Raw genomic sequence first — 72,089 nt, forward strand, 5'->3', positions numbered from 1 at the left:
GAACGGCAGGACTGCAGCAGCAACAGAGAACCGACCAAGTAGGATCAGGAGTAACTAGGATATGACAAGGATCCTGGGAGCACAGGCTAAAGCACCTACAACAGGGTTGTAACTTGAAGCACTGGCGTCCCTGTCCTAAACCAGACACCTTTTATAGGGAGAGCTTCCCCTGGATTGGCTGGAAGAAACAGGAAAAAGGAACTATGCTTAAAACTTGGTCTCCAACATGGCGGCGCCCAGTAATGCAGACCTTTCTGGAAAGCCACATTGCTCACTGCCTCTGGTCTCCTAGCAACGGCTCAGCAAGAGCGACCCACTGTAACCGCCACGAGCAGACCCCCTCACCGCCGCCACTGCTGCCCACGGACCCGTCGCAGCAGCATACCTCCGCCGCTGCCTGCACACCGCCAGAGAAGCCAGCCCCGCGGCCCCAGCGTACCGGTAAGACTCCGGACGCTGACAGTGCCCCCCCCCCTTTGGTGGTGGAGTCTGGACACCTATTTGGTGTAGTTGGGAATTTAGCATGAAATGTCCGAAGAAGTCTTGGAGCATGGACATCTTCTGCTTCTACCCAAGATCTCTCCTCTGGTCCATATCCCTTCCAATCAACAAGGTACTGGAGGTGACCATAATGTCTGCGAGAATCAAGGATCTTGTGAATCTCAAATTCGTCTCCTTGTGCTGATTGGATCTTGGGTGATTTAGGCAAAGCAGCTCTGAATCGATTAAGTACCAAAGGTTTTAAGAGAGAAATATGAAATGCATTAGGTATTCTTAACTGCGGAGGTAATTTCACTTTTTAAGCCACAGGATTCAAAACTTTTTCGATTGGGTAGGGCCCAATAAATCTGGGAGCAAACTTTTTTGTAGGAACCTTTAATCTTAGGTTACGTGTGGAAACCCAAACCAGATCTCCTACCTTAAGGCTTGGTACAGCTTTTCGCTTCAGATCTGCACAGGTCTTATACCTCTTGGATGTCTTGAGCAAGGCCTTGTGAATTTGTTTCCAGGTTTCAGTAAATTGTCGAAGTGTTGACTCTGTGGCATGAACCTCGAGCATAGGCAGAGGTTGGAAGTCAGGGACTCTCGGATGGTAACCATAATTAATGAAGAATGGAAAAGATTTTGTGGCAGTGATAGAGATTGTTACGGGCAAATTCTGCGAACGGGAGGATGTCCAGCCAGTCGTCCTGTGAGGAGGACATGAATAACCGCAGAAAAGTCTCCAGATCCTGGTTCACTCTCTCTTTTTGACCATCCATTTGGGGATGATATCCTGAGGAGAAGTTCAATTACACACCAAGAGCAGAACATAGGGATCTCCAAAACTTGGCCACAAACTGAGGACCTCTATCAGACTCGATTTCTTGCAGTAGACCATGAAGTCAAAAGATCTCTGCTATAAACAATTTTGACAACTGGGATGCTGATGGAAGATTAGCCAGAGGAACGAAGTGTGCCATTTTAGAGAATCAGTCAACTATGACCCATACGGTGTTCCGTCCACCAGATGTAGGTAAATCAGTAATAAAGTCCATAGAAATATGCGTCCATGGTCTTAGTGGTACAGGTAACGGATGGAGTAACCTGGCTGGAGGACCTTTGGGACTCTTATGCTGGGCTCATTTTGGACAGGCAGCCACGAATTCCTGAATGTCAGTCCTGAGATGAGGCCACCAGTAGGAGCGCTGAATGAATTTGAGTGTTTTATGGCCACCTGCATGGCCCATGAAGGAAGAGGAGTGAGCCCATGTAAGAAGTTTTTTGCAAAGATTTGGTGCAACGAAGATCTTTCCTGGAGGAGGAAGTGGAGAGGTATTAGTTGCTAAAAAAGAGGTGGATTCCAAGATGAATTGCTCTTTTGAATGGTCAGAAGGTTCTTCAGAACTTAGGGAGCGAGATAATGCATCTGCCTTTTTGTTGAGGGAACCTGGTCGGTAGCTAAGTTTAAAGTTAAAACGGGTAAAGAAGAGTGCCCATCTTGCTTGGCGTGGGTTCAGACATCGGGCTGACTGTAGATACAGGAGGTTCTTGTGATCCGTGGTTACCAAGATTGGATGCTGAGCTCCCTCCAACAAATACCTCCACTCCTCAAAGGCCAACTTAATCACCAGTACTTCCTGTTCCCCAATAGCGTAATTATGTTCAGCGGGGGAAAATCTTTGCGAGAAGAACGCACAAGGATGGACCTTCTAGTCCTCGAAGAGCTGGGATAATACTGCTCCTACTCCTACAGTAGAGGCATCTACCTCCACCAAGAATGGACGGCTGAGATCAGGTTGTCGAAGAACTGGAGCGGTCATGAAGGTCTCCTATAAAGACGAAAAGGCTTCCAAAGGAGACCACTTGGCAGGATCAGCTCCTTTCCTAGTTAATGCGGTTATGGGAGCTATGACAGAAGAATAATTTTGAATGGATCTTCGGTAGAAGTTAGCGAACACCAGGAAACACTGAACTCATTTAAGGGTAGCTGGAAGTGCCCAATCCTGAATCGCCTGGACTTTAGCGGGATCCATCTGTAACCTCTGCCCTGAAAGAATGTAACCGAGGAATGGAATCGTGGGTACTTTGAAGGTGCACTTCTCTAATTTACAGAATCATTGATTCCTTCATAAACGAGTTAGCACTTCTCTGACTTGTTCCCAATGGGTCTTCAGATCCCTAGAAAAAATGAGGATGTCATCCAGATACACTACCAAGCAGACATAGAGGAGGTCTCTGAAGATTTCGTTAACAAACTCTTGAAAGACGGCTGGGGCGTTACATAGGCCAAAAGGCATTACCAGGTATTCGTAATGGCCGTCGCGGGTATTAAATGCCGTCTTCCATTTGTCACCTGGGCGAATACGTATAAGATTGTAGGCCCCCCGTAAGTCCAGCTTAATAAATACAGTAGCTCCTTTAACACGGTCGAACAGTTCTGGAATCAGGGCTAATGGATATCTGTTCTTAATTGTTATGTCATTGAGACCTCTATAGTCAATACAGGGCCGCAAACCCCCATCTTTCTTTTTGACGAAGAAAAACGCTGCTCCGGCCGGAGATGTGGAAGACCTGATGAACCCTTTATCCAAGTTCTCCCGAATATACTCCGACATGGCCTGTGTCTCGGGAAGTGAGAGAGGGTAGATTCGACCTCGGGGAGGAGTCTTACCAGGTACTAGCTCAATGGGACAATCCCAAGTATGATGTGGGGGCAAGGTGTCCGCCCCATGCTTACTGAAAACATCTTGAAAGGCTTGGTATTCCACAGGAAGGCTGGAAGGACTGGAAGAACAGAGAGGTCTTACTGAAGGTAAACAGTTCTGGAAGCAGTCTTGTCCCCAAGAGAGAACATCCATAGTTTGCCAGTCTATGTGGGGATTGTGTCTGATTAACCTTGGAAACCCTAGGATCAGTTCATGAGAGGCTTTAGGAATTACAAGGAAAGAGATTTTCTCTGAATGAAGAACTCCGACCTTCATTTTGAGAGGAATAGTACGAAGGGATATAATAATCTCAGGGATATAACTTCCATCCACCGCAGTAACAGAAATGGTACGATCCAAAGGAACCGTCTGTATTCCAGATCGTTTGACCAGAGCTGATGTAATGAAGCTTTCGGCGGCTCCAGAGTCGAGTAGTGCAGGGATGAGAAGAGAAGAAGAAGGGAGCTCCAATTGGGTTAACAAGACAGTCTCTTTCTTGGTATGTAATTCTGAGAATTCTCCTAGCTTGACCTCTCCAGCACAAGCTAGGAGCGGGCGTTTCCCGGACGTAGATTGCAAGTTTTGACAAAGTGATCAGATGCACCACAATACAAGCAGAGGTTCCCTTGTCACCGTCTCTGACGTTCTTCGTTGGAGAGGTTGGAGCGATTGATCTGCATGGATTCTTCCGCAGTTGGTGATGATGGTGTTGGTGGAAGAACAACTCTAGGCTTAGGGCGATCTGACCGCGACCTCTTCATACAGCGTTCTCTGTACCTTGGGTCTAATTTATTGCATAAAGAAATTAATTTATCCAACTTATCAGGTACATCCTGAGTTGCGAGGTCATCTTTGATCATTTCGGAGAGACCGCTCCAGAAAGCTGCAATGAGAGCCTCCTCGTTCCAGTTCAGTTCTGAGGAGAGAGTAAGAAACTGAATCACGTACTGACTGACCATATGCGTGCCCTGACACAGGTGCAGGATCTCCAATGAGGCAGCAGAAGTCCTGCCCGGTTCGTCGAAGATTCCTCGAAAGGTGTCCACGAATTCTGAATAGTTAGACAGGATGGGGTCCATCCTCTCCCACAAGGGTGAAGCCCATTCCAATGCTTGCCCGGTAAGTAAAGAAATTATATAAGCTACTTTGGTCCGTGCTGATGGGAAGTTGGCCGACTGTAGTTCGAACTGGATTTCACACTGGTTAAGAAACCCGCGGCATTGTTTTGGATTCTCATCAAACTTACTGGGAGATGGCAAATGCAACCGTGGAAGTGGTACTGGTACAGGCGGAAGCGGGACCTGGGGTGCTGATGTGGGAGCAGCTGTAGATACTTGAGGGGCCATCATGGCAACACAGAGAGAGTCGAGATGTCCGGACACATTATGCATGAACTGCACAATTTGAGATTGTGTGGCCTCCTGCTTACTTAAGCAAGACCAAATATCCGCAGTTGAATCCCCTCCTGATGCCTGATCACCCGTCGAATCCATTGGGCCAGTGCTTACTGTCACGTCTAGCAAAGTTTGAGGATCCGGCAGCTGAGACTTGCCCGAGGAGGTAGGTGGCTGTGGGTGAACAAGATGAGGGGGTTGGATATAGTTCCTTCGCATGGGACACGGAACAATGAAGAACGTAGGCGGGGCTGAGAGTCAATGAATAGTATTTTATTATGTACAGGGCTGAGGAAGAGAACTGTGGCTGGAGCACGATGGTTAAAGAACGTAGTTGCGGATAAAGAACTGCAGGTTGTGGCTTGAAAGACGAGGTTGTGAATAATAACTGCGGTACTGTGGATAGTGGTTAAAAGACGTGGCTGGTAGCAAAGAACTGTGGACTGTGATTTGAAAGACGAGACTGTAGATAATGAACTATGGAACTGTGGAAGGTAGTTGAAGACGTGGCTGGAGACAAGGACTGTGGACTGTGGTTTGGAGGATGAGGCTTAAGATAACAATCTGCAAGTTGTAGTTAGTGGTACAAAGACGTGGCTGGTGACGTAGATCTATGGAGTGGGGTTTGAAAGACGAGGCAGAAGACCCGGGGCCGACTGTGCCCAAAGAGTCTTACTGGACCGGGTTTTCCAGGAGCGTTTCCACAGGCAGTAGCAGGTTAGGAACGGCAGGACTGCAGCAGCAACAGAGAACCGACCAAGCAGGATCAGGAGTAACCAGAATACGACAAGGTTCCTGGGAGCCCAGGACTTACTCTTCCAGTGTGATGAAAACAGGCTGATTGAGCCCGGAGCTGACGTCAGACACCCTACCTGAAAACTCTTGAGCCCGTCTGCGTTTTTCCAGACACTACCTGAAAACGGTCAGTTGCTACCCACGAACGGCATCTTCCTGTCAATCTCCTTGCGAACGCCTGTGCGAATGGCTTCTTCGCACCATCCCGTCGCAGGACACCGAGGCCTGTTGCAGCCGTGCGACGTGCTGGTGCAGAGCGGTGCATACGCATGCACAGTTTGGATCAGATCTGAATGACCCCCTATATCCACTTACTGACTCTACTTCTACTGGACCACACACATCTGTACACAACTCAAGTAGTGCTGCAGCTCTGCTTGCTAACTTGGGATATGGTTGACAACTGTGTTTTCCTGATATACATATCTCACATATGGATTTATCTGTGTCAGTTACTGACATTCCTAGTAGTTTTGGCACACTATTGTTTCCAAGGTGACCAAATCTTCTGTGGCTCAGTTGTCATCTTTGCATAACACTGTTATAAAGGATGTACAATTGCCTGTAGCTATTATGGTCCCTTTTATATTTTGTCACGCTGGGCTTGAGTTGGGGATCTGACGACTGATCAATGACTGAGAACGAAACACTGAGGAAAGATTAGTTCAGTTTTAATAAGACTTCAATCATACACAACGGCTAGGAGATAAGTCTGAGTAAATTCTGAAGGACGAAATGTTCATGACTAGTAATAATGATGAAGAATACAGAATGAAGAAGTGATTTATGATTTGTAAATGATGCCGAAGTTCACTGAATGAAGAGATGACTTGTGATTTGTAAATGATGTTGAAGAACACTGAATGGAGAGATGACTTGTGCTTTGTAAACGATGTTGAAGAATACTGAATGGAGAGATGACTTGTTATTTGTAAACGATGCTGAAGAACACTGAATGGAGAGATGACTTGTGATATGTAAACGATGCTGTAGAACACTGAATGGAGAAATTACTTGTGATTTGTAAACGATGCAGAAGAACACTGAATGGAGAGATGACTTGTGATATGATGTTGTAGAGAGGATCGCTGTGAGCACCGTCCGCAAACGGAGACCCTCTACTGGATAGTGGACCAAGTGGTTAAACTGCAAGAGGCGGTGGACTTAGAGCAAAGGACTGCAATAACAGAACTGACTACCGGGCAGCCACAGCAGAACCAGGATTCCAGGGGTTAACCTGGGTTCACAGAGCTTGAGAACCTTACAGCAGCAAGTAACTTGAAGCACTGGCACCATAGCTAAGCATCCACCCCTTTTTATAAGGGAAGACTGCATCGGATTGGCTGGACGAAAACTGGGATACCTATTGGCTAGGCTTGTTCTCCAACATGGCTGCTCCCTGCACAGAGGACACATGTGGAACCAACACACAGCCACTACCTCTGGCCTCAGCCTCCCAGACGCCGTACTCCAGCAACAGGACACTGGGAAACAGACACCTCCGGCTGCCATGCTCCGCTCCCCAGGACCCGGATCCCGGCCTGCAGATGCCCGGCAGCTGCACCGGAGGACCTCGCTGCCGCAGCTCTTATCCATTGCAGCCACACCAGCCAACCAACAGGAAGGCCGCAGGGACCAGAACCGGAGGTAAGACTCCGGATGCTGACATATTTCACACAATACACTTTTCCTTGAGCAAAGTGAACTCTGTGGCCTCTATGGCCCTCATTCCGAGTTGTTCGCTCGCTAGCTGCTTTTAGCAGCATTGCAAACGCTAGGCCGCTGCCCTCTGGGAGTGTATCTTAGCTTAGCAGAATAGCGAACGAGAGATTAGCAGAACTGCTACTAAATAATTCCTTGCAGTTTCTGAGTAGCTCCAGACCTAATCCTAGACTGCGATCACCTCAGTCCGTTTAGTTCCTGGTTTGATGTCACAAACACGCCCTGCGTTCGGCCAGCCACTCCCCCATTTCTCCAGCCACTCCTGCGTTTTTACCTGGCACGCCTGTGTTTTTTAGCACACTCCCTGAAAATGGCCAGTTTCCGCCCATAAACACCCACTTCCTGTCAATCACACTACGATCACTGGAGCGAAGAAAAAACGTCTCTCGAGCTTGTGTAAATCTACAAAGTTTTGTGTGAAAGTACTTAGCGCATGCACGCTGCGTACCATGCACATGCGCATTTTTGCCATTTTTTCACTTGATCGCTGCACTGCGAAAATCAGCAGCGAGTGAACAACTCGGAATGACCACCCTTGTTCAAAAACAATAATGCTGGTGAGTTGAAATGTGAGAAAAGTGACACGTTTCAGGGTGCCCAAAAGGCACTTTTCACTTGGCTTTAAACTGCTAAACCCAACACTAATGGGCGCGATTTTGCTGTGTTTGCTTACAATGCCACAACCAGGTGTCAAGTTTAGTAGCATTGCTGTAGTGATCTCTTCATCATCAGCTTCCACTCCAACAGGCATTAATCGCTGAGAAACAAACATTTTGTCACTGTCATACTGCTGCATTCGTATAACGTGTTATTGTACAATGCACGTCTTCAATTAATCCTTTTCATGAGACCTCCATCTTGGAGCGCCACCTAAAGTGCTGTCCACATATCTTTTGTTGACATCTTCCCATGTATGATAGACTACATGTGATGCTCTATACATAAGCCAATCTTGGTAAAGGGCTCTGGAGGAGCAACATGGAGTCTGCATGGTAACGCTCTCCATCTTGAACACTGAATGCAGAGCTCCCTACGTAAGTCACATTTCACAGACGTCTCAAAGCCTTTTACTGCACATTCTCCTATATTGCCAATACCTTTCTAAAGATATCTCATTTCACTTTGACACTTTGCACACGCTCTCTTCACAATGACCCATTACTTGGATACTCAACATTTTACAGACTCCACTATGGCTCAATCTGAATGAAGAGAGCCAAATACTCCCCATTAGTACCAATGCTGGTGGTGTGGTCTAGTCCCCCCTTTTCTACTTCTTTACATACATGATGTATGAGCTGTTGGAAGGTAACTGAAACGTCTCTCAACCTAAAGATATCTCATTTCACTTTGACACTTTGCACACTCTCTCTTCACAATGACCCATTACTTCGATACTCAACATTTTACAGACTCCACTATGGCTCAATCTGAATGAAGAGAGCCAAATACTCCCCATTAGTACCAATGCTGGTGGTGTGGTCTAGTCCCCCCTTTTCTACTTCTTTACATACATGATGTATGAGCTGTTGGAAGGTAACTGAAACGTCTCTCAACCTAAAGATATCTCATTTCACTTTGACACTTTGCACACTCTCTCTTCACAATGACCCATTACTTCGATACTCAACATTTTACAGACTCCACTATGGCTCAATCTGAATGAAGAGAGCCAAATACTCCCCATTAGTACCAATACTGGTGGTGTGGTCTAGTCCACCCTTTTCTACTTCTTTACATACATGATGTATGAGCTGTTGGAAGGTAACTGAAACGTCTCTCAACCTTATACTGAATATATGAGGCTCCTTGTGGATTGTCTTCAACAGCGCAATGTTCAAGTGAATGTTCTGTTGAGATACTATTTTTGAGGCCATAGCACCTTAGCTGTATATTTTGGCCCAGATTTATAGATTTTAGCAGAGCCGTAATTCGACTTTTTGGTGCCCTATGCCAGAAAGATAATCCCCCCACCCACCCCCATTTTTCCAATATGGACATAAGGCACATGTCTGTTTGGGGAAGGAGCATTATACCACATTCATGCACTTAACTTGAGAGCTTGTTGTTATTCAGTTACAATACCCTTTATTAAATAACACATTTCAGTATACTGCCATACCCAGGATTCAATCCATAACCTGTTGCATTCTAGTCAAACAACCTACTCATTCCGAAAGGGGGGAAGCTACAACTAAAAGTAATTAAAACAGATAACTGACAAGTGCTGCCAACAGCGCCCCCCTACCCTGCAGCACTAAAAGCGAGAGCACACTCCGCACATACTGAGTTATGGCCCTGTATTTAGAACCCCAAGGCCCACTCTGTTGAGCATAATCCCACACTGCTGAAGCTGGTCATAATTCCACACAGTTACTGAGTACATCTATGCAAATTTGTCTCATTTGGTTAAGACTATTATGGCATTTCCACAATGCACTGGCACAGTAGGTTATTGCAGAAGTGACTGTAAATGCTGTTTTCTCTCATTAGCAGTTGGGCATCCGAGGCAAAATGAAGGTACAGTACATTCCTGGCTTTCACTGAGTAATACACTGCTCAAAAAAATAAAGGGAACACTTAAACAACACAATGTAACTCCAAGTCAATCACACTTCTGTGAAATCAAACTGTCCACTTAGGAAGCAACACTGATTGACAATCAATTTCACATGCTGTTGTGCAAATGGAATAGACAACAGGTGGAAATTATAGGCAATTAGCAAGACACCCCCAATAAAGGAGTTGTTCTGCAGGCGGTGACCACAGACCACTTCTCAGCTCCTATGCTTTCTGGCTGATGTTTTGGTCGCTTTTGAAAGCTGGCGGTGCTTTCACTCTAGTGGTAGCATGAGACGGAGTCTACAACCCACACAAGTGGCTCAGGTAGTGCAGCTCATCCAGGATGGCACATCAATGCGAGCTGTGGCAAGAAGGTTTGCTGTGTCTGTCAGCGTAGTGTCCAGAGCATGGAGGCGCTACCAGGAGACAGGCCAGTACATCAGGAGACGTGGAGGAGGCCGTAGGAGGGCAACAACCCAGCAGCAGGACCGCTACCTCCGCCTTTGTGCAAGGAGGAACAGGAGGAGCACTGCCAGAGCCCTGCAAAATGACCTCCAGCAAGCCACAAATGTGCATGTGTCTACTCAAACAATCAAAAACAGACTCCATGAGGGTGGTATGAGAGCTCGATGTCTACAGGTGGGGATTGTGCTTACAGCCCAACACCGTGCAGGACGTTTGGCATTTGCCAGAGAACACCAAGATTGGCAAATTTGCCACTGGTGCCCTGTGCTCTTCACAGATGAAAGCAGGTTCTCACTGAGCACATGTGCCAGACGTGACAGAGTCTGGAGACGCCAAGGAGAATGTTCTGCTGCCTGCAACATCCTCCAGCATGACCGGTTTGGCAGTGGGTCAGTAATGGTGTGGGGTGGCATTTCTTTGGGGGGACACACAGCCCGCCATGTGCTCGCCAGAGGTAGCCTGACTGCCATTAGGTACCGAGATGAGATCCTCAGACCCCTTGTGAGACCATATGCTGGTGCAGTTGGCCCTGGGTTCCTCCTAATGCAAGACAATGCTAGACCTCATGTGGCTGGAGTGTGTCAGTAGTTCCTGCAAGACGAAGGCATTGATGCTATGGACTGGCCCGCCCGTTCCCCAGACCTGAATCCAATTGAGCACATCTGGGACATCATGTCTCGCTCCATCCACCAATGCCACGTTACACCACAGACTGTCCAGGAGTTGGTGGATGCTTTAGTCCAGGTCTGGGAGGAGATCCCTCAGGAGACCATCCGCTACCTCATCAGGAGCATGCCCAGGCATTGTAGGGAGGTCATACAGGCACGTGGAGGCCACACACACTACTGAGCCTCATTTTGACTTGTTTTAAGGACAGTACATCAAAGGTGGATCAGCCTGTAGTGTGTTTTTCCACTTTAATTTTGAGTGTGACTCCAAATCCAGACCTCCATGGGTTAATAAATTTGATTTCCATTGATAATGTTTGTGTGATTTTGTTGTCAGCACATTCAACTATGTAAAGAACAAAGTATTTAATAAGAATATTTCATTCATTCAGATCTAGGATGTGTTATTTTAGTGTTCTCCTTATTTTTTTGAGCAGTGTATATACACTGCATTGAGACAGCAAGTGCAGAGCATGGAAATATATTTTATATGCCAAATGTTGGATATTTCAGTCTGATCTACACATTCCTTTTTAGCTTTTTTTTCCAAACTCCTAGGGGAACGTCTTCAAACAATTGAGCACATACTGTACAGTAGGTAAAAGATTACAGGTTCTGATATGAGAGCTACCATCGTATTAAATATTCCACAATCACACTAGCCTTTCAGACACATTCATAATCCTTAAAAGCATAACTGTAACAGACAATTTATTTTATCAATGACTGTAATATAAAAGTAATTTAGAAACAATCTAAATTACATTTACGAGTTTTACTTCCAACAAAACAGTCTTTTAATACAAAATGATGCAGTGACTCAGTTTTTATAATACGGACACTGAACAATCTCTTAAATCTTGAGGGAAATTGTCATGTTTAATTCATGAGTAATACTCGTTACATTTGTATTAAACCATAAGAGAATATCTGTCATAGTGTTACAAGCTGCTCCCATTTAAAATAAAAATAAGAATTGTCTACTCACGAAGATATACTATATCATTTTAGCATTACAGCAATACATTGGCCTACAGTATTTTATATGGGTGTTATATAGAACATGGGGGTATTATTTACTAAAAGTTTATTTGGGTCGATAGTGACCAATTTTTGGTCGATGTTTGGTTGATTTTTGATTGATTTTGTGTTTCATGGTCTAAATCTCACGTTTACTAACAGATGATGTTTGACATTGTTTAAAAAAAATTTAAAAAATCATCTGTTAATAAATGTGTAATTTAGACCTTGAAATACAAAATCGAACAAACATTGCCCAAACATCGACCAAAAATTTACCAAGATCAACTTTTAGTGAATATACCTCTAAATCCCACATTTACTAACAGATGATTTGTGACATATTTTTTTAAAAGAATGTAAAAAATCATGTAATGCTGTTTGGCAATAGAGATGTGCGCTGACTTCCATGTTTTGGTTTTGGATCTTCATTCATTCTCATATTCTGGTTTTGTAAAACCACCCTCAAATGTTTTTGTCTGGATTCGGATTTCGGTTCAGTTTAAAATCATTTAAAAAAATTGATAATCAATGATAATAATCAATAAAAAGTTAAAAATAGTCAATGATAAAAATTGATACCGCTAAAACTATGTAATTTTGCAACCAAAACCTGAAATTCTTATTTCAAATCCTACTTTCGAACCATTGCAAGATTTGAACAGGGTCTCGGATTGGATCTCCTTGGGGGATCACGACTTGGTTTTGGTTCAGTTCAGATCCACAAAATTTGTTTGGATTCGAAAATTCTGGAGAAGCGAATCGCACATCGCTAGTTAGCAATAAACAGGGCTATTTTTCAGCTGAAATGCTATGGAATACTGTTCCTGAAGGTCTTGTGAAAAATGAAGTCACCAGGAATGGAGATCAGGAGTGTCCTGGCCGCTGGCGCCAGCAATTCTTTTTTTTTATTTGGTTGGGTGGATGTGGGGGTTGCCTAACAATAGCCCGCTATGTAAAAAAAAGCCCACCCAAAATGGCCAACGTGGAGCAGGAGACAGACACTTTTACATGGCAGGCTCCCCCACAGCCCCCAGTGCTCTTTGTCACTGATGGGCAGGAATTGAAACCCTTAGCAATGAGCAGGAAAGCCCTTGGCTATGAGCAGGAAATCCCTGGGCAACGAGCATGAGACACCTGGCAGCGTGCAGGAAAACCCACTGGCAATGAACAGGAAACCCCTGGCAATGAGTATGAGACCCCTTGGCAACGAGCATGAAACCCCTGGACAACAAGCATGAAACCCCTTGACAACAAGCATTAAACCCCTGTGCAATGGGCAGGAAACCCCTTCGCTTTGAGCATGAGACCCCTGGCAGCGAGCAGGGAAACCCCTTGGCAATGAACATGAGACCCCTGGCAGTGAGCAGGGAAACCCCTGGCAATGAACCCGGAATCCAAAGCATGAAACGCCTGGCAATGAGCATGGAACCCTTTTCAATGAGCATGAGACCTCTGACAATGAGCAGGTAATTAAAAATTACTTAGAAGCCTTCCTGTGGGACATAATAGGTAAGGAGCATTATTGTATGTGGGGCATAACTGTATATGGCATATTGTGTAATGGGCATTACAGTGTGTGGCATAATGTGTAACGGGCATTACAGTGAGTGGCATATTGTGTAATAAGTGATACAGTGTGATATATTGTGTAATGGATGATATGGTTTGTGGCATATCGTGTAATAGGCATTATGATGTGTCACTGTGTAATGGGCATTACAGGGTGTGACATAATATGGGCATTACGGTGTGTGGCATAATGTGTAATGGGCGTTACGGTGTGTGGCAAATAGTGTAATCGTCATTATGGTGTGTCATTGTGTAATGGGCATTATGGTGTGTGGCATAATTGTAATGGGCATTGCTGTGTGGCATATTTTGTAAGGATCATTACTATAAGGATGAAAAATGACAAGTAATGTAAGGCGCATGAATCAGGATTTTTATTTTTCCTGTGGTGGCCAGTGTCTGGGCATGCACGTTGCAAAACTGGGGTATAAGGTAGTCTTTTCCTGCAAGGCCATGGCCATTGCAGCGAGGCCACACCCTCTTTTTTGGAGGCGCGCAAAAATTCTTTAGTCTTACATAGGAAAAGTCCTTATTCTTACAAAGGCACGCCCGCCCCACTGTAGCTCCTCCCAAATCACCCACAGCTCTGCCCACTGCTGCTCAACCCCGCGAGTTCCTGAACCTATTTTTCTACAAAAAAAAAACACTGGTAAAAAAGAGCAGGAACCCAAGCTGCTGGTATTCCATTTATAGTGCCACCAGCTGACTATGTCTAGTGCTGTATTGGCAAATTTTGGGTGAAAGATTTGGCTGATACCAGTCTAGATTGGTAGCACTACAGATAATTTTACTTTTGGGTTGCAGTAGTTTCACCCAACTCTATATGGGCCCCCGTAAAAGTGATTTACAAAAGTGCAAAAATGCACTATGCATTTCTACTTGTGTAATTATGCCTATTATCTGTCCAGATAATACAGTATATAGGTACCCCTGCAAACATCAACCTGCTCCTACAGTACTTTGGATTTCATGTCGATACAGGACAGTGGTGCTAGTAAAATGTAGTGACATGCAATGAGCTCAATAGCTTGTTATTGCACTAAGGAGGTCATTCCGACCCGTTCGCACGCTGCGGTTCATCGCAGCGGTGCGAACTGGTCGGTTCTGCGCATGTGCGGTGGCCGCATTGCGCAGGCACATAATTGCCCGTCAACGACCGTCGCCGGACAGCGATGTCGCGTACGAAGAAAGCGGTCGCAGCGGCGACTTCAAGAAGATTGACAGGAAGAAGGAGTTCCGGGGCGTCAACTGACCATTTTCCAGGAGGGGTTCGGCGAACGCAGTTGTGTCCAGGTGTTTGGAGGGCAGATGTCTGACGTCAATTCCGGGACCATCATCACTGGATCGATCGCACAGGGTAAGTAACTGCAGGGCTAGTCTTGTTTTACACAAAACTTTTTCAGCATAGCAGGGCTGCACAAGCGATCACAGCCTTGCTATGCTAAAATACACTCCCCCATAGGCGGCGTCTAGTTGATTGCACAAGCAACAAAAAGTTGCTACGTGCGACCAACTCGGAATGACCCCCCAAGTCAGCCAGATTTACACACATACATGATGGTGAGTGTTGTTTATAAAAATGAATAGAATAATATAAAGATGATATGAATAATACAAATATGATATGAATAATAAAATATGATATTTACAAGTTATAAATAGTGAGATGTGCACTGACCCTCATGATTTGGTTGGGATGCGGTCTGAAGGTCGACACTGTCTAGGTCGACAATGTTTAGGTCGACCACTATAGGTTGACAGTCACTAGGTCGACATGGATGGAAGGTCGACAGGGTTTCTAGGTCGACATGTGCTAGGTCGACAGGTCTAAAGGTCGACATGAGTTTTTCACATTTTTTTTTTTTTTTTTTTTTTTCCATACTTAACGATCCACGTGGACTACGATTGGAAAGGTAATCTGTGCTGAGCGAAGCGGTAGTGGAGCGAAGGCACCATGCCCGAAGCATGGCGAGCGAACGCGGTGCACTAATTGGGGTTCCCAGTCACTTTACAAAGAAAACGACACAAACAACCTCATGTCGACCTTTAGACCTGTCGACCTAGCACATGTCGACCTAGAAACCCTGTCGACCTTCCATCCATGTCGACCTAGTGACTGTCGACCTATAGTGGTCGACCTATACATTGTCGACCTAGATACTGTCGATTTGATGAACCACACCCGGTTTGGTTTTGGATCTGTATTCATCTTCGTGTTTTGATTTTTCAAAACCACCATCATTTGTTTTAATTTTGATTTTGGATGTGTATCTTTTTTTTTCAATTGCTAAAAAACAGCCAAAGTCATGTCATTTGCTTTTGTTCTTGCAGTACTATTAACCTCAATAACATTAATTTCCAGTCAATTTTGACCATCTCACAGCTCACAATATTGTTCACCAATATAGTTCAAAGACTGGCTGGTCAAACAAAGCGACGGGGCAGCGGCACAAACACACGACAGTTTAAAAGATTGTAGCACATCTATGAAGCATTGCCACAGTGGCAAAGAGGGTGTCAATTAGAATGAAAGGTTTCAAAAGAAGAGGCCACAGGGCAGTACAGGGAAATGATATCCATGATATCCAGGTCTTCATCCTGAGTACAGGACGTTAAGCATGTAACAATGTGTCAGTGTGTCATGGAGGTCCTTTTCATGATTGTACACCACATCCAAATGGAAACTTTTGGAGCTTGAGCATGAAACATTGAATTTGTACTGAGGTCGTATGTAGAGATTTGCAGAGAATGGTAATCAGGGGTTGTTGGTCTGTTTCAACCAGCATTGAACACTCGTAGTTGAACTTGTGAACCTTTTGACAAGTAAATACAAAAGCCAACGGTTCATTTTCAATCTGAGCATAATGCAACTCAGTCTCAGAAAGGGCCCTGGAAGCATAACTGATGGGATTGTTATGATGAAGGCAGAAAGCACCAAGACCATGCTGGGAGGCATCAGCAGAGATCAGAACAGGAATAATATAAAAAAAAAAAATTGGGGCACTGGGCTAGAAGTGAGCATAGGCTTGAGGCAAAAAATAGCATCAGCATAGTAGTCCAACCAACCCCAGTGTGGCAGAAACTTTGAAAGGTCATACTTAAAGAGTGCTGCAGTCTCACGTATCTGTGTGTTTTGAATACCCTTTGTCCTGTAGTATCCAGTTTAACACCCTCTGAAGTTAGGAGATGACGAACATACAGAGCTTGAGTAACTATGAAATGACACTCACTATTCAGGGTTTACCCATATGTTGATTTCACCGATTCTTTTGAGGAATTTGCAGAGGTGTAGTGTTCTTCCATAGTATTACTCCAAAGAATGATGTCATCCATGATGATCTCACAATAGTTTCCCTAGAAGAGATAATCTATGCAATGTTGGAATATTTCACTGTCAGTTCATACGCATACCTACCCACAGGCATGACCATTGAGTATTCCTTGTCCAATGTGATCTGCCAGAATCCACATTTGGCACCAATAATGAAAATATATTTGCATTTGGAATATCAGCTATTACATGCTCTACAATTCTCAGGGGGTGATGCATATACAGGGTCAATGCAGATGTGTACTAAACCATATTTTTCCTGCAGCAAACATACCCAACATCCAAGCAGGGCCGGTGCAAGGTTTCTTGGCACCCTAGGCAAAACCTCTGCCTAATGCCCCTTCCCCATACCCACCCTTCAGGTGAAAGGCATGCTGCTGCTCTCCCCAGTCTGTTGCATGACTGCTCTCTTCTCCCCATCTCCCCAGTCTCTGTGGGCGCCTGCTGCTCCCACTTTCCCCCCCTCCCGTTAAATGTCTGCTGCTCTATCCCCCACCACCTGCGTGCATGCTCATGCTGCTGTGCTTATCCCTCTAAAGGCCCGTACACACTGGTCGATGTATCAGCCGTTCTCTTGAACGGCCGATACATCGCGGGACCGTCGGCCAGTGTGTACGGGCGATACGTCTGTGAACTCCGTCGTTCACAGACGTATCGCGTCGGCCGCGCAGCACAGCCGACAGCCAATATATCTAACGATATATTGGCCCGTCGCTGTGTGTGTACGGGGGCGGTCGTCCGACCGCCCGTACACATGCTGCGGCGGCCGGCGGTGATTGACAGGTGAACTGGGCGCATGACGTTAGTCCCCCGACGGATCGGGCTGTGTGTATGCACAGCACACTGCCCGATCCGTACATAGATATATCTGCAGATCAATTGATCTGCAGATATATCTAATAGTGTGTACCCACCTTAAGACTGTGTGCATGCCTGCTGCTCATCTCCCAACCCCCCCCCCCCTCCCCCCCGCACACACACACCCAGACTGCTGCTCTACCCCTCTTTCCTTATCAAATGCAGAGAGTGCACTGTGCAGCCACCTTTACCTGCAGGCTGCATTGCAGAGTAGTCTGTGAAAGAGCCTGGAATGAAGAGTAGCACCGTATGTCACCCTTGGACAGGACTCCAGGAGATGTCAAAGTCACTGCCTGTGGCGGGTGAAGGCAGAGCTTGGCAGTCGCGGCTACTGTAAGATGAGTGCTGGGGGGATTGCGGCGGCTGTATGAGGTAGGACCATGGTACCTTTTTCAGGTAGAACAGATTGAAAGATCCTACTTGCGCTTATACTTAGGTGGCAGCCCTTAGTTACACAGAAAAACCTTCACCGTAGTTTTAATAAAGAACCATACATCCACAATTAGTGAAACCAAGTGGCGCCGCCTTATCACACCAGAATCCGAGAGGTAAAAAGAAATGGCTTACACAGCAAATTTAAAGGAAAGATTCCTGCTCCACATCAGTTAGCAATGGGCTAAGGAAAATAACAGAAAAATACAGCACATAGTGTATCCCATTTGAACAAAAGTGTGGTTTTATTATTCAATGGTCCCACTCACGGATTCCGTGAGTGGGACCATTGAATAATAAAACCACACTTTTGTTCAAATGGGATACACTATGTGCTGTATTTTTCTGTTATTTTCCTTAGCCCATTGCTAACTGATGTGGAGCAGGAATCTTTCCTTTAAATTTGCTGTGTAAGCCATTTCTTTTTACCTCTCGGATTCTGGTGTGATAAGGCGGCGCCACTTGGTTTTACCTTTTTCAGGTAGCTGTAGCAGGCCACCCCCTCATGTCCCGGTGCCCCTAGGCAACTGCCTAAAGCTGCATCCAAGGGGTTGCTTCTACCACTGGAACAATGATGTCCCATGCTGTCATGCGATTTTACTCCACTATCAATTTGTCCTTCATGGACAAAGGCATACATCTGGGAGCAAATACTGTTGGGAGAAACAGTCACATCTAAACACATATGATAGGTAACTACGAATTTCCCAATGGTATTGCAACTGAACAGATCAGCAAAGTCTTTTAACTCAGGAATGACATACCCATCCTCACTTAACGTTATTATTAATAATAATAATAATAATAATAATAATAATTTTATTTATATAGCGCTCTTTCTCCAATAGGACTCAAGGTGCTTAACAGATACATAGCATAATATAGTACAGAAAATAATGAAGTACATTTTCATAAAATACAGAAGCATGAAGATACTAAAAGGGACACTATGGAAATGCTTGAGTAAACAGGAAAGTCTTGAGTCTACTTTTGAAGGATTCTATAGTTGGGGCCTCTCGCACTGTGCAAGGAAGTGAGTTCCATAGAGTCGGAGCCGCATGACCAAAAGCTCGACCCCCAGATGAATTACGGTAGATTCTAGGTACTGCTAAAAGTCCTTCATCTACAGATCGCAGTAATCGAGTGAGGCAGTATGGGGTCAGAAGCTGTTTCAGGTACCTTGGGCCCTGGTCATGTAATGCTTTGAAACTCAGTAAGCCAATCTTGAAGATGATTCGCCATCTTACAAGCAGACAGTGAAGAGAGTAAAGTATGGGTGTTATGTGGCTAGAACGGGGCTGGTCGGTTAACAGCCTGGCAGCTGTGTTTTGCACCAGCTGTAAGTGTTGCAATTCTTTTGCTTGGAGACAAGGTAGAGGGCATTACAGTAGTCTAAACGAGATGATACAAATGCATGTATGACTTTTGGTAGATCATCTGATGAAATTAAGTGCTTGATTCTGGCTATGTTCCTCAGGTGAAAGAATGAGGATTTGATTGTGGCTGATATCTGATGTTTAAGTGTCAAGCCACCATCCATGACAACGCCAAGATTAACCCCAGTTTTAGGCTGTCTGGCAAAACTAGAAGTGGTTTGACATAGAGATGAGCGGGTTCGGTTTCCTGAGAACTGAACCCCCGCGAACTTCCAGCTCCGAGTCCGGAAATCAGAACGAGGCAAAACATCATCATCCTGCTGTTGCACTCTAGTGGGTTTTGGATCCCATATAAACAACCACGCATCGCCGCCATTTTCACTCCGGATTTGGAGAGTGAGGGAGTCAGACCTCTGTCTCTCTCTCTGTGGGTGGTGGCGTCGGGTGGGATTAGTGTGTGCTTTGTAGGGGTGCTGCTGCTGTCACTGTGGTGTACCTGTGCTGTGTTAGGAGTGCTGTCCTGGCAGTCACTGTGTTGTATAGGGTGCAGGGGCACTTTCCTCCTCCTGTATGCTGTAATAGATAGGGGTGCTGCTTGCCATGTATCAGTGTTCGCAAATACGCGCTATAGCTCGTATTTTAACCAATAATTGACAGCGGTGACTCCAAAAAAAAACCGCAGGGTCCCACAGGACATGCTCTGACCAATCAGCAGCGCTGTCCTATGCTGTCCGTCACTTAAACTCTCCAATGGCAGAGGAAGGGGAGGACACCATGGAGAGCGTGAACTCCCGCATTCACCTCTCTGCTCTGTGTGTGGCTGGGGGCTGTCATCTCCGGCCGGGCATGAAGCTCTGCCACATCGGTCATCCACAGGAGCCAGCGGAGGAAGCCGTTCGCAGGGATCAAGACCGGGGATGATAGAAACACAGAAACATAGAATTTGACGGCAGATAAGAACCACTTGGCCCATCTAGTCTGCCCCCTTTTTTTTATCCTTTAGGCAATCTCAACCCTTTTTGAACCTTAATTCTTTGTAAGGATATTCATATGTCTATCCCAAGCATGTTTAAATTGCTCTACAGTCTTAGCCTCTACCACCTTTGATGGGAGACTATTCCACTTATCCACTACCCTTTCTGTGAAGTAATTTTTCCTTAAATTTCCCCTGAACCTCCACCCCTCCATTCTCAGTGTATGTCCTCGAGTTCTAATATTTCTCTTCCTTTGAAGAATGTTTCCCTCCTGAACTTTGTTAAGACCCTTGATATATTTGAAAGTTTCTATCATGTCCCCCCTTTCCCTTCAGATGCAGGTGGCTGGGGGCACTGGAGCACGTAGGGGAAATGGGGGTGTGTGCTCTGAGTACCTACCCCCCACAAGTCCGATCCGTGCTGCTACTGCACCGATAGTTTATTTCTTCAGATGCAGCCGCAGTGCTGCACTAGGGGCTTTAGTCAGAGATCGCGGCAGGGGGGTAGCCATGGAGGTTTCAGAAAGCTGGTGCAGAGCAAACTGTAGCTTTTTACAGCGCAGCAGCTGACTGACTACACTCCTCTCCTCTGCTCCGGACACAGGGCGAAAGTGCGGGGCCAGTGAGTGAAGCGGGTGTTGGTTGGTCTTGCTGTGGGGGGTTCTGGTGGGGGGGTGACTGGGGGTCTGAGGTGGTGGCTGCAACTTGTAAGTGCTCTACCTGGCGCAATGTGTATAACATGCTGTACCCGGCGCAATGTATATAACGTGCTGTACCCGGTGCAATGTGTATAACGTGCTCTACCTGGCGCAATGTGTATAACGTGCTATAGCCGGCGCAATGTATATAACGTGCTGTACCCGGCGCAATTTGTATAACGTGCTGTACCTGGTGCAATGTGTATAAGGTGCTCTACCTGGCGCAATGTGTATAACGTGCTGTACCCGGCACAATGTATATAACGTGCTGTACCCGGCGCAATGTGTATAACATGCTGTACCCGGTGCAAAGTGTATAACGTGCTCTACCTGGTGCAAAGTGTATATAACGTGCTCTACCTGTGTGGTGTATTGTGAATTGGTACTGTTATGTGGCCATGCTCTTTCCCCATGAAGCCACGCCCCTACATTTTTGGTGTGCGCCGAAGGCGCGCACTGTTCTTGATTTAAAGTATGGCGTGGGGGAGCACCAATTTACTTTCTGCCAAAGGGCACTGAAATGTCTAGTTACAGCTCTGGGGCAGAGTGTCCTGTATGCTACACAGCCCAGCAGCACTGTCACCCCATCCTCAACCTCACAATACTTTTGTAGCGTCCAAATCAAGTCTGTTTTTATATTTGAATAATTAATAAGATTAATATGAACCTTCATTCCGATGGGACCCAGAAAAGGACATATAGGACCCCAATTTTTAAAAGTGAGGGGTCCGTGGGACCCACTTTTTTTTGGGCTCGGTGCTATCACTGCATGTATGTTGTAAAAATTCAGGTGTGCAGTTGTTAAAAATGAAAAGCACACTGCTCCTATATGCTGCTGGCCCTGTATGTTGTAAAACTTCAGAGGTGCAGTTGTTAAAAATTAAAAGTACACTGCTCCTGTATGCTATAAAATATAGGGATGTTGCTGTTCAAATGACTTTACACTGGCCCTGTATGTTGTAAAAATTCAGGGGAGCAGTTGTTAAAAATGAAAAGCACACTGCTCCTGTATACTGTAAAATATAGGGATGTTGCTGTTCAAATCATTACACTGGCCCTGTATGCTATAAAAATTCAAGGGAGCAGTTGTTAAAAATTAAAAGCACACTGCTGTATGCAGTAAAATATAGGGGTGTTGCTGTGCAAAAACCATTACACTGGCCATGTATGTTGTAAAAATTCAGGGGTACAGTTGTTAAAAATTAAAAACACATTGCTTTATGCTGTAAAATATAGGGGTGCTGCTGGTCCTGTATGTTGTAAATAGTCAGAGGTGCAGTTGTTAAGAATGAAAAGCACACTGCTCCTGTATGCTGTAAAATATAGGGGTGTTGCTGTTCAAATAACATTACACTGGCCCCGTATGCTTTAAAAACTCAGTGGTGCAGTTGTTAAAAATTAAAAGCACACTGCTGTATGCTGTAAAGTATAGGGGTATTGCTGTTCAAATGACATTACACTGGCCCTGTATGTTGTAAAAATTAAGGGGCACAGTTGTTAAAAATTAAAAGCACACTGCTGTATGCTGTAAAATATAGGGGTGTTGCTATGCAAATAACATTACACTGGCCTGTATTTTGTAAAAATTCAGGGTTGCAGTTGTTAAAAATTAAAAGCACAATGTTGTGTGCTGTAAAATACAGGGGTGCTGCTGGCCCTGTAAGTTGCAAAAATTCAGGGGTGCAGTTGTTAAAAATTAAAAGCACACTGCTCCTGTATGCTGTAAAATATAGGGGTGTTGCTGTTCATATAACATTACACTGGCCCTGTATGCTATAAAAAATCAGGGGTGCAGTTGTTAAAAATGAAAAGCACACTGCTGTATGCTGTACAATATAGGGGTGTTGCTGTTCAAATAACATTACATTGGCACTGTATATTGTAAAAACTCAGGGGTGCAATTGTTAAACATTAAAAGCACACTGTTGTGTGCTGTAAAATATAGGGGTGCAGTTGTTAAATATAGGGGTGTTGCTGTAAAAAAAACCATTACACTGGCCATGTATGTTGTACAAATTCAAAGGTGCAGTTGTTAAAAATTAAAAGCACATCGCTTTATGCTGTAAAATATAGGAGTGCTGCTGGCCCTGTATGTAGTAAATATTCAGAGGTGCAGTTGTTAAAAATGAAAAGCACACTGCTCCTGTATGCAGTAAAATATATGGGTGTTGCTGTTCAAATAACATTACACTGGCCCTGTATGTTGTAAAAATTCAGGGTTGCAATTGTTAAAAATTAAAAGGGGTGCTGCTGGCCCTGTATGTTGTAAACATTCAGGGGTTTGTTTGAATAAGGCACCAGTGGAGACAGTTGTTGTCCATTTGATGAGAAAGCCCATTGTCATGCAAAAAGCCACCTCTTCTGTGTGGAATTATTTCTCCACAAATCCAGACAACAGGTGTCAAGCTGTGTGTTGCCTTTGTCAATCCATAATAAGTAGGGGTAAGGACGTTAACTACCTAGGGACATCCTCCCTTATACGTCACCTGCAGCGCATTCATCAGAAGTCATTATCAAGTTCAGAAACTTTGGGTAAGTGCGTAGCCAGTCCACTGACACCTAAATCTCTACATCCTGTTGTACCCAAGCTCCTGCAAGCCACACAACCAACTCCCTCAACATCAATTTACTTCTCAGTGAGGAATGTCAGTAGTCCTTCAGGCCATGTCGCTGGCATGACTGACGAGTCCTCTCCTAACTGGGATTCCTCTGGAGGATCCTTGAGTGGTATGGCTGCTACTGCTGCTGCTGTTGCTGCTGGGAGTCGATCATCATTCCAGAGGGGAAGTTGGAAGACCACTTGTACTACTTCAACTAAGCAATTGACTGTCCAACAGTCCTTTGCAAGGAAGATGAAATATGACAGCAGTCACCCTCTTGCAAAGCGGATTACTGAAGCCATAGCAACTTTGCTGGTGTTAGATGTGCGTCCGGTATCCACCATTAGTGCAGTGGGATTTAGACAGCTGATGGACGTACTGTGTCCCTGGTACCAAATCTTGTCTAGATTCCACTACACTAGGAAAGCATTTCTCAGACTGTAAAGGGACATTAAGAAAAGTGTCCTCAGTGTTCTGAAAAATGCGGTTGTACCCACTATCCACTTAACCATGGACATGTGGACAAGTGGAGCAGAGCAAACTAAGGACTACATGACTGACAGCCCTCTGGGTAGATGTATTTCCTCCCGCAGCAACAACAGCAGCGGCACCAGTAGCAGCATCTCACAAATGCCAACTCGTTCCTAGGCAGGCTATGCTGTGTATCACCAGTTTCCGTAAGGGGCACACCGCTGACAACTTCTTACGGAAACTGAGGGACATCATCGCACAATGGCTTACCTCACTTAGACTCTCCTGGGGATTTGTCACATCGGACAACGCCACCAATATTGTGCGTGTATTACATCTGGGCAAATTCCAGCATTTCCCATGTTTTGCACATACAATTAATTGTGCTGTGCAGAATTTTTAGAAAAATGACAGGGTCGTGCAGGAGATGCCACTTTCGACATTCAGCCACTGCGTGCCGAAGACTGAAGCATCAGCAAACACTCCTGAAACTGCCCTGCCATCACCAGAAGCAAGAGGTGGTAACGAGGTGGAATTCAACACTCTATATGCTTCAGAGGATGGAGGAGCAGCAAAAGGCCATTCAAGCCTATACATCTGTTAGGATCTTGGTTTTAACCCCCTCGATGTGATGACCTCTTAGGTACCCGTGAGAGCAACTCTTAACACTTTGAATAAACACGCAGCTGTTGGTTAAGAATCACTCTGTTTATTATAGGGATTACGGCTTACTATATAGATAAGACACATGGGTGTATACAATAATTGCAAGAACTTAATTGGACAATGAAGGTAACATACGACACTACATGCAGGATATCATACAGCGGAAGCATGAATAACACGAGGGCACCACGAGCTCTATGTCCTTATAGGGGCTTCCGGACACGGACAGGGGTACGTGTCGAAACTAAGGAGCAGTCAGTACATAGTTTCAGTGTGTGACGTGGGAGTAGCTTCATATGGTTATAACCTTCAATGGGAACACAAAGACGTCTTTGTCTCTGTAGCAATAACAGTGAGTAGAGAACACAGACCCTTTAACCCTTCAACCCCCTCTTAGAATCATAAATTCATATGATATGATTCTTCAAAGATGGTTTCCCTGAACGGTATTTGGCCAGATATTGTTTATAACCTGCAGGTGAGTTGTCATGTGGTGGGGCTATAGACTCATACATGAGATTATTCTCGATGGTCTTAGTTGTGAGCCGTCTGCAACATGGTAGGATGCAGAACACAATAACACATATAAGAATGAGAATAATCAAGATAAAGATTCCCAATTGTACAAGTGCTTGTTTCCAGTTCTCAAACCAACCGAAGTATTGGCTCCAGGGGTTATCAATGCCTGAATTCTTTCTCAATTCTACAGATAAATCCTCTAGTTTTTTTATGGCTAGGGTGACCTTACCATTGGGGCCGGCGTTGTCAGGTATGTAGGTGCAACATCCCTCTACCTTTCCAATATAGACACAGGTGCCCCCTTTTTCTGCCAATATCATATCAAGGGCCATACGATTTTGAAATGTCATTTGGGAAGTAGCTTCTAATTGCTCGGCTATACCTTTAAGGGCATCTTTTGTGTCATTAACAAATCTCTGCTGATTATAGTAGATATAATTAATCCAGGCCAGGTTTTTATTTACGGATATTATGGGGATGAGAGATTCAAAACCAGCAGCAACCTGATCTCTTGCCTTGAATTCATCAGGGACCCCTCGAGGGACTCCTATAGCATCAATGTACACATGTGGGTCAAAACTACCTCCTGGGCTTTCCCTTTTCCTTCTTCTGGAGGCTAAAATGGGAGAAGGAGGCTGCTCCTCTTCTGGGAGAATGTGGAGGGGCATGATTACCTTAGCCAAGGCGCATTCTCCTTTCCATGGGGTATCTAATTTTGTTCTCAATTTCATATCTCCACAGATATAGTAGATATCACCTAGAGATTTGGTCTGATTGATCAGGACAGTAGTCCTTCTAGATGCGCAATAACCTTGAGGGAAGGTTTTTAAGTTCCTACCAGAGGTATCATTTGACACATAGCAGGTATAATTTCCTGGATATATAGTTATGGTATTACCTGGATTGGGATTCTTTGATAGTATGGGGTATTCCTTTTTCCACATTTCACATTTACTATCGTTGTTCTCAGTGCCATTGTAGAGGCTGAAAAAACAACCCTCCTGGGATAGGGGTATATTTAGAGGCACTGTACCTAAGTGGGGTCTAGATTTGCCACAAACATAGCAGTTACTTTTATTATGTTTGATGGCACTGTATTTCATCCATTCTAACCAGAAATTTATGTCAGAGAACCCAGTCTCAATAGCCAGGGTGTCTTCAAAGGTGGGATTATTTATGGCTATTACTTTATCTAAGGTGGTGATGTGAGGACTTAGGGGGTTCTCTTGTTTTTGTACAGCTGTAGTGGCTGCAAGATAGTCTTTGTTATTGTACATGTCCTTTAAATGGAAGCTTTCTCTCTCGCTGTCGTACCCTGGCTCCCACCAGAGTCCGACCACATAGGTACCATTATCTGCGGGGCTGGGGTTTTCTATGTTTAATCTAAACCTATATGTGCTTGGGCCTTCATCCATCTTGAAGACAGACATCCTAGAAATCAGGGACTTTCCATTTCTATCTTTTCTTTTCAAGGCCTCTCCTGGTCTGTACCCCCAGTCACTCCCGGTGTTCCACCCCACAGACCCCCAATAATCACAGTTGTTTCCCCAGTATGAGCTAGTAACACAAATATAGACCGTCTCAGGTCCTCTCGCGTGTCTCCTTTTTTGTTTTATAGAGGACTCTGCCTTAGCAAGCTTACGGAACTTAAAGTATTCTACAATATAGGTGGCTACATGTGTGTTGGAGGAGTTATACCATAAAGTGATCACCCCTCCCTTCTGTGAGATGTCAACCTCAGTTTTACAGGGGAGTGTCAGGACTGTGATAAAAGTCAGGGCAACACAAGCCCAGCATGATCCGTGGTTCACCATCATCTTCTCCATGTATGAAGTCATTATTTTGGATGAGTTGGAGGTCGGGGCTGTCTGCCTCCGTTAGTACCTCTTCCTGCTGGAGGTCAGGGCTGTCCGCCCCCGTTAGTACCTCTCTTTGTTGTTGGGGGTCAGAGTTGTCTACTCCCGTTAGTACCCCTTCTGGTCTTCCTTCCCGGTCTGGTCTAGGTATGTTCTTTACTCGGGACGCATGTATCCAGGTAGGGCCTTCTTTGGTAAGGATCGCTGTTCTGGTAACTGCAACAACCTCTGTTTCGGGACCGTACGCAAAGTCTCCTGGTTCTTTGTTTCTGGGGAGAACCTTAACAACCACTCTGTCTCCCACCTGGAAGGGGTGAGTTGGTTCCTGTGGATTAGAGGGATTTTTCCGAACAACATTATGCTCAACTTCAGTCAGTTTGGTTATGAGAGACCTTACATACTCTTCCCTAATCTGATCTAGATCCCCCTCTTGCACTATCATGGGTTTCTTTGCCCAGGGCGTGGGAAAGGGTCTTCCCATGAGTATCTCAAAGGGGGAGTATCCCAAAGTCTTCTGTGGGGTCATCCTGATTTCTGCTAGAATGATAGGGAGGACTTGCTTCCATTTGTGAAAGGTACCTCCCGTGGCCTTCCTTAACTTGTCCTTAATAGTCCTATTCATCCTCTCTACGACCCCTGAACTTTGGGGGTGGTATGGAATGTGAAACTTCCATTCTATCTGTAGGGCCTTTACCAAAGCCTGTGTGATCTTGGCCGTGAAAGCTGAACCTTTGTCACTATTTATTTGTAATGGGCAGCCCCACCTGGGTATAACTTCCTGTGTGAGTATTCTAGCAACAGTCTTGGCATCCTCCACCTTGGTAGGGAATGCTTCGGGCCACCTTGAAAACATGTCTACTATAACTAAGGCATACTCCTGTTTAGCCCCTTTGTTTGGGATATGAGTAAAATCAATTTGCAAATGAGTAAAGGGCGTGGTTGGATATGCCAGGTGTTGGTGAGCTGCCTTCATAGGATTGTTAGGGTTGTTTCTTAAGCATGTAATGCATCTGCTAACATACTGGTCAACTAGTAATCTCGCGTCTGTGATGTAAAAATCTTTGTCTAGTAATGTATGTGTTGTATGTTTGCTGTTGTGACCAATCCCATGATAGTGAGATATGAACAAAGGAGCGCTTGCTTGAGGTATACATGGTTTCCCCTCTTTGCAGATGAATCCTGTTTTAGGATTCTTCTGCATTATTGGAAACAACCAATCAGCTAAATCTTTGGGGGAGGCAGAAACTTGGAGTTCAGTAAGTAAATACTGATCATCTAACATGGGTGGGGTCATGACAGCCATGGCTTGGTGTATGGTGGGGAGCTGAGCTGCCTGGCGGGCGGAGCTATCTGCGAAAGCATTTCCCCTGGAAATTTCATCAGCCCCACCAGTGTGGGCTCTACAATGTAAGATGGCAATGTCACTAGGCAGGAGTATTGCATGAAGTAAGTCAGTGATAAGTTTGGCATGTGAAATGTTCTTACCGTCAGCTCCGATAAAACCCCGGCGGGACCAGATAACTTCATGGTCGTGCACAACGCCGTAGGCGTATTTTGAGTCGGTATAGATGGTAACAGGTTTATCCCGGTACAGAGTACATGCCCTGGTTAGGGCTATGAGCTCAGCAGCCTGGGCAGATTGGTAAGGTATGGGCTTTGCTTCAAGAATGTCATTGGGCAGGCGCACAACGGCATAACCTGCTTGGTATGTGGAGTCATTTGGTCTAGTACAAGAGCCGTCAACAAAGATGTGGTCAGAATCAGATACCGGTATGGGGGACATGTCCAATCTGGGAGATGTCTCAGTCTCAATAGTCATGTAGCAGTCATGGTCATCGGGCAAGTCGTCTAGGGGGCCTTTGAGACCAAGGAGTGCATTTAAGATAGGGGCAGGGCCTGAAGTCGCATTGGCATACTTAATAGTAAGGGATGGGTTTCCCAACAATTGTACTTCATAGCCACTGAGGCGTTGGGCAGACATATGTTGCGTGTGGAGGCCTTTAAGTAGGGTAACTACATTATGTGTGGTATGTAGTACAGTAAGGTGACCTAGGGTGAGAGTCATGGCCATCTCAGCCACCATTGCGCAGGCTGCCAGGGCTCGAAGACAAGCAGGCATTCCCTGGACTGACACGGGCATTATTTTAGAAAAAAATGCCACGGGGCGCAGCTTACCTCCATGTTCTTGAGTTAGTACCCCCGCCATGGTTTTACAGTTGTCCCTTGCAAAGAGATGAAAAGGTAATACATAGTTGGGGAGCCCAAGTGCCGGACTTTTAATTAACAAACATTTCAAATTCTCATATGCATCCAACATTTCTTGTGACCATTGTATGTCTCTGGGTTTGTCAGCTAGTGTGGTTTGCCTCAGAATATTGTCATAATAGGAACAATCAGATATCCACTGTCTGCAGTAGTTTATCATACCCAGAAAGGACAGCATTTCCTTCTGAGTGGCTGGGCGGACCAGACCCAGTACAGACTGAATGCGTTGTGGACTGACCTTCCTCTCCCCCTCTGTGAGGACAAAACCCAGATAATCAACTTGCTTTTTACACCATTGCATTTTAGTTTTTGACACTTTGTGTCCACATTTACAGAGCCATAGTAACAGTGATAAACCATCATCTCGGCAGGCCTCCTCCGTTTGACTACAGAGAAGCAGGTCATCTGCATACTGTAGCAGGACAGAACCTTGGGGGGGGTGCCATGATTTTAAAGTGGCTTGGAGGACAATTGTGTAAACAACAGGAGCGTCTATGAACCCCTGGGGTAACCTACACCAAGTTAGTTGCTGGCCCCCAAAAGAAAATGCGAACAGCAGTTGTGTCTGTGGGTCAACAGGTATGCTAAAAAAGGCATTTTTTAAGTCAATGACGGTGAAGTACACAGCGTCCGCAGGGATGGCTGAGAGGAGGGAGTTAGTGTCTGGAACTATGGGAGCAATGGGGACAATTAGCTGGTTAATTGCCCTCAAATCTTGTACAAATCTGGTTGATCCATCTGATTTAACAACAGGGTTGACAGGTGTACAGTAAGGAGAGACTACAGGTCTAAGTATGCCTTGCTGCAGGAATTGTTCTACCATGGGCTTAAGGCCATCCATTTTTTCTTTGGACAATGGGTACTGTTTCTGGTAAACGGGGTGTACATCAGATTTCAGTGTGGCCTTGTATGGGGTACAAGATATCAGGCCTGTGTCGAGGGGCCCTTCTGCCCATACGTGGGGGTCTATAGTGTCTAGTTCAGAGGTTTCAGTAATCACGGGGAAGTGTGGTGAGATTATGTCCATGCCTTTACCAGAAGGGGTAATGGTTATCTGTAGTTCAGTAAGGAGGTCTCTTCCCAACAAGTTAACTGGGCAGTCAGGTATGACAGTGAATGAGTGAGTCCCTATATAATGCCCACGTGGTGTGTCAATAGGGAGGGGTACAGTGGAGTAAGCTTTTGTGGGTATCCCATTGATTCCCATTGAAGGAGCGGACTTTCTCAAGGGTCCACGATAGTGGTCCCTACACAGGACACTGGTGGTGGCTCCACTGTCAATCAGGAATGGAACACTTGTTCCATTTATGCCTAGATTGACAATTGGGGCCTCCTTCCAGTGATCAGTGAGCTGCATGAAAGTCGGGACACTCTCCTCCGGGCCCCGTCAGCGGGGTTGTCCCTGCCAGTCAATTTGGAACCTTGGGGCGTCTCTGGGAGTATTGTTAGTGGGGACAGGTTCAGTCAATGGTTGTTTAGTTTTATTAAAGGGGTAAGGACAGTCCCTAGCCTAATGTCCATCTTTTCCACAATTAAAGCAGGATGTATGTCGTCTGCTCGGAGGTGCAGGGGGACCCCTATTCTGTGGGGTGTCCCGCTGGGGGCGAGGGTTCCTGTGTTGCCTCCGGGGGTTCTGAAAACTGTGGGTTGGTACATTTTGAGTAATCTTTTTGATGTCAAAACAGCCTGCTGCTTCCTTTTCATATAAATGTTTACCAAATACCTCAATGTTGTCTGAGGTCCAACTAGAAACACTTTGTTTTACAGTTAATGTCACGGATGGCAACAAGTTGTTTATAAATGTAGAAATGAGTAAGTTGTCGGTATTAACTAGGGTGAGACCTGCCTCCTCTGACCAACACTTTTTAAATCTCTTCCAGAATTCAGTCACATTCTCACTAGGTTTCTGTTTGCAAGCTACTGCTACTGGGAGGGACGAGCGGGTTTTAAACACTGCGTCCATATGTTCACTCAGTTCATCCCACATTTTCTTTATGCCGTCCTGTGTATTGAGGGGGTAATTAGTGGCAGTTTGATTAGCCGGTGCTATAGGGGTACTGATTGTGGGCACTTTACTCCAATCCCACCCGTTGTAATGATCTATGACTCCGTCTATGATAAGCCTCATGTCTTCCTGTGTGAAGCTGCGGCCATTACAAGCCTTTTTTAAATAGGCGATGCAGCCCTTGGGTGCTACCGTAGGTTTGGGACAGTTCTTAATAATTCTGTCTAGATCCTCAATCTCAATGGGTCTTTTTAATAGTTGATCACCCACTGTCTTAAAAGGCATGTGTGTCTCTGTCCCCTGTGCACCGCCGTCTGTCCCTGAAATGAGTCTACCGGACCGGGTATGTCCAGGACTAGTGATTTCATTAGTGACAATTGTGGAGTCCGCTGACTGACGAGTGGTTGCAGAAGCGGAGCGAGGGGGTGAGAGTGAAATGGAGATGGATGATGACTGAGGTGGCGGGGGCGTTGGGGCAGATGGCGGGGCTGGAATAACTGCAGAGGACAGGGCTAAGATGTCCTCGTCTGTTAAAGATGGGTATAGGCGATTGTAGGGTGGGGGACAGATGTTGTTAGTCAACTTTTGAAATCTGTCTTTTTCTTTTGCATGGAGTTGGGACTGAGTGTTGGATCTGTTCTTAGTTCTGACTTTTCTTGGTCTATCCTGCCAATGAGGGGCTATGGTAAGCCACTGCTCTCCCCCCGCCCGCATATATGTCATATCCCATTGAGGATCGTGGTCATACCACGGCCAAGCTTCCTTGTCCTCAAGGCATAAGCCTTTTACCATATCCATATAAAATGGTAAATTTGACCCGTCTCTTGGAAAGGGATCGGGACTTTTCATGGCTTCCGTCCAGCCAGCTAGGTTGTCTAGCCAGGGGTTAACAAGGTAGTAGTTTGTAGGGGAGACACGAGCAACATATTCCTTGCAGGTCTCTCCCGGGAGGGGAGGGGGGTATTCAGTTTCTTTACTCTGGTCTGATCCCATATTACCAACAAGTGACTAACGTGTTTAAAGTGAAGTTGCAACAATCTTATCATAAAAACATAGACTGTTCCGAGCACAATGTCATATAATGCGCGTACACTTACCACCCGCGCAATATATATATTTCTAAAAGAATTCACAAATAACAGGGAAAGGGAACAATAGTCTATGTATGCATTCAGCTGATCTGATCATAGATCATTGGTAACATGTGGGAGTGCATATTCCCTACAAAAACTACCGGGGACAGAAAACAACAACAGTACAACAATATGTGACACCAAATGTACGTACACTTACCACCCGTACAATTAATGTCCCTATAACTGTACACAATATCAGTTTGTCATGACAAGAAATAGTAGGTGATCATATCGAGGAAGCACTATCACGGACCCCCGGTCCTCTATAGGTATCCTTGATACCAGTTCTTGGCGCCTAAAATTTAGTATTGCTGAGTCCCTGACTCAGATGTTACCATACGTGTCCCCAGAACACGCTACAGGTTCAGATCCAGTAGATGGTCGCAATCCCTTAGTGGGCAAGACAGACAACAAAATTCTCTATCTTACCGGTCAGGGGACGATCGTCTGGATCCTGGACGAGCCCCCAGATTGTTAGGATCTTGGTTTTAACCCCCTCGATGTGATGACCTCTTTAGGTACCCGTGAGAGCAACTCTTAACACTTTGAATAAACACGCAGCTGTTGGTTAAGAATCACTCTGTTTATTATAGGGATTACGGCTTACTATATAGATAAGACACATATAGGCAAAGGAGGGGGAATGCACATGACTCATGTGCAGTGGAGAATTATTTCTGTGTTGCGCAAGGTTCTCCAACCCTTCAAACTTGCAAAACGTGAAGTCAGTTCAGACACTGCCAGCTTGAGTCAGGTCATTCCCCTCATCAGGCTTTTGCAGATGCAGCTGGAGAAATTGAAGGAGGAGCTAAGAGTGATTCCGCTAAGTATGTGGGACTTGTTGATGGAGCCATTCATTTGATTTGCCAGGATTCAAGGGTGGTCAATCTGTTCAAATCAGAGCACTACATTTTGGCCACCGTGCTCCATCCTAGGTTTAAAGCCTACATTGTATCTCTCTCTACTGCAGATACAAGTCTGTGGAGGTTAAAAGACCTGCTGGTGAGCAAATTGTCAACTCAAGCGGAACGTAACCCGTCAACAGCTCATCCTTCATTTTCTCCTGCAACTGGGGCTGCCCTTGCACAAACTGGCTTTATTTTACCTAAGTTGCCCCCCCCCCACCTCTCCAGTGTGTACTCCGAAAGAGTGTTTAGTGTAGCCTGTAACCTTGTCAGTGATCGGCGTAGGAGGTTACTTCCACAAAATGTGGAGAAGATGATGTTCATCAAAATGAATTATAAATTCCTCCAGGAAGACCTTTACCAGCAATTGCCTCCAGAAAGTACACAGGGACCTGTGATGGTGGATTCCAGTGGGGACGAATTAATACTCTGTGAGGAGGAGGATGTACACACTGAAAGGGGTGAGGAATCGGAGGATGATGATGAGGACGACATCTTGCCTCTGTAGAGCCAGTTTGTGCAAGGAGAGATTAATTGCTTATTTTTTGGTGGGGGGATTAATTGCTTCTTTTTTTGTGGGGGCCCAAACAAACCAATCATTTCAGCCACAGTTGTGTGGCAGACCCTGTCACTGAAATAATTGGTTTGTTAAAGTGTGCACGTCCTGTTTATACAACATAAGGGTGGGTGGGAGGGCCCAAGGATTATTCCATCTTGCACCTCTTTTTTTTCTTTGCATCATGTGCTCTTTGGGGCCCAGTTTTTAAAACTGCCATCCTTTCTGCCACTGCAGTGCCACTCCTAGATGGGCCCGGTGTTTGTGCCGCCCACTAGTGTCGCTTAGCTTAGTCATCCAGCGACCTCGGTGCACCTCTTATTTTTTTTCTTTGCATCATGTGCTGTTTGGGGCCTATTTTTTAAATCTGCCATCGCAGTGCCACTACTAGATGGGCCAGGTGTTTGTGCCGCCCATTTGTGTCACTTAGCTTAGTCATCCAGCGACCTCAGTGCAACCTTTTGGCCTAAAAACAAAATTGTAAGGTGTGAGGTGCTCAGAAAAGACTGGAAATGAGTGGAAATGAATGTTATTAAGGTTAATAATTCCATAGGATCAAAATTACCCCTAAATTCTGTGATTTTAGCTGTTTTTATGTTTTTTTTTTAAATCATCCAGATCCACAACAAAAATCTGAAAGGGTGGTTTTGGCAAAACCAACCCAGATCCAAAACACGAGCGGGGATCCAGTTCCAAAAAAACCCGAAAAGTGTCCGCCGCACACCTCTATTTTGACATTATCGTCCACTATATGAAGCTGCTGCCGGAAATTTGTGGATGGCCATGTGGCTACACCCATGGTATTGATGACATGGCCACCCTAAGCAATTAAGGCCCTCATTCCGAGTTGATCGCTCGCTGACGTTTTTCGCAGCGTAGCGATCAGGTGAAAAATCGGCTTTTATGCGCATGGTACGCAGCGCGCATGCGCTAAGTGCTTTCACACAAAACATTGTAGTTTTACAGAAGCTCGAGCTACGTTTTTCAGTCGCTCGAGTGTTCGTTGTTTGATTGACAGGAAGTGGGTGTGTGATACCCCACCGCCTCTCACCAGACTGCGAAGTAATTACCTATTGTTAGAAGACCCTTAGTGGGCTAGTATTTATATATACATTGGTGACAGTGGGTAAGGGGGTGCCCATTGCAGAGTACAGCCCTTGCTGGTGGCAATAGTTGAGCAGGTGCAGGTGGCCAGTGCATGGTAAAAGACTGTTGGACTGCCCACACGCGCTGGCCACATGGAAACTCGTGCACCCCGGGCAGCCGTTGAAGAGGAACTGCGCACTTACCCCGGAGACCCCCAGAGAGAAGGTAGCAGGACTGCGTGGCTCCGGTCGGCTGCTCATCGGAGAGACATTGTGTGAGGCTCCCACATCACCCGGCAGGCAGTGTGAGGAGGAGAGCATCTGGCCGCAGCTTAGGAGAGCGGTGAGTCCAGCAGCGGGACGGAGCGGCGGCTGGCGGGCAGCAGTCACGCCGGGAGGCGGTCTGGAGGCGCGGCTTACAGACAGCAGCCAAGCTGGGAGGCAGAGCAGAGGCGGGCCAGAAGGCGGAGTCCGCGCTGAGTGACGGGGGTGACGCTCCTTCCCACCCCAGGCAGTCAAAACGTCAAGAGGCGGCTCCAGGGGTGTCTCCCTTACCGCGACCACACCAGGAGGCGGGCGGACGGGCGGACGGGCGGAGACGGCTGACAGCATCTCTGAAACACGTAGGTGAACCTCCTCTCTCCCCTCTCAGTAAGCTTCAGGGACAGCAGCAGTTTCCCAGCCAGAGTTTCCACACTAATAGGACACAGCTGGCGAAGTGCCTTCGGCAGTAACCCCAGACACAGCCCTGACTTAAAGTTAATCCAGGGACCTCCCGGCTTGCAAAGTCACATTATAAGGAGGGGGATCTTCTCTGCGCCCTGAAAATTAAACACGGTTCTAAGGACAGCCATGGAGACACCAAACTAGCTAGAGAGGTGGAAGTTTAGTAGTGTTACCTGCTAATGTCCTCAAAACAGCTAACTGTGAGGAGCATGAGAAGTCATACAGAATAAAGCACTTAGACTTACATTGAGTTGTGAGGCAACAGTAGGATCTGCACGACTGTCCAAGTCTTACACCGTAGTAGTGTATTGTGCAGCAAGAGATACAAGGTCACAGCCGCAGGACTCGTGTCGGAGGGACGGCACCCTAGGGACTGGGAGCTTAGGTTGTAATTAACCCTCATAGATTACCGGGAAAAGCCGACAGACTTTCTGGAACAGCACAGTTTTCCCCAGGAACAGTTTAGGTTACGGGTATAGACGGCAGCGCCTAGAAATATCAGGCAGGACCCATTAACCTCAGTTTATACTTAACATGGGCAACGAACAATCAGAGAGCTCTCTTTAAGACCTAACTAGCCGTGCACGTGCTCTAAGGGGACTTTTATTTTGTTCACTTCTTTAGCACACCGTGGTGTGGGATACAGGGAGAGTTTGAGTGTAAACTACTGTTTTAATCTTATTAATTTAACCGTTAGGAAAAATTCTGCAAATTAACATATTTAGTGAGCGGTTTACCGTAGTTTAAGGTGGATGAACTTGCTATTAATTAACCGGTTGTGATGCCTAGTGAGACAGACTTACCTTAGTACTAAATTCTGTTAAAGTTGTTTGTATAAGGTTGACCATCTTTCAGGAACCAATGCAGACGGAGTGAATATCTTGGAAGTCCAGTTCCTGTGCAATAAAACGCCTTGCGATGAATGTATCATTTTTCCATAACTGTAATGTTATATTGTATGCTTCCTATATATAAACCTACCGTAATTGGATTCTCCTGCGGAGAATGGCCATTAGCCAATAAAGTGAACCTTCTTTGGTATCTGAGTGTTACGTACAGAATTTAATTCTCTTCTACCCCTTCCCGACTCTCGCAGAGGGGAAAGTAATTCAGCCTGTCCTGCAGTTCGTTACAGGTGTTTCTGGGCGGCAACTCAGCGTTTTCAGGGAGTGTGCTAAAAAATGCAGGCGTGCCAGGGAAAAATGCAGGAGTGGCTGGAGAAACGGGGTAGTGGCTGGCTGAACGCAGGGAGTTTGTGACGTCAAACCAGGAACTAAACTGACTGCAGTGATCGCAAGATAGGAGTAGGTCTGGAGCTACTCAGAACCGGCATGACATTTTTTCCGAGCAGTTCTGCTACTCTTTCGTTCGCACTTCTACTAAGCTAAGATACTCTCCCAGAGGGCGGCAGCTTAGCGTGTGCACTGCTGCTAAAAGCAGCTAGCGAGCGATCAACTCGGAATGAGGACCTAAATTCACAGAGTGAGACTCGTCAATAGGTGTTTTGGGGTTTATGGAGGAGTTCACATATGACAACGTTAAACTTGGCGCCAATGTCAGTTTTAATTTTGATGGCATTATTTGTCTCGTTATCTCTTATGGTTGTAAATATATCACCCTTGTAGGTCCTTAGGTCAATAATGTCACAGTGGAGACCAGAGCCTGGGGTATTTTCTGGCAGAGCATCCATAGTATAAACTCAGTGCTGTGGCCTGCAGGAGCATGCACTGTTATCAGCTTAAGGCTTGGACCTGCAACAGCATGTAAAATTATATTGTTTGCCACAAGAAACGCAGCATTTATTGATAGCAGTAAATTTGTGGTGTTCTTAGGAATGGCAACCGCCGCAATTCACACGGCGTGTTATGTTGCTGCACGTGTTGCTAGAGGCCACAAAGATCAGATTGTCTTTTGAACACTATTGCACTTTTATTGGACTGCTCATACATGTGTCTCGTGCTAATTAGAAACCAAGAAATGAAGGGTGGAATGGAAATGTTGTCACAGTTCACTGCACCCACACACGCTGGCAGCTATTCAAATGTTTCTGTCGGTGAGCGCGAGACCTTCATTTCAGCTCGCTACCCCCTGGGTGGTGAGCTGAAATGTTCGAAAAGTGACCCATTTGGGCACCCAAATGGGACTTTTCATGTTGTGCCCATTAAACCCAACTGATATGGACACGATCAGCGCGATAACGTGGGACAATTGAATATCGGCCCGTGATCTCCCGCCACTTTAGATGAAAGATCGGGGGTGATTAACAATTGAATTCCCACCATAGAATTTTATGGCAGATAAGAACCACTTGGCCCATCAAGTTGGCCCCTTTTTTAAACTTATGGTAACCTATAACTCTGTTTGTTCCTTAGGTCATCATAAGAACATCCTTATGTCTATCCCATGCATGTTTAAATTGCTCTAGTGTAAACGCCTCTACCACCTCTGATGGGAGGCTTTTCCACTTGTCCACTACCCTTTCTGTGAAATAATTTTCCTCACGTTTTCCCTGAACTAATCTCCCTCCAGATCTAGTATGTGTGCTCGGATACTACTCTCCTTTGAAGAATGATTCCCTCCTGTACTTTGTTAAAACCCTTGATATATTGAACATTTCTATCATGTCCCTTCTTTTCCTTTCTCTGCTCCAAACTTTTTTATGAATGTGTCTGGATCCTCTTGATCCTCTCCCTTTGAAAAGACAAATGTACCTGCCTTATCAACAGCCTCAGGTCCAGCTACATTGAGCAAGGTACATGCCTGTACCCAGTGGTCGAAGTGGAAATTTTGAAGTGGGGGTATGCAAAAGTCAAGGATGTAATTATGCGCGCAAAAGGGGTGTGGTCACCCAAAAGGGGACGTGTCCAGTGTAGCAGAACCCCTTATACTATCTAGTACTGGTGCCCCTTTCACCTTATAGCACACAGTACGAGCTGAAATTCACATTATAGCACACGGTACAAGCTGAAATTCACATTATAGCACACGGTATGAGCCGAAACTCACATTGTAGCACACTGAATGAGCCGAAATTCACATTGTAGCACCAAGGCCAGTTCTACACCTTGTGGCGCCCAGTGCGAAAGTTTCCACTGGCTCCGCACCCCCCCCCCCCGCAGCAAAAGAGTTAGTGCGTGCAAAAAATAGGGGCGTGGCCTCATAGGGGAGGGGCATGGCCACAGTTATGCTACCAGTAGCTGTGCCCCCAGATTTGCCTCAAGTAGTTGTGCCCCCCAGTTGATTTGCCCCCAATAGTTGTGCCCCCTGTCGCTGTGCCCCCTGTTGCTTTGCCTCCAGTAGTTGTGCCCCCTGTTCCTTTGCCCCCAGTAGTTGTGTCCCCTCTTTCTTTGCCCCCAGTAGTTGTGCCCCATTTCTTTGCCCCCAGTAGTTGTGCCCCCTCTTTCTTTGCCCCAGTAGTTGTGCCCCCTGTTGCTTTGCCCAGTCGCTGCTTACACACACACACACAAATTAAAAAACAATACTTACCACTGCCCCGCTCCTGCTTCCCGATCGCTGCTGCTGCTCCGTCTGGCCGCCGGCTCCTCTATGGGAGAGACGTCATGACATCTCTCCCATAGCAGCGCCGCACAGACACTAGAGGTCAATACTGACCTCTAGTGTCTGTCCCTGGAGCCGGCTGCAGCGGACGCCCACACAGCCCCCGGCGTCTGCTGCAGCCGTGCAGCAGGGATTGGGGTGCGGGAAGGCGGCGGTGCCTGCGGCCTCACCCGCAGGCCGTAGCGCCCCGGGCAAAGGCACTGCTTGCCCACACCAAGAACCGCTTCTGTGTAGCACACTGAATGAGCCGAATTTCACATTGTAGCACACTGAATGAGCCGAAACTCACATTGTAGCACACTGAAAGAGCCGAAATTCACATTGTAGCACACTGAATGAGCCGAAACTCACATTGTAGCACACTGAATGAGCCGAAACTCACATTGTAGCACACTGAATGAGCCGAAACTCACATTGTAGCACACTGAATGAGCCGAAACTCACATTGTAGCACACTGAATGAGCCGAAACTCACATTGCAGCACACTGAATGAGCCGAAATTCACATTGTAGCACACTGAATGAGCCAAAACTCACATTGTAGCACACTGAGTGAGCCAAAACTCACATTGTAGCACACTGAATGAGCCGAAACTCACATTGTAGCACACTGAATAAACCAAAACTCACATTGTAGCACACTGAATGAGCCGAAACTCACATTGTAGCACACTGAATGAGCCGAAACTCACATTGTAGCACACTGAATGAGCCGAAACTCACATTGTAGCACACTGAATGAGCCGAAATTCATATTGTAGCACACTGAATGAGCCGAAATTCACATTATAGCTCACTGAATGAGTCGAAATTCACATTATAGCACACTGAATGAGCTGAAATTGTGACTGCCAGAGTGACGTCAGGGAGAGAGAGAGTGACGACAGGTAGAGAGAGAGTGACGACAGGTAGAGAGAGAGTGACGACAGGGAGATAGAGAGAGTGATGGCAGGGAGAGAAAGAGAGTGACGACAGTGACAACAGGGGGAGAGAGTGACGACAGTGACAACAGGGAGAGAGAGTGATGACAGGGAGAGAGTGACGACAGGGAGAGAGAGTGACGACAGGGAGAGTGACGACAGGGAGAGAGAGACTTGACGACAGGGAGAGAGAGTGACGACAGGGAGGGAGAGTGACGACAGGGAGGGAGAGTGATGACAATGGAGGGAGAGTGACGACAGTGACGACAGGGAGAGAGAGAGAGTGACGACAGTGAGAGAGTAACGACAGGGAGAGAGAGTGACGACAGGGAGAGAGAGTGACGACAGTGACGACGGAGAGAGTGACGACAGTGAGAAAGTGACGACAGTGACGACAGGGAGAGAGAGTGACGACAGGGAAAGAAAGTGACGACACGGAGAGAGAGTGACGACACGGAGAGAGAGTGATGACAGGGAGAGAGAGTGACGACAGTGATGACAGGGAGAGTGAGTGACGACAGTGATGACAGGGAGAGAGAGTGACGACAGTGACAACTGGGAGAGAGAGAGTGACGACAGGGAGAGAGAGTGACGACAGGGAGAGAGAGTGACGACAGTGACGATAGGGAGAGAGAGTGACAACAGTGACGACAGGGAGAGAGAGTAATGACAGGGAGAGAGAGTGACGACAGTGACGACAGGGATAGAGAGTGACGACACGGAGAGAGAGTGACGACGGAGAGAGAGTGACGACAGTGATGACAGGGAGAGTGAGTGACGACAGTGACGATAGGGAGAGAGAGTGACAACAGTGACGACAGGGAGAGAGAGTGACGACAGGGAGAGAGAGTAATGACAGGGAGAGAGGTGACAGCAGGGGAACATTACCTCATTTGTTGCTGGTGGCTGGCAGTGGAAAGCGGTGGGCTGCTGGTGGCGGCAGCTGGCGGTGAGCGCCGTGCGGTGACCGGCGGCGGGTGGCTGTGAGCTAATACAGCGCTCTACACAGCCGCCGGCCACCGCACAGGGACGGGGAGCACAATATGCAGCAGGATGGCCACTTCCCTCGCCTCCTGCTGCACTTTCAGTGCATTTCCGGGTCAGTGGAAGAAGTGGCGGTATACCATATCGCCGTATACCGCCCCACTTCGACCACTGCCTGTACCTATTATGACTTATCTGAGAGCCCTACACAGGAGAGTATGCACCATTCCTTCTAGAACTTGAGACATGCATCCATAATGGTGTCATAAATAATCAGCGGATCTATGTGTGCCATCACTTCTAGACCTCTGACACCATGTATAGTGGTCTGTGTACAAATCACCACAGAACTGTGGAAAGCTGCAGAAGTGTGATTTTGCTCACTACAATAATGCTGAACAATGGCTACAGAGGCACTTTCTGTATAATAAACACTTCCTGAATAATATATAGAAAGCATACATCATCTACACAAGCACTATATGGAAGGGTGATACTTTATGTCTCCATAGATGTATATTATCCAAGGATGCTGAGAAGTGGTCAAGTACAAAGTGTCCACACCAGTAGCTGCAAAAGAGTTGGGGCTGCAGTACAGTCCAAATTTTAAATAGGGGAGCCACTCCAACTGCCAACAACTGACATCCCAACCTGACTCAGTTGGTGTGGCTCCCTTGTTTGAAATTTGGGCTGCGTTGCAGCCCCACTTCTGGAGCTGCCACTGCCTCCTGCCCTGCAAGGAGAAGGGCCCTATCAAAGATCAACAGCCAAGCCCCCAAAAGGGTGTGGCCACACTCCATTAAGCAGAGCACAACAGTATTCACAACGGGGCATGTCCACAGCCTCATGTTTGCTCACGTACCCATAATTACCATAGCCCAAAACCACCCTGATAACTAGAGATTAGCAGGATCAGTTCACAGAGACCCGAACCCTACCGGACTTTGCCTTCCGAGTCCAGATCCGAGCCCAGCTCGGGTTTTCCCACCTGACTCTGAAACCCGAACGCTGCAAAACGTCATCATCCCGCTGTCGGATTCTCGCTGGATTTGGATTCCATATAAGGAACCGCGCGCCGCGGCCATTTTCACTCCAGTCTCGGAGAGTGTATAGAGAGGACGTGTCCTCAGTGTTCAGTGTCTGTGTGTTGGGGCGGGAAAGTGGGGTGGCAAGTGTTGTCCAGTCCAGTGTAGTCACTCAGTGTATTGAGCTGCATCAGTCCAGGCATTCACAGTGTTGGTGTTCTCTGCGACCATATATCCAGTGTAGCTGTATAAGTGGTGCTGTGTTGTGCAGACCAGTCCAGTGTAGTCAGTGTATTGTGCTGCATCAGTCCAGCCATTCACAGTGTTGGTGTTCTCTGCTGCCATATATCCAGTGTAGCTGTATAAAGTGGTGCTGTGTTGTGCAGACCAGTGGTAGTGTCCTGTGTCATCAGTAATTCCAGTGATGATATACGCTGCTGCTGTATGTCCACTGCTGCAGTATAATAATTATAACAACAACGTGTTCTGCTGCATCAGACCAGTGGTAGTGTCCTGTGTCATCAGTAATTCCAGTCATTCCTGTGACGCATATTGTCTCATATAACTCCCAAAAAATAATGGAGAACAAAAATTTTGAGGAGAAAATAGGAAAAGATCAAGAAGAACCTCTTCCTCCTAGTGCTAAAGCTGCTGCCACTAGCCATGACATAGATTATGAAATGCCATCAACGTCGTCTGCCAAGACCGATGCCCAATATGATAGTAGAGGGCGTGTAAAATCCAAAAAGCCAAAGTTCAGTAAAAAGAACCAAAAAAAGAAATTTCAATCGTCTGAGGAGAAACGTAAACTTGCCAATATGCCATTAACGACACGGAGTGGCAAGGAACGGCTGAGGCCCTGACCTATGTTCATGGCTAGTGGTTCATCTTTACATGACAATGGAAGCCCTCATCCTCCCTCTAGAAAAATTCAAAGAGTTAAGCTGGAAAGAGCACAGAAAAGAACTGTGCGCTCTGAGATGGTATCACAAATCCCCAAGGAGAGTACAAGTGTGTCGGCGGTTGCAATGTCTGACCTTCCCAACACTGGATGGGAAGATGTGGCTCCTTTCACCATTTGCACGCCCCCTGAAATGCTGGAAAGAACACCCACAGTCCAGTTCCTGATATTCAAATTGAAGATGTGACTGTTGAAGTACACCAGGATGAGGATATGGGTGTTGCTGGCGCTGAGGAGGAAGTTGACTATGAGGATTCTGATGGTGATGTGGTTTGTTTAAGTCAGGCACTGGGGGGAGAAACCTGTTGCCCTTGGGACGAAGAAGCCCATTGTGATGCCTGGGCAACTACCAAAAAAGCCACCTCTTCGGTGTGGAATTATTTCTCCACAAATCTGAACAACAGGTGTCAAGCCATCTGTTGCCTCTGTCAATCTGTAATAATTAGGGGTAAGGATGTTAACCACCTAGGAACTTCCTCACTTATATGTCACCTGCTGCACATTCATCAGAAGTCACTGTCAAGTTCAGAAACTTTGGGTAAGAGCGTAAGCAGTCCATTGACACCTAAATCCCTTCTTCCTCCTGTACCCAAGCTCCTGCAAGCCACACCACCAACTCACTCAACGTCAACTTCCTCAGTCAGGAACGTCCGTAGTCCAGCAGGCCATTTCACTGTCAAGACTGATGAGTCCTCTCCTATCCGGGATTCTTCTGAAGGATCCTTGAGTGTTATGCCTGCTGTTGCTGCCGCTGCTGTTGTTGTTGCTGGGAGTCGATCGTCATCCCAGAGGGGAAGTCAGAAGACCACTTGTACTACTTCCAGTAAGCAATTGACTGTCCAACAGTCCTTTGTGAGGAAGATGAAATATGACAGCAGTCATCCTTTTGCAAAGCAGATAACTGAGGCCTTGACAGCTATGTTGGTGTTAGAGGTGCGTCCGGTATCCACCATTAGTTCAGTGTCACTTAAAGATTTGATGGAAATAGTGTGTCCCCGGTATCAAATCCCATCTAGGTTCCACATCTCTAGGCAGGTGATACCGAGAATGTACACAGACGTCAGAAAAAGAGTCAACAGTATCCTACAAAATGCAGTTGTATCCAGTGTCCACTTAACCATGGACATGTGGACAAGTGGAACAGGGCAGACTAAGGACTATATGACTGTAACAGCCCACTGGGTAGATGTATGGCCTCCCGCAGCAGCACCAGTAGCAGCATCTTGCAAACGCCAACTCATTCCTAGGCAGACTACGCTATGTATCACTGCTTACCGTAAGAGGCACACAGCTGACAACCTCTTACGGAAACTGAGGAAAATCATCGCAGAATGGCTTACCCCAATTGGACTCTCCTGGGGATTTGTGATATCTGACAATGCCACCAATATCCATTATATCTGGGCAAATTCCAGCATGTCACATGTTTTGCACATACAATTAATTTGGTGGTGCAGAATTTTTTTTAAATAAGAGGGGTGTGCAGGGGATGCTGTCAGTGGCCCGAAAAATTGCGGCCCACTTTTGGCATTCTACCACTGCGTACCGAATATTGGAGCGCCAGCAAACACTCCTGAACCTGCCCCGCCATCAACTGAAGCAAGAGGTGGTAACGAGGTGGAATTCCACACTCTATATGGTTCAGAGGATGGAGGAGCAGCAAAAGGCCATTCAAGCATATACATCCACCTACGATATAGGCAAAGGAGGGGTAATGCACCTGACTCAAGCGTAGTGGAGAATGATTTCCGTCTTGTGCAAGGTTCTCCAACCCATTCGAACTTGCCACATGTGAAGTCAGTTCAGACACTGCCAGCTTGAGTCAGGTCATTCCTCTTATCAGGCTTTTGCAGAAGCAGCTGGAGAAATTGAAGGAGGAGCTAAGACGGAGAGTTTCCGCAAAGTATGTGGGACTTGTGGATGGAGCCCTTCATTGCCTTTGCCAGGATTCAAGGGTGGTCAATCTGTTGACATCAGTGCACTACATTTTGGCCACCGTGCTCGATCCTAGGTTTAAAGCCTATGTTGTATCTCTCTTTCCAGTAGACACAAGTGTGCAGAGGTGCAAAGACCTGCTGGTTAGTAAATTGTCAACTCAAGTGGAACGTGACCCGTCAACAGCTCCTCCTTTAATTTCTCCCGCCACTGGAGCTGCAATGAAAAGGATAACATTTCCTAGCCCACCCACTGGCGGTTATGCAGGGCAATCAGGAGTGAAAGCTGACATCTGGTCTGGACTGAAGAACCTGCCAACGATTACTGACATGTCTACTGTCACTGCATATGATTCTGTCACCATTGATAGAATGGTGGAGGACTATATTAGTGACAGCATCCAAGTAGGCATGTCAGACAATCCATACGTATCCTGGCAGGAAAAAGAGGCAATTTGGAGGCCCTTGCACAAACTGGCTTTATTTTACCTAAGTTGCCCCCCCCCCTCCAGTGTGTACTCCGAAAGAGTGTTTAGTGCAGCCGGTAACCTTGTCAGCGATTGGCGTACGAGGTTACTTCCACTAAATGTGGAGAAGATGATGTTCATCAAAATGAATTATAAAGTCCTCCGGGAAGACCTTTACCAGCAATTGCCTCCAGAAAGAACACAGGGACCTGTGATGGTGGATTCCAGTGGGGACGAATTAATACTCAGTGAGGAGGATGTACACGTGAAAGGGGTGAGGAATCGAAGGATGATGATGAGGTGGACATCTTGCCTCTGTAGAGCCAGTTTGTGCAAGGAGAGATTGATTGCTTCTTTTTTGGTGGAGGCCCAAGCAAACCAGTCATTTCAGCCACAGTAGTGTGGCAGACCCTGTCGCTGAACTGATTGGTTTGTTAAAGTGCCATCCTGTCTGTAACTGCAGTGCCACTCCTAGATGGGCCAGGTGTTTGTGCCGCATACTTGTGTCGCTTAGCTTGGCCATCCAGCTACCTCATTGCACCTCTCTTTCTTCTTTGCATCATGTGCTGTTTGGGGACTAGTTTTTGAATAGTGCCATCCTGTCTGACACTGCAGTGCCACTCCTAGGTGGGCCAGGTGTTTGTGCCGCACACTTGTGTCGCTTAGCTTAGTCATACAGCCACCTCGGTGCAACTTTTAGGCCTAAAAACAATATTGTGAGGTATGAGGTGTTCAGAATAGACTGTAAATGAATGTAAATGATTGTTATTGAGGTTAATAATACTGTAAGAGCAAAATTACCCCCAAATTCTGTGATTTTTTCTTAAATCATCCAGATCCAAAACCAAAACACGAAAAGGTGGTTTTGGCAAAACCAAGCCAAAACTAAAACATGGAACTGGAATTAGAACCAAAACCAAAACACATAACACGAAAAGTGCCCGCCGCACATCTCTACTGATGACAGTTTTCAACCTCTTTTTGTATTTCAAGTACTATAGACTTTTTGTGCCATGCCATGATATACAGGAATAATTAGTTTGTTTTTCATTCACAGTACATTTACACATTGCTAATTTGTAAAAAAAAAAAAAAGTCAAGCACACATATCGGGATTAAAATAGAAATGGAATCTGACATCTGAGATGATAAATAATCATCAAATAAGTCTCTTATAGAAAACTTGTAATTTGGCACAGGATACCAATTACTGTAATTCCAACTAAAAAGTTATTAATGCCAAGAAAAACATCAGTGCGGTGCCATGTGCTGCAGTAAGGTTCTAGAAGAACTGGTGCAATCTCCATGCCAGAAGCTGTTGTGCAGAATGTAAATGACACATTTTCTACAAATACATGAATGACAGTTTGTTTTTCTCTCTCGGTTTGAGTGGGTTTCAGGCATGGGAGATGATTATATGGATGAATGATTTATTTATTTTAATAAGTTTACTGCAAAACGTTCATCTATTACAAATAAGAATAAAGGTACACAGGAGTACAGATGGGAAAACAGACACAATTTGCCTCACATCGGGGGTAATTCTGAGTTGATCGCAGCAGCAAGTTTGTTAGCAGTTGGGCAAAACCATGGCCCTCATTCAGAGTTGTTCGCTCGTTCTTTTTCATCGCATCGCAGTGAAAATCCGCTTAGTACGCATGCGCAAAGTTCGCACTGCGACTGCGCCAAGTAACTTTACTATGAAGAAAGTATTTTTACTCACGGCTTTTTCTTCGCTCCGGCGATCGTAATGTGATTGACAGGAAATGGGTGTTACTGGGCGGAAACACGGCGTTTTAGGGGCGTGTGGCTGAAAACGCTACCGTTTCCGGAAAAAACGCAGGAGTGGCTGGAGAAACGGTGGGAGTGCCTGGGCGAACGCTGGGTGTGTTTGTGACGTCAACCAGGAACGACAAGCACTGAACTGATCGCACAGGCAGAGTAAGTCTGGAGCTACTCTGAAACTGCTAAGTAGTTAGTAATCGCAATATTGCGAATACATCGGTCGCAATTTTAAGAAGCTAAGATTCACTCCCAGTAGGCGGCGGCTTAGCGTGTGTAACTCTGCTAAATTCGCCTTGCGACCGATCAACTCGGAATGAGGGCCCATGTGCATTGCAGGGGAGGCAGATATAACATGTGCAGAGAGAGTTAGATTTGGGTGGGTTATTTTGTTTCTGTGCAGGGTACATACGGGCTGCTTTATTTTTACACTGCAAATTAGATTGCAGATTGAACACACCACACCCAAATCTAACTATCTGCACATGTTAAATCTGCCTCCCCTGCAGTGCACATGGTTTTGCCCAACTGCTAACACAATTCCTGTTGCGATCAACTTCGAATTACCCCCATAGGGTGGGATGTATCACGCATCGCATATTGCATGAGATACATCCCACAACTTATCATCACATTCATAGCGCATTTACTAACGCAGTATGCATGAATAATTGTGACTCTAACAAAGGATAGCTCTATTCCGATAAGAGCTGTCTTGTGCTTTGTGAGGACTTACAGGTTCAAGGCATGGGGGGGGAGGGCGCGACACAGAGAGAGAGATCCTTTGGGTAGTATAGGCTATCAGGTACAGGATATGGAAGGTTTCACTATCCGGAGAGTGATACACATGCGTATTGTGGCAAACCTCCGAAAATGGACATTTTTGAATGTTTGGTCGTATATTACCTCTAGTACATCCCACCCTTAGAGTTAAGAACAAACTCAGCTAAAGGCTATTGATTAGCTTCTGGAAACGCTGTTGTAATGCAAGCAGTGCACATATATTTTTTTCTTTGCTTGCAGGGAGAATACTTGTGTATGTAGCACTGTGATTGGGTTGGTATCAGGATACCAGCGCTTGGGATGATGGTCAAAATAGCCGCAGCATTCCAACACACTGGATCTCGACACCTGTTTGGTAAGCATACCAACACTAACCCCCTTCACCCTAACCCTCCCCAACCCCCCCTTCCCCCAGCCTAAATCTAACCCTCCCTCCCCCAGAGCCTAATCCTAAATGTTCCTGGTGGTTCCTAACCCTACCATCCCCCTCCCTGCAGCCTAACCCACACCCCCCATTCTCTGCAGCCTAACTCTAGCTACGTCCCCTGCAGCCTAACCCAGGGCTGTTGGGCCTGGAGAACTGGGCCCGGACATAGAGTGGTCTTGGCAGTAAATCTTATTCCAGCAGGCAGCTATGGAGAGAGAGCGCTGGAATTTTAAATTCGGCGCTGGCCACAATCCAGTTGCAGGTGGACTGGCAATCAATCAGGTGCGGATGTTGCGGCCACTCTTGATTGGTCATTGTCCCATGAGCTCTGATTGGCCTACAGCTGGTGCCGAGTTCGAAATGCCAGCAGCGGCCACTGCCTTTCCATGGCTGGCTGTGGTCTGCAATCTGCAACCAGACAGCTTGGTGTTTCCAGCAAGCCTTTGGAGTCAGTGAATGCAGCAGCAGCGGCAGCCACCTCCCACCATCAATCAGTCAGTCCTCCTATCCCAGGTGCGTGCCTCAGTGAATGCCCTTCCACACCCTGCCAATTCTGCCCTGTGCCCCCTTTTTCAACATTCCCTGTACTGTGACATCATGGGTCTGGCTGGCAATTATCTAATGTGGGCTTGGCGCCCCCACCACCCCACTCCCCATGATCGTAGACAGTAGTCACCCTCTGCTTGCTTTAATACAGTGAAATGTTTATAGGTTGAGGTCAAAACCATATTTAGACCTATTATATTTACGTGCTAGCACCTGCTGCATTTATTCTGTGATGGGGTGTCTTTGTGTTTTAATGGAGCATGCAGGCTCCATTGTCTCAAGACTCCAATGCTCAAAGGTAAATATTGCTACCTGTACTACACTATCTCACCCACCACAGACCACTGCAGTAACCACCATATCATTCAGAGAGCATCAAGGACTATCATAGTATACAGAGAGAACTGCAGTGACCACCATATAATCTGGAAAGCAAAGCTGAACCAGGTAATTAAAGACCAGTTAGTCTGACATCTATAGTGGGGAAAGTATTGGAAGGTATTCTAAGGGACGGTATTCAAAAGTTCCTTGAAGCAAATAAGGTCATTAAAAGGAACCAACATGGATTTGAGAAGGACAGATCATGTCAAACCAACTTACTTGGCTTTTATGAAACAGTAAGTGTGAACCTTGAGAGGTGGATGTAATCTTTTTAGGCTTTGCCAAAGCTTTCGACACTGTACCACACATGCGTCTTATCTATAAGCTACAAGAAATAGGGCTAGGGAGCACAATATGCACTTGGGTCAGTAATTGGTTAGGTAATAGGGAGCAGCGCGTTGTGGTCAATGGATCATTTTCAAATTGGACTAAAGTACTAAGTGGTGTGCCACAAGGGTCTGTACTTGGACCACTTTTGTTCAACATTTTCATCAACGACCTAACAGTAGGTCTAGAGAGCATGGTGTCGATTTTCGCAGACGATACCAAATTGTGTAAGGTTATAAATACGGAGGGGGATGCTGAGTCTCTTCAGAATGACTTAATTAAACTGGAAGCATGAGCATCAAAATGGAGAATGAGATTCAACACAGACAAAAGTAAGGTAATGCACTGTGGGGTCAAGACCAGAAATTACAACTACATACTAAATGGGGTAATACTAGGGGATTCTGTACTGGAAAAAGACTTAGGAGTTCACATAGATAACAAATTAAGCAGCAGTACCCAAAGTAGGAGTGCAGCAAAGAAGGCTAATAAGATATTAGCATGCATTAAACGGGGAATTGATGCAAGGGACGAGAGTATTATACTCCCATTATATAAATCACTAGTAAGGCCACATCTTGAATACTGTGTGCAATTTTGGGCATCATATTACAAAAAGGATATCCTGGAGCTAGAACAGGTTCAGAGGCAGGCGACCAAACTAATCAAGGGCATGGAGACGCTGAAATACGAGGAAAGGCTTGCAAGGTTAGGCATGTTTACATTGGAAAAGAGGAGACTAAGAGGGGACATGATCAACATCTACAAATATATAAGGGGTCAATACACAGAGCTTGGGAGGGACCTGTTTTCTATAAGATCAGCACAGAGGACATGTGGTCACTCGCTTAGGTTAGAGGAGAGGAGTTTCTGCACATTGAGGCGAAAAGGTTTTTTCACAGTAAGGACAATACGTGTTTGGAATTCCATGCCTGAGAGAGTAGTAACAGCGGACAGAGTCAACACCTTTAAGAATGGGTTAGATAAATTCCTATTGGATAAAGATATTCAGGGTTATCGTGCGTAGGCACGCATTATAGTTAATATAACTAGTCCTAACAAAAATAACTAGTCCTATAATAAGACTGCATAGGAGACCACAAATAGGTTGAACTCGATGGACAATTGTCTTTTTTCAACCTTAGTTACTATGTTACTATGTTACTATATAATGCAGAGAGCATAACAGTAACCCCTCTATAATGCAGAGAACATCATAGTGACCACCATATTATACAGAGAGCATCACAGTGACCGCCGTATAATACAAAATGCATCACTGTCCGTCATATAATAGAATGCATCAGTGGCCACCATTTAAGACATAGAACATAAGTGACCACCAATAAAATACAGAGAGCATTGCAATTATGGCCATGTAGTACACAGAACATCACAGTTATCACCATATAATACAGAGAACATCAATGACCACCATGTAAGAAAGAGAACATAAGTGACCGCCATGTAATACAAATAACATTACAGTGACCACCATATAATGCAGAGAACACCATAGTCACCACTGTATAATACAGAGCACATAAGGGACCACAATATAATAGAGAGACTATCACTAACCATCATATAATACATAGAGCATCAGTGATCACCATATAGTACACAAACAGTACCATCACTGACTGTCATATAACACAGAATGGCTGGCACAGGTAGGCCCTTCTGCAGTCTCCGACACATGAGCAACCACTCCCAGAGACCTACGTTACACCTCTGTCATATGACATCAGAAAGGAGTCTACCCACATCCCTCATAGGATCTGCATCTTTCTATTTACTGATCCATGCATGCAGCAATAAATGGATGATCAGGTGCACTGTGCACAAGATACTGTAGTTGCTAGTGATACCACCACAGACCTACAGAGGTCTTCCAGAATGTACACATAAAAAGCACATAAGAAAAAGATAAATTGATGTAAGTTCCTTTAAAATCAATTTACAGCAAATACATGCGTAGTGCTGATATCACGACCGGCATCAATGCAACATTCGCCATATAAATATGGATTGGCTGCAGGAAACAGAGTAGAAAATGTGTAGATAGTGTGATACCGTTTAATATAACACTCATCAAATATACAATAGCTCACACTGGAGGAGGTAAAGGTGTGGGCTGATGATGGGGATGGAGAGGCGACATGGAGCTGCAGCATTGCGGGACAGGGAGGCCATAGGGCTGCAGCATTGGGGTTCAAAATGGACATGTGGACAGCAGATGGGTAAAAAAGGGGAATGGGGCTGCAGCACTGGGGTACTGGTAAGCATGTGGGGCTACAGTATTGTGGTTCAGATGGGTATGTGGGGCTGCAGCATTGGGGGGGTCCGGTATGAAATCCCAATGGTTGGAATCCCGGCGTTCAGTAAACCGATGCCAGAATCCCCAGAGTGAGGCACGTTTCGGGCCTGATAGTGAGCTTTATTCGCCACACTATTCTATTTCCCCTTGGATGGTGGTATGGACCACCACCGGGCAGATGGGCCTTTTTGTTTATGGTCTGTACCGATTTATGGCTCTCCAAACTTCCATTGAAAGTATAGGAAAAGGGGCGTGGCCATGCTGCTTTTTCGAATTTGTAGCAATTTTTATGTGTAAATTGTTGGAGGGTATGTTGCTGCAGATGCAGTGGGCCTATTTTGGGGTGTGGGCCTGGAGCTGTAGCTCCATCAGCCCCATTGCTAATCCTGTTCTGGGAACACATAGCAGCCAAAGGGCAGAGCCTCCCATTGGATGTAACCTGTGTGGGAGGGCGTTTCTCAACCAATCAGCTGTGGGCTGGGTGTGATAGACCTGCTGCTAAACCAATTAGAGCTCCTAGCCACACCCAGCGTTATACACACAGTCACAGATCTGGGCTATTGTGTGTATGTATATATATATATATATATATATATATATATATATATATATACATATACATATACATATACAAGAATGCCCGGCACTCTGGTGTACTTTGTATATCCGGGTGCCCTCTGCAGCGAAAGGTGCATTAAAATATGGAAAAAAAGGCAGCGGCACTCCGGCGTTGAATGAATCAAACGTGTATTGGATCAAAACATAACAAACAATGGTCACGGTAAACCAACGTTTCGGGGTCCTTAAACCCCTTTGTCAAGGCGTGAACAGTGTGAGAAGCAGGGTTTTGCTTCTCACACTGTTCACGCCTTGACAAAGGGGTTTAAGGACCCCGAAACGTTGGTTTACCGTGACCATTGTGTGTTATGTTTTGATCCAATACACGTTTGATTCATTCAACGCCGGAGTGCCGCTGCCTTTTTTTCCATATATATATATATATATATATATATATATATATGGTACTAGGAAAGAAGAACAAGCGCCTTATGGTGCAGTAATTTTGTTAATAGTGTATTTACAAACACAAATAATGGAGAGATCCGTACCAGATAGCAACTTGTGTCAAGGCCTATCAATTCCTTATCCAGTGGCTGTTCTCCACCAAAGTAAGCTCACTTATCCTCAACAATTCATTAAATAAATGATGGGGGTTTAGTTAGTGGATTGGCCAATGCACGGAAGCCTGCATACCGATCTCCAAGGTACCCCACCTTCATGCAGGTCCTACACTATAAACAAAGAGGAGGAAGGGGGGTGCAAATCCCCACCCCCAAATTCCCTTCCGCACACTGAAAATTACCTGTAACCATCCCTGAATCTATCTGGTAATAAAATTAGGGACTATCACAGAGTCTTAAAACCTGACTACTTCACTAGCTGGGCTAGTCAGGTTTTAAGACTCTGTGATAGTGTAGGACCTGCAATGAATTGTTGAGGATAAGTGAGCTTACTTTGGTGGAGAACAGCCACTGGATAAGGAATTGATAGGCCTTGACACAAGTTGCTATCTGGTACGGATCTCTCCATTATTTGTGTTTGTAAATACACTATTAACAAAATGACTGCACCATAAGGCGCTTGTTCTTCTTTCCTAGTACCATTTAATTTCCATGACTGAGTATACCCGGGTCATTTACTGAGGAACTGAGCTGCCGCCAGGAAGTCTGGAGTGGGCCCATAGGATTTTGATGATCCGGCCAATTCACTGAGGACAGTGACGGTTTTTGAGACTTTATAAACCGTTAGTGACTGACCCCTAGAGGGAATTTCTGATTGCAGGATAAGTGCACTGATCTATAATAAACTTTTTATATATATATATATATATATATATATATATATTATCTACATATATCTAAACATATAATATATATGTCATTATCTCAGTATGGGACCCAAAAATTTGGGATTTTGAATTTTGGATAAGGGATACTCAACCTGTATGTCTGTGTATATATATCACTTATACAGTAACAACCCCATACAAATCCTGTGTTTGCCCCAGAAATCATATATTCTGAATTTTAGATCTAGATCTGGATTTCTCTAAAATTTGATAACAATAGGGAAAATCTGTTATTTTGGACCTGTTTTTGTTCCTACAGTATTATTAACTTTGGGCTTAATTCATGAAAGGATGACGCCCACCATAGCCATCGTGCAGTGCCGTTTCTTGCGGTGGGCGAGCCGTGCATCCGCACGGGGCGCCCGCCACAGCACATCTGATGCTCTTTGATTCCCCCCTCCTCCCGAGTACCCAGAACGGGGGGCGGAGTTTCACGGAATGACGCTGGTGCATCGTGAAGTCACGACGCAATTGCGTCATTCCGCGAAACTCCGCCCCCCGAGCTGGGTACTCGGGAGGAGGGAGAGCCAAGCAACTACAGGAAGGGCTGGCACGACGAAGACGAGGGAGAGGCGGCCGAAGAGCGGGAAGAACCGCTTCAAACGTAAGTCAGTCTCTCTCTCCCCCCCCCCCTCCTCTGCCATGAATGTGTAAAATGGGGACTCTTGCCTGCCATCATGTGTAAAATGGGGGCTCTTGCCTGCCATCATGTGTAAAATGGGGACTCTTGCCTGCCATAATGTGTAAAATGGGGATTCTTGCCTGCCGTAATGTGTAAAATGGGGACACTTGCCTGTCGTAATGTGTAAAATGGGGACTCTTGCCTGCCGTATTGTGGAAAATGGGGACACTTGCCTGCCATATTGTGGAAAATGGGGACACTTGCCTGCCGTATTGTGGAAAATGGGGACACTTGCCTGCTGTAATGTGGAAAATGGGGACACTTGCCTGCCGTAATGTGGAAAATGGGGACTCTTGCCTGCCGTATTGTGGAAAATGGGGACACTTGCCTGCCATAATGTGGAAAATGGGGACTCTTGCCTGCCGTATTGTGGAAAATGGGGACTCTTGCCTGCCGTATTGTGTAAAATGGGGACTCTTGCCTGCCGTATTGTGTAAAATGGGGACTGTTGCCTGCCGTAATGTGTAAAATGGGGATTTAATGTATCAAGGGCATTGCAGTATATGGCATAATATATATATATATTTTTTTTCCTGTGGTCGCCGTGATCTGTCGGTGCAAGGTCAAAAACTGGGGTGTAAGGTAGTCTTTTCAGACGAGGCCATGCCCATTTTAACGAGACCATGCCCATTTTATTGAGGCCATGCCCCCTTGCCGGGAGCGCGCCTTCAGTGTGCATACCTTTTAGTTTTTATATCTATAGGGGGGCGCACTTTTTTTGTGTCAAGGGGGGTGCTCATTTTTTAATCTCGCACTGGAAGCCAAATTGGCTAGAAACAGCCCTGCCATCGTGAATCACAGAAACATTTGAGGCGTACATGCAGATCCATTGATAATCAGCAGCATGGTTAAGTCAATGGCCAGGCAGCATGGCAAAATGAACTGAGTTGCTGGAGCCACACTATTTGCATACGGAGTCATAGATGCAGCCAGCAACAGGCCCCAAAAAACTGCTGTGACCCACCTGCATTTTTGCCACCATCAATGCCCCCAAAGGATGCCTGAGTGTCAACCACTCTGCTTGAAGGTAAGCGGCATCATTATTAGACGTTGGCGCATGCACAGTTTCCCGATAACCACACAATTGTGAAAACATCGGCTTCGTGTCTGTCAATTAATCAGGCCCATCAATAACATTCATTCCCAGTCATTTCTAGTGTGAAATGACACCAGCAATCACAAGGGAGGGACTTACTGTACATGCAATCCAACACATGTGAGATTCGGTTTTTAGACCCAGGATCTGAACTTGGCCAGGACTCGCTTCGACTCGTAAGTCGTAACCCAATGTTGGAGTGTATTCGGTTTTCAGCAAAACCAAACTGCTCATCTCTTTTTATAGGCATCATAATGAAGGTTTAGGCGATAGAATGTGCTGTAGAAGTGAAAATCACCTGGTCCTTGTTAGTTTCTAGATGCTTAGGGGAAGGGGTTCGCTGCACACAGATCCACTTGGGTGTTAATATGCTCCTTCTAAGTTTAACCTTCAACAACAGTCTCTAAAATGACTCAATATACATTTATTATTTATTATATTTATAACAGCAAAATTAAATTATACCCTATATACATATGATATTTTAACAGTGAAGATGAAGAATAATTAAATGTATAGGACTTTCATAATTTACACCTGTTCTGAGAGAACCAAGACAGGGAAAGCAGAGCTAATAGTTACTGAGACCTGTTGTAACAAAAGATTCATCAGGGTAACAAAATCACAATTCTAAGTTAAATGAGTGAAAGGGTTAAACGTATTTCCTGTAGTACATGGCAGCTAGCTCTACTTGCAAATTCTGTGCCTTGGAAAGAGTGCAAATCTTCCATAAGGCAACAAAGTGTTTGTGATATAAAATGCTCTTGGATCTGAGTATCAAAAGAATCAAATCAACAGGATCTAAGCCATACAGCATCATCTGAGGACTCTCATAAAAGGGGGGCTATTGGTGCTTGCTTCAACTATAGGGTATGTCCTGTGCAGAAGGGAACAACACAACCAGTTACAGCACAGATGGAGCAGCCTTTTTGCCACATTGGACTATTATTGCCCACCATGGCTCCTCAAAAACATACAGTAGCTCACTAAAACCATAGTTTTAGCATCTTATATGTTGCCATACTGTAGGTTTAGTATATTATGTCTCCATTCAAAATGTCGATATTCATTACAAGAGAATGTCAACATGTTCATAATATCGACATTTACCATGTAAACACTGATGTAAGGTCAATATTGTTGAAATGTTGATGGTGTCATTTTAGTGTCAGTTTATCCGTAACCCTATCTCTAGCAGTAACCCTAACTCTAACCCTAACACTAGCCTAATGCTAAATCTAACCTTAATGCTAACCATAAGCCAAATGCAAATGTGGACATTTTGACACTGGGCCTAATTCAGAGTTGTATGATATCACACTGAGGTTTCTCGCACAGCCTATGTACAAATGCCTGCCACCAGACTTGCCACCTACACTAGCGTGCCACAGACTGAGCAAATACTGTTACACCCATTTTCTTTATCTGGGTTGTGAGCAGGTTCACCGGGTAGGGTGTGAAAGCAAGATGATTGACAAAACATTGGATGCACATCAACACCTCAAGTAAGCCCTGGGCTGCGCAGACTCAACTACATCTCTGTCTCTCAATGGGGAAAATGTACTAAGCCTTGGAGAGAGAGATAAGTACCAGCCAATCAGCTCCTAACTGCCATGTCACAGGCTGGGTTTGAAAAATGACAGTTATGAGCTTATTGGCTGGTGCTTTATCTCTCTCCACTGTATCTCTCTCCAAGGCTTAGTACATCTGCCTCTAAATATAGCCTCTGCTACTCTGGTTTTGTGAATGGGAATTGCAGCAATGATCACAGAGACACCCTTGGATCTCCTATAACATGGGAGTGGGCCGGCCTCTTTTTTGCGTTCATTATTTGGCCACCTTCCTAACGCCGCTCAGGAATGCCCATGGATGGCAGTGGTTTTCTCAGAAGTTTGCGATTATTGATACTTTGCCAGTGCCATCTCAAACTTCAGCGTGCACATGTGCAGTAAGACTTTCCTCTCCATTTCACGCAAAAAAACGCACAACTGTAAAAGAAATTGGCATTGTGTACAACTCTGAATCAGGCACAATGCCAACATTCCACATGTCAATGTTCTGTTAAGGTCCACATTCATTGTGATCATGTCAACCTTAGAAATGTCACCATGGTGACTGAATCCTATTCACATGGGTTTAAGCAAATGGTATTAAACCCAACTCTACCTTGAGGCCCTTTACCATCCACTATACGACTGTTTCTCTCAGTACCTCACCCTTCTCGTCTATTGGACCCATCTCTATGGTAGTTATTCACAGTTTATTTTCTTCACAAATTATCTATCTTATTTTCATCTTTATTAATTGTTAATTATAGCTCATCCAAATCCATTTCATTTTTTTCCTCTCATTGGGCCTGATGGCAAGTTGAACATACACACGTCAGCAGAACTTACATGTTTTTGCACTGCGCATGGTCCACAACTGTGAGCACATATGAAGGCTACTGGTGGTGATGCAGATGCACATTTTGATTATTTTAATGATGCAGATGCACATTTTGATTATTTTAACGCTTTACACTGCAATGGCATAACTGGGCTAAGATGGGGCATTCTCAAATAGGCAATATTCATAGAGGGCGATGGACAGAGGTGTATATAAACCTGCATTCATAGGTATATTGTGCATCAAGTAATTGAGCTCCGATGGTGATGGAAAATAGCAAACAAATTGCACGGATAGGGGTTAGGTGCCTAACTCCCATACAAACTTCACATACAAATGAATACACATTTGTTCTATTCAAATGTGGGAGAAAACAAAGGCCGACTTTCATTCAACCTTGTGTCTTTTTATTCAATTAATAACCCCACAGTCAGTCCACCCCTTTCCGATAGAGGTGTGGTCTTCATAAAATACTAAAACTTTGGAACTTAGGAGTTCCGAGTCTAATTGAGTTCCAGTTCGGAGTCACTTTGGAGTTCGGAATAGAACACAAGTCCTGACTCGGGTCTGTTGTCAGTTTTGAACTTGTATTTAAAAACCGAATTCAGTTTTTGGATTGCATGTAAACAAGTCAAAGTTACATGATTTTAGCTATTTTCATCTATTTTTATCTTTTTTTTTTTTATCCATCACTGCTTATCGATATTTATCGATTTTAACAGAACCCAAAACTGATCAAAAACCAAATCCGAACTTAAACACTTGAGGGTGGTTTTGCCAAAACATGATAGTGAATTAGAATTAGTGAATTAGACCCAAAACCAAAACATGGGGGTCCTCGCACATCTCTGCTTTCAGCTCACCGACTATGTAATCAACACTCAGAATGTCAACCCCAAACCAATACCTTACAACCATGTCCCAGCTATACATACAACTAAATAACAGCAGCCCTGCTCATGTATACGGTTACCTCTATTCTGGAACTGTAGTCTATTGGCTAAGTATTTTCATGATTATGGAAAGAGATCTGTGTACAGCTCTTCAGAAAATACTGGGCCTACACACAGAGAGATTCCTTAGACTGTAGAGTAATCACCTCCTTAAGACAGCTGGGTGGTCTTGGTAATTGCAGTTTAGTGAAACAAACAAGAAGTAAAGAGAGCAAGAAATTCTGGCCTCAAACTGTTCTTCCTAAAGAGAAACAGTAGGCTGATACAAAAAAACATATAGTGTGTGGAAATCAGAAATGTATTACAGTATATTGGAAATGATAAAAGATGACTAAACACTTGAAATCATATATGTCAAGGAGATAAGTAAAGAGGAGCTATATCCATTGAATCGGAGAGAAAGGTTCTATATACATGTATTTTTAGAATATATTAGTAATGATGGCTGAGATTAAGGTCACTCACAGGCATGATAAATTCCTTAGAAAAGAAAGGCATTGAGAGAAAATGAGACAAAAGGGGAGATGAAGTAAAGACAGGTACAGGTAGAACACATAAAGATCAGTAAGCTTTGTGAAAAATGGCTTACTTTGAAGTAGATAAATTGTTCAGTAGGAATCAGAGAAAGAGAAGGGAAGAGAGGAGTGTGTGTGTGAGTCTGTGTGTGCGAGCGTTTGGGTGGGTGGGTGTGTGGTGCAAGCACACCTGGATGGTCAAGGACATTCAGTAAATTGGTTGAATGCAGGTTCTACAAGAATTTAAATGTTATTGCATTGTCCAATAAATGTATTTACTTCTGTCAGTTATTTTGGGACTATGCTGCATCAAAAATAAACAGTGCCCATGCTGTTATGTCGCAGGTCAGCGGTCCATCCTAAGTAATGTATTATTTATTTATTAAACTGCTATAAAGTATCAAGGTCACTGTCTCCTGGAGTATGAAGGTTATACGGCAGTGGTCATACAGGAACTGACTCACTGGCCTGCAGATAAACTGCAGCCTTTACATACACAGCCACTGTGGAATCATCATAGGGGTAAATTTAGTAAGTTCTATTTAAGATGGGATGTTGCCCATAGCAACCAATCAGATTCTACTTCTCATTTATCTTGCAACTTCTAGAAGATAATGCCTGGAATTTAATTGGTTGCTATGGGCAACATCCCATCTTAAATAGAACTCCCATCTTTAATTCAGGAGAAATACCTGTTTATGGATTTATTATTTATTTGCAGTTATTTATATAATGCACACATATTCTGCAGCGTTTTACAAAGAATGTTTAGTTATTCACATCAGTCCCTGCCCCTAGTGGTGTGTACAATCTATATTCCCTACCATATGTATGCACTTGCACATGCTATGGTCATGAATCAATTAGCATGGGGAGGAACCCATACAAGCACGGGGAGAATATATAAACTTCACATAGTTAGGAGTAGGACCATGGAGGGAATCGAACCCAAGACCTCAGTACTGTGAGGCAGCAATGCTAACCATTACACTAACTGTGAATATTAAACTACAGCATCTTATACTTTTACATTTACATAGTTACTGTGTACTGTTACATTTACATACAGTAGTTGGTCATAAACATCAGGCTCAACTGTTGGTCCCTCCAACATGACCGTTTCCAGCTGATACAAAATGCTCTTCTCAGAATTTAGCATGGAATTCCCCAGTGCTATCACTGGAGCTGAATTAATTAACTTTTTTTTTCTATAAACACATCAGTTAATCCTGATCAGGTGGTTGCAGTAGTAAACTATGGCAGCCTGGTTAGCACTCCTTTAAAAATGTCCTGAAGAGTTTCTGCATTTAAAACACTTTTTTTTCAAAGGATATGGAGAGTCAGACCTGCAAAATCCCAAATGTCAGATTCACCTTTACATGTCTGGTCCAAAATATTAATTTCAAAGTCCACTTAGAGCTCACAAGTTAATAGCTTTAAGTACAGTTTATCAGGGGATAATACGGGATCCGGTACGGGATCTGGTTAGCATACCGGAGTTCGGGATGCCGGCAGTTGGAATACTGTTGCCGAAATCCCAACACTGGTCAGAAGACCGACACCGGGATCTTGACATCAATCACAATGCCGGCACCGAAATCTCGACTGTTGGCATCCCAATCGTAAGTATGCTGGTGAGGGTTAAGGTTAGGCTATGGGGAGGAGGATAGGTTTAGGCACTAGACGAAGGGTCAGGCTTGCCGACTTTCAGGCTCCTTCCTCTGGGAGGGAATAGCCAGTTCGGCTAAACAGGGTGGGGCATTGCAAAGCAGGGGACATGGCTACGATGACGCGATTCTCCACAAATTGCGTCATTGGCTTCCCTAGATCACCCACTGTCACTCATGGTGCGGGGGTTGCGGCCGGCTCTGGGAGGTTCGCCTACCTTTCCATGAGTCCGGGAGCACCACCTGATTTTTGGGAGCCTCCCAGCTGATCCATGAGTGTAGGCAAGTATGTTAAGGGTTAGGCATTAAGGGGGGGGGGAGTTAGTGTTAGGCTACGGGGATGGAGGATTAGGGTTAAGCACTAAGAGGTGAGGGTTACACTTAGGCTGTGGGTAGGGATGGGTAGGTTTAAGCACTAAGAGGTGAGGGTTAGGGTTAGGCTGTGGGTAGGGAGGGTTGGGCGGTAGAGGGGGAGAATTAGAATACTTACCTAGCAGGTGTCAGGATTCTGTGTGTCGGGTTGCCACTGCCGGTCTTCTGACCGCCCGCATCGTGATCCCCAATTATAGAGCCACAAATTGCCTACTTCTTGACTAGTTCTTCAATGTTCCTGATGTTTCTAGTGGCTTATACAGGCAATAAAATGTATCACTTTTACAAACAAATACTGTAGTTATTGGCTTTTACAATGATTTGTACTTGTAATTTTAAGATTCATATTTTAAGCAAACAATTGTTCTATAAATCACCCAGAACCATACAGGTACTTTACATGAATTATTCTGAGCGGTTTTAGTTTTTTAATTCCTGCTTAACCCAAATGTACACTACATTGGTAAACAATTCAAATAATGTAATATCATGAAATACACTAAACATTTTGCTCTAAACAAGGAATGCAGAGCCAAGGATTCCGCCGCCTGATTTTACAGACATTGCACAGTACTATGAATCAACTGTGGATATATTAATTTGTCTAGGGCGGATTATTTGGAGGATTATTTTGTTTCTCAGAAATGAAAAGCCAAAAAGTTTTAGTACGAGTTAGTCTTATTGTATCATAATGAGGTTTCAGATTATGGGATTAAATATTTTCTATTACAAATTGAATTTTCTCTAACTCATATCTGCTGCCCAAAATTTAAAATTTACAGTATATTAGTATTTACATAACACTGTCCAGAAATGTATATTGCTATATTAGTAGCTGTTATATAGTAGATTCTGCTTTATCATAACTGCTGTCTGGCTATATATGGATAATCAATATATGGTACTATATCTATAAATACAGCGGTCCATAAAGTTTGGTTTGGCACTGCCAGGGAGTGATAGTTGCATTACAGATTCAGCACATACTGTAGGAGTAAGATTTGTTCTCGGATTCTGTCTGCATGCTGTGTTTATTCAGAATTACAGGTAGCACTAGAGCAGGGCCGTACTACGTGTGTGCCAAGTGGGCTTGGCACACAGCGCAGTTGCCCTGAGGGCGCACGGCCAGCGGCATGTAATGAGTCAAATTGACTCATTACATGCCGCCTCTGCTGTGTGCGCCGTGCGCCGCGCTGGAGGGAGAAGAGACCAGCGCCGGGCAGCGGACAAGGAGGAGGAGGGAGGGGGAGCAGGGAGCCACAGCAGCGCTATTTCATTGGTAGTAAGCGCCGCTGCAGCATCCCCCTCTCCTTCTGTATTGGCTGCCCGGCGCTGCTATGGATGCTGGGATGCGGTTCCTTCATCCCAGCATCCACAGCAGCGCCAGGCAGCCAATACGGAAGGAGAGGGGGATGCTGCAGCGGCGCTTACTACCAATGAAATAGCGCTGCTGCGGCTCCCTGCTCCCCCTCTCTCCTCCTCCTTCTCACCTCACTGCCTGCACCGAGAGGAAGATGCCAGCACGAGGAGCCTGTCAGCGGGGAGAAGGTAAGTATATCCCTCTGTCTCTCTCTCTCTCTCTCAGGGGGACACCGTCTGCCGCAATGTGTAAAAAGGGGGCCTGGCTGCCGCAATGTGTAAAAAGGGGTCCTGGCTGCCGCAATGTGTAAAAAGGGGTCCTGGCTGCCGCAATGTGTAAAGAGGGGGCCTGGCTGCCGCAATGTGTAAAAAATAAGATTTTACTCACCGGTAAATCTATTTCTCGTAGTCCGTAGTGGATGCTGGGACTCCGTAAGGACCATGGGGAATATCGGCTCCGCAGGAGACTGGGCACAACTAAGAAAGCTTTAGGACTAACTGGTGTGCACTGGCTCCTCCCACTATGACCCTCCTCCAGACCTCAGTTAGGATACTGTGCCCGGAAGAGCTGACACAATAAGGAAGGATTTTGAATCCCGGGTAAGACTCATAACAGCCACACCAATCACACCGTATAACTCGTGATATTATACCCAGTTAACAGTATGAACATAACAGAGCCTCTCAACAGATGGCTCAACAATAACCCTATAGTTAACAATAACTATATACAAGCATTGCAGACAGTCCGCACTTGGGACGGGCGCCCAGCATCCACTACGGACTACGAGAAATAGATTTACCGGTGAGTAAAATCTTATTTTCTCTAACGTCCTAAGTGGATGCTGGGACTCCGTAAGGACCATGGGGATTATACCAAAGCTCCCAAATGGGCGGGAGAGTGCGGATGACTCTGCAGCACCGAATGAGAGAACTCAAGGTCCTCCTCAGCCAGGGTATCAAATTTGTAGAATTTTGCAAACGTGTTTGCCCCTGACCAAGTAGCAGCTCGGCAAAGTTGTAAAGCCGAGACCCCTCGGGCAGCCGCCCAAGAAGAGCCCACCTTCCTCGTGGAATGGGCTTTTACAGATTTAGGCTGCGGCAGGCCCGCCGCAGAATGCGCAAGCTGAATTGTGTCGAGCAATAGTCTGCTTCGAAGCAGGAGCACCCAGTTTGTTGGGTGCATACAGGATAAATAGCGAGTCAGTCTTCCTGACTCCAGCCATCCTGGAAACATAAATTTTCAAGGCCCTGACTACGTCCAGTAACTTGGAGTCCTCCAAGTCCCTAGTAGCCGCAGGCACAACAATAGGTTGGTTCAAGTGAAAAGCTGATACCACCTTAGGGAGAAACTGGGGACGAGTCCTCAATTCTGCCCTATCCATATGGAAAATCAAATAGGGGCTTTTACATGACAAAGCCGCCAATTCTGACACTCGCCTAGCCTAAGCCAAGGCCAAAAGCATGACCACTTTCCACGTGAGATATTTTAACTCCACGGTTTTAAGTGGCTCAAACCAATGTGACTTCAGGAAACCCAACACCACGTTGAGGTCCCACGGTGCCACTGGAGGTACAAAAGGAGGCTGAATATGCAGCACTCCCTTAACAAATGTCTGAACTTCAGGCAGTGAAGCCAGTTCTTTTTGGAAGAAAATCGACAGAGCCGAAATCTGGACCTTAATGGAACCCAGTTTTAGGCCCATAGTCACCCCTGACTGTAGGAAGTGCAGAAATCGACCCAGCTGAAATTCCTCCGTTGGGGCCTTCCTGGCCTCACACCACGCAACATATTTTCGCCATATGCGGTGATAATAATGTTGTACGGTTACATCTTTTCTAGCTTTAATGAGCGTAGGAATGACTTCCTCCGGAATACCCTTTTCTTTTAGGATCCGGAGTTCAACCGCTATGCCGTCAAACGCAGCCGCGGTAAGTCTTGGAACAGACAGAGCCCCTGCAGCAGCAGGTCCTGTCTGAGCGGCAGAGGCCATGGGTCCTCTGAGATCAATTCTTGAAGTTCCGGGTACCAAGCTCTTCTTGGCCAATCCGGAACAATGAGTATAGTTCTTACTCCTCTTTTCCTTATTATCCTCAGTACCTTGGGTATGAGAGGAAGAGGGGGGAACACATAAACCGACCGGTACACCCACGGTGTCACTAGAGCGTCCACAGCTATCGCCTGAGGGTCCCTTGACCTGGCGCAATATTTTTCTAGCTTTTCGTTTAGGTGGGACGCCATCATGTCCACCTGTGGCCTTTCCCAACGGTTTACAATCAGTTGGAAGACTTCTGGATGAAGTCCCCACTCTCCCAGGTGGAGGTCGTGCCTACTGAGGAAGTCTGCTTCCCAGTTGTCCACTCCCGGAATGAACACTGCTGACAGTGCTAACACATGACTTTCCGCCCATCGGAGAATCCTTGTGGCTTCTGCCATCACCGTCCTGCTTCTTGTGCCGCCCTGTCGGTTTACATGGGCGACTGCCGTGATGTTGTCTGACTGGATCAGAACCGGCTGGTTTTGAAGCAGGGGTTTTGCCTGACTTAGGGCATTGTAAATGGCCCTCAGTTCCAGAACATTTATGTGTAGGGAAGTCTCCTGACTTGACCAAAGTCCTTGGAAGTTTCTTCCCTGTGTGACTGCCCCCCAGCCTCGAAGGCTGGCATCCGTGGTCACCAGGACCCAGTCCTGTATGCCGAATCTGCGGCCCTCTTTGAGATGAGCACTCTGCAGCCACCACAGCAGAGACACCCTGGTCCTTGGAGACAAGGTTATCAACCGATGCATTTGAAGATGCGATCCGGACCATTGGTCCAACAGGTCCCACTGAAAGGTTCTGGCATGGAACCTGCCGAATGGAATTGCTTCGTAGGAAGCTACCATCTTTCCCAGGACTCGCGTGCAGTGATGCACCGACACCTGTTTTGGTTTCAGGAGGCCTCTGACTAGAGATGACAGCTCCTTGGCTTTTTCCTCTGGGAGAAACACTTTTTTCTGGACTGTGTCCAGAATCATCCCCAGGAACAGTAGACGTGTCGCAGGAACCAGCTGTGACTTTTAAATATATTGAGAATCCAATCGTGCTGGTGTAGCACCTCCTGAGATAGTGCTACGCCGACCAACAACTGCTCCCTGGACCTCGCCTTTATCAGGAGATCGTCCAAGTATGGGATAATTAAAACTCCCTTTTTTCGAAGGAGTATCATCATTTCGGCCATTACCTTGGTAAATACCCTCGGTGCCGTGGACAGGCCGAACGGCAACGTCTGGAATTGGTAATGACAATCCTGTACCACAAATCTGAGGTACTCCTGGTGAGGATGGTAAATGGGGACATGCAGGTAAGCATCCTTGATGTCCAGTGATACCATGTAATCCCCCTCTTTCAGGCTTGCAATAACCGCCCTGAGCGATTCCATCTTGAACTTGAATTTTTTTATATATGTGTTCAAGGATTTCAAATTTAAAATGGGTCTCACCGAACCGTCCGGTTTCGGTATCACAAACATTGTGGAATAGTAACCCCGTCCTTGTTGAAGTAGGGGCACCTTGACTATCACCTGCTGGGAATACAGCTTGTGAATTGCCTCTATCACAGCCTCCCTGCCTGAGGGAGTTGTTGGCAAGGCAGATTTGAGGAAACGGCGGGGGGGAAATGTCTCGAATTCCAGCCTGTACCCCTGAGATACCACTTGAAGGATCCAGGGATCTACTTGTGAGCGAGCCCACTGATTGCTGAAGTTTTTGAGACGGGCCCCCACCGTACCTGGCTCCGCCTGTTGAGCCCCAGCGTCATGCGGCGGACTTAGAAGAAGAAGCGGGGGAGGACTTTTGTTCCTGGGAACTGGCTGTATGCTGCAGCTATTTTCCCCTACCTCTGCCTCTGGGCAGAAAGGACGCGCCTCTACCCCGCCTGCTTTTTGGGGACGAAAGGACTGTACCTGATAATACGGTACTTTCTTTGGTTGTGAGGGGACATGTGGTAAAAATGCTGACTTCCCAGCCGTTGCTGTGGACACTAGGTCTGAAAGACCATCCCCGAACAACTCCTCACCCTTATAAGGCAAAACTTCCATGTGCCTTTTAGAATCTGCATCACCTGTCCACTGCCGAGTCCATAACCCTCTCCTGGCAGAAATGGACAGTGCACTTATTTTTGATGCCAGCCGGCAAATATCCCTCTGTGCATCTCTCATGTATTAGACAGCGTCTTTAATATGCTCTATGTTTAGCAATATAGTGTCCCTGTCTAGGGTGTCAATGTTTTCTGATAGGGAATCTGACCACGCAGCTGCAGCACTGCACATCCATGCTGAAGCAATAGCTGGTCTCAGTATAATACCAGTGTGTGTATATATAGCCTTCAGGAGAGCCTCCTGCTTTCTATCAGCAGGTTCCTTTAGGGCGGCCGTATCCGGAGACGGTAGTGCCACCTTTTTTGATAAGCGTGTAAGCGCTTTATCCACCTTAGGGGGTGTTTCCCAACGTGACCTATCCTCTGGCGGGAAAGGGTACGCCATTAGTAACTTTTTAGAAATTACCAATTTTTTATCTGGGCAAGACCACGCTACTTCACACACTTCATTTAATTCTTCAGAAGGGGGAAAAACTACTGGGAGTTTTTTCTCTCCAAACATAATACCCTTTTTTGTGGTACCTGGGGTCACATCAGAAATGTGTAAAACATTTTTCATTGCCTCAATCATGTAACTAGTGGCCCTATTGGACATTACATTAGTCTCTTCGTCGTCGACACTGGTATCAGTATCCGTGTCGACATCTGTGTCTGCCATCTGAGGTAGCGGGCGTTTTAGAGCCCCTGATGGCCTTTGAGACGTCTGGGCAGGCACGAGCTGAGAAGCCGGCTGTCCCGCATTTGGCATGTCAGCAAATTTTTTATGTAAGGAGTCGACACTTTCACATAATTCCTTCCACAAGTCCATCCACTCAGGTGTCTGCCCCGCAGGGGGTGACAACACATTTATAGGCATCTGCTCACCCTCCACATAAGCCTCCTCATCAAACATGTCGACACAGCCGTACCGACACACCGCACACACACAGGGAATGCTCTGACAGGAGACAGGACCCCACAAAGCCCTTTGGGGAGACAGAGAGAGAGTATGCCAGCACACACCAGAGCGCTATATAATGCAGGGACTAACTGAATTATGTCCCCTTATAGCTGCTATAAGTTATACTGCGCCTAAATTTAGTGCCCCCCCTCTATTTTTTACCCTTCTGTAGTGTAGACTGCAGGGGAGAGCCAGGGAGCTTCCTTCCAGCGGAGCTGTGAGGGAGAAATGGCGCCAGTGTGCTAAGGGAGATAGCTCCGCCCCTTTTTCGGCTGACTTTTCTCCCGCTTTTTTATGGATTCTGACAGGGGTATTTATCACATATATAGCCTCTGGGGCTATATATTGTGATGATTTTGCCAGGCAAGGTGTTTATATTGCTGCTCAGGGCGCCCCCCCCCCAGCGCCCTGCACCCATCAGTGACCGCAGTGTGAGGTGTGCAAGAGGAGCAATGGCGCACAGCTGCAGTGCTGTGCGCTACCTTGTTGAAGACAGGAGTCTTCTGCCGCCGATTTTCCGGATCACTTCTTGCTTCTGGCTCTGTAAGGGGGCCGGCGGCGCGGCTCCAAGACCGAACATCGATGGCCGGTTCCATGCGGTCGATCCCTCTGGAGCTAATGGTGTCCAGTAGCCTAAGAAGCCCAAGCTACCACCAGTTAGGTAGGTTCGCTTCTTCTCCCCTTAGTCCCTCGCTGCAGTGAGTATGTTGCCAGCAGATCTCACTGTAAAATAAAAAACCTAAAATATACTTTCTCTCTAGGAGCTCAGGAGAGCCCCTAGTGTGCATCCAGCTCAGCCGGGCACAAGATTCTAACTGAGGTCTGGAGGAGGGTCATAGTGGGAGGAGCCAGTGCACACCAGTTAGTCCTAAAGCTTTCTTAGTTGTGCCCAGTCTCCTGCGGAGCCGCTATTCCCCATGGTCCTTACGGAGTCCCAGCATCCACTTAGGACGTTAGAGAAAGGGCGACTGGCTGCCGCAATGTATAAAGAGGGGGCCTGGCTGCCGCAATGTGTAAAAAGGGGGACTGGCTGCCGCAATGTGTAAAAAGGGGGCCTGGCTGCCGCAATGTGTAAAAAGGGGGACTGGCTGCCGCAATGTGTAAAAAGGGGGACTGTCTGCTGTAATGTGTAAAAAGGGGGACGCTGTCTGCTGTAATGTATAAAAGGGGCTCTACCTGGTGTAGTGGCGCTACTATGCAGCGTAATTTGAATAATGTAGACTACTGTGCACCGTAGTATGAATTGCTATTATTTTGTGGCCATGCCCCTTCCCCGTGAAGCCACGCCCCTATAAATTTTTCACGTGCCTACGGCGCGCACTGCCCCTATCTTGCGTGGGGGGGGCGCCACTGTCGTTTCTTGCACACAGCGCTAAAATGCCTAGTTACGGCACTGCACTAGAGTTCCAGACTCATTAGTCACATCGTCTGCGTATAATAGGTAAAGCCAAGCTGTTACTAATAGACTGGAGGAAAGAAAATTAAAACTGCATCAATGTTTTGTTTTTTTAAATGCAGTCGGTGCTAAGCACACTTTTACTATAGGACACAAAGAAAGACTAACAAGGGAATCATCTGCTCACCATCCCCCAGGATGGTCAGGGAGGGCCAGGGGCTATGGGAAGCACAAGAGCTGCTCTTTGCAAAGTCTGCAAGCACTCAGCAACTGTCACACTGCCTTATATCATACTGGATACACTCTTTGTCCCCATCTACCTGATTCTCCAAAGAGCAGCAGCATGTTTCCTAAAGGCTGCCGTCTGACCGCTAATGAAAATCCCTCCCTCCCACTCCAGTACTCTCACTCTCCCATTAATGGCTTCTAAGCTTCCAGGCACAGCAGGTAAATAGGCTCTTCTATTTGTCATAAACCATTCATTTTATGCACAACAAAAGAATTCACTGTTAGCTATCGAACTATAAGAACTCCTCTAATACAACAAAAACTACTCTGTTTCTTGTATACACACACGCACACAAAAATTTCATACACACACTTATAGAAGTAAATTATATGTCTGAGTGATGAAGACCGCACCAATCAGTGTCAGGAGTACGTTCACCAACATCCAATCACAAGTGGTTCCACCAGTGGCAGCTCTTACCTTTTTTGAGCATGGGGACTTCTGTTTTTCATGCTGGAGAAGGAGGGGAGACAGCAGGCCCCCGGACAGCTGGGTCCCAGCGTTTGCGCAGTGGATCTGGTAGACTATAGATTGTAAGCTTGCGAGCAGGGCCTTCCTACCTCTATGTCTGTCTGTTTTTACCCAGTTTTGTTCTATTACTGTTGTTCTAATTATAAAGCGCAACAGAATATGCTGCGCTATAAAAGAAACTGTTAAATAAATAATAATAGACATTAGACAACAACAATAGACAACCCCCTGGCTTCTATGGACTGCATCCCATAGAAGCTGGATTGGGCTGACAATGAGGCAAGGAGTGGCTTCCTACAGGAAAACAGCTCTCTCCTAATTGCAGCCTGGTCTGGCAGACCCAGAGGGAGGAAACACCTCCCAATGGGACTGCCTGTCCTGCGGGTGACTGGCAGGTAGGACTTCCAATAGGAAGTCACTGCCAGTCAGTGAAGCCACTGGAACAGCGCAGTCACACAGACTGCAACTGGCTCAGCTGAGCTCACTGAAGTGGCAGATTTTACTAGGGGGCTGCAGTCGTGTAGCCCATTGGTAAAATACACCACTGGTTATTACCATCATCCACTAAGGATGCCACTGACCAACTGTAATTGATATGGCTTTTCCAAGTTTTTATGTGTCTTTGGATCTCTGGTTCCATCTTTCCAAATATATTTCCAAAAGATGGCCCATCTGCAGCAGGTATTGGGTAGGTGTCCCGCTGTTCATCAGATAATGGGCTCTTTTCTGGGTGCAGGGTATAACCCAGGGGCCCTTGTGCACTGCACACCATGCACCCATCATAAATACAACACTGCAACCAGGCTACCCTTGTGTCAGTGGGATGGTTATAGGAGATAAATAAAGTACCAACCAATCAACCGGTAGCTGTCATTTTTTTAAACACAGCCTATAAAATGACAGGAGTTAATCTGATTGTTTGATCCTTTATCTCTCTCCATTTTATCTCTCTCCAAGCTTTAATAAATCTCCCTCATAGTTTTAAGTCTTGGAGGTGTAAAACATTAGACCTCACTTTTGGTTTATGTACAGCATCCTGAGCTGTGTACAGCCACTTAATTGAAGCGCCTTAAAAATAAAATGTAATAATAATAATAATAATAATAATAATAATAACAACAACCTGTAATATGGATCGCTTCAGGAAGTACACCTGCATTTGAGTGCTGGACTGGTTATGCAACTTTTACACAAAGATGAAAGATTCTTATTTATAGGCAGGCCAGGCATTTCTTATAGCATGCAATAATGTATGTTTTATCATGTTTCATGAATGAAAGTCAAAGCAAAAACTACACATTTATAGACCCACTTTACTGTTGCCCAAAGACTAATTTTCCCATTTTATTGAGAGATTTGGGGAGATTTTAATTCCGTTTTTATTATAGTTTATATTTTGGTGTATAATACAGTTTTATGTACAATTTTCATTAATGTGATTTATTAAGATATGAGTGTATGGGATAATTAATTTAAAACATGATTTTTTGCCCTGCTACCAGATAAACTAGGAGCAGCTACAGTGTATATAATTACGGGGGATAAGGGGGGGGGGGGGGGGGGGGGCACCTCTTGCTGCCCTGGGAGCATCTGAATTTGATTTGCAGGGTTTCTTCTTTCTGAAGTCATGATGTCATGGGGGAGTTGGGCCAGGGTG

Source organism: Pseudophryne corroboree, chromosome 4, assembly GCF_028390025.1.
Source record: "Pseudophryne corroboree isolate aPseCor3 chromosome 4, aPseCor3.hap2, whole genome shotgun sequence".
Lineage (NCBI taxonomy): Eukaryota > Metazoa > Chordata > Amphibia > Anura > Myobatrachidae > Pseudophryne > Pseudophryne corroboree.